The sequence below is a fragment of the Cucumis melo genome, chromosome 4 (genome assembly GCF_025177605.1).
Source record: "Cucumis melo cultivar AY chromosome 4, USDA_Cmelo_AY_1.0, whole genome shotgun sequence".
NCBI lineage: Eukaryota > Viridiplantae > Streptophyta > Magnoliopsida > Cucurbitales > Cucurbitaceae > Cucumis > Cucumis melo.
Window position 1 is genome coordinate 31,147,978 of NC_066860.1, and position 54,304 is coordinate 31,202,281.

Consider the following 54,304-nt stretch of genomic DNA (forward strand, 5'->3'; position numbering starts at 1 on the left):
TGAAGGAACCCATTTATTCCTTTGGCCAAATGAAAAAAAGAATCCCATGGCCATGTATGGTAGAGCTGCTAAAATTAGGGTTAATATGTTATGGGTTCATATATGTCTTATATGTAATATGCATTCCTTAGAAGAGAAGTTACCCTTTTGAGATTTCAATATATTTTACACTTTAATTTGGAAAGAAATTAAATTATGCTTTTATGGTTTTTAGGTTAAATAATAATAGTGATTAATGTTAGCAATATAAATTGAAAATCAATCTTAGATTGCAACCCTAAAAAAAAAATCCCAAACTTACAACATTATACAATTTTATATTGCCCTTATCAATGTTGTAGCCCTTTTTATTATAAAAATAATTTGAAATAACAAAGCCTTTTTTCTCTCTATCACTTGATCATCCAAGATAGCACTTTTATCTATCTAATGTGTATATATATATATATATATATATATTTTTTAATACATCACCTTTTAAGGTACTTATTATTTAAGTTGTAATTGAGTTTGTCCTTTAAGAAAGTTACCCACTAAGAATAAATTAGGATTATTGATATTATTATTCAATATTCACTAATTAATTAAATATCCTTAAATTGGCATTTTAATATAACCATTGGATGGTTGTGTAAGCTTATAAGGTTTATGTCTCCAAATCAACAACATAATAATCATATTTCGTTTTACTTTTACTTGTTGGTTTTCGAAAATAGGCCCCATTGAGCCAAATTCCAAACAAGGAAACATGTATCTACAAACTTTTTTTTTTTTCGATTTTCAAAAACTTTGATTGATTTTTAAAAATGTCATGCATTTAGAGATGAAACGGGTGGTTTTAAAAATTAAAAATAAAATATTTTAATGGTTACCAAATAGGGTTAAGCTAGTTTTTACAATAAATTAATTATTTTAATTGATACTAACATTTTCTTCTCTTTTCTTTCTTTTTTTTTCCAAAAAAATGAGGATGCAGAGATTTGAACGCGTACATTGATATTAGTTAACTTAAGCTTTTTTTTTTTTCCTCTCTCCTAGACCTCTCTATTGGTCTTAGAAATTCGTAAAAAATGCGACAAGTAAATATTACAATATTAATTTAGAAGAAACTGACATTATGATTAGACTTCGAAATAGAGACCTGTTACTCTACCCTAGCTAGTACTATGTTTAATTACAACTCAACTCAAAAGTGCAATTTGAGGAGAATTTACTCTTTTTGAAGTACATATTGATTAAAGTGAGAGATGTGTGGGTTTTTTGAGGAAAACATGAGTGATACATTTCATGTAATTCCTTCTTTTTACAAGTTCTCTATGAAAGTTTTATAGGATTTGGGGTTCTAATTTGTTTTTTTTAGGGATATATGGACCACAAGTTCATTATATATTCTCCCTCTTTTTGTGTTTTATCTTTAGAGAGATGCTGGCCAAAGAAAACCATTTCCATCTTTCATTCTCTTTTTACTTTTTTTCCTCCTTCCATTACATAATCACTAAGTAACTAGATTACAAACTTTTAATCCATAGTTAATCTAGGCAGGAATTCGATATTGGAGCCATAGTTTGCAACTCCAAAGACAAAAAAACTATGATAGTAATGCAGAAAAACCTTTGAAGTTCACTGATTTTGTAGAACTTATTGAAGTTGCTTCTCTGTTGGAACAATATCGTTATAACTGTAGAAGATTCTCCGGAATTTACTAAGTCTAAGCCTTAGTTGATGATATGCAGCTTTCTATCATCAAGGACTCATTCTGAAATTCTCTTTTGTTCCTCGAGGAAATATAATTCTACAACTCGCAAATTAGCTTATAATCTTGAAGGATTAACCTCTCAATTGTGTGTATTGGAAAGCAAAATGCATAGTCTTTGAGTATTGTTTGTTGAAGAAACAATATTACTCAAAACAAATAATAATTTAAGAAAAGAAATAGGCAGGACTATACTGACACAAAGCCAACGAAAAGTTGTTTGGTTGCAGCCTTCTTCAATTGTTTCTTTACCTAAAGTTTTTGACTACTCCCTTGACTCATCAGAAATAGCTTCTTTTTTAGTAAAAAAATATTAAATAACCTAAGATATTTCAGCCACCGTAATTGGTTTTCTCTTACACTTCACATACCTAGAAGAAGTTGATTGTACAAGTTCATGTCGGTTAAAAACAATAATCTACTTGAATTTAAGTTGAGATATTAAATTACCCTGAATAAAGAGGAAAAAAAGAGTGCGATTAACAATTTCTCACAACCACCTTGATATTCATATTCCCAAATTGCTAATAAAAAGGCTTCCAACTTGTATCAATGGTGGTAAGTCCAAAACTAACCAAAAACAAGATAAACAAATTGACAGTACCTTTTATTCATACAACCATCTCCCTGTTAAGCTCACTCAAAGAGAAACTGAGAGTATAATTACACATCTCTTGAAAACCAAAAGAGAAAGCCAACCAACTTCTTCTCTTCCAATTGCTGCAAAGTTCCCTAATGCTACTCAATGTGGGATCTTTTCTTGGTGGTGTAAGGATAATACTCCTTGCCAGTATCAATTCTTGTGGTTTGACCACCAATATCAATTACTGCAGAAGTAAATGCCAAAGCAGCTCCAGCGGATAGAGCTGTTGAAATGCTTTTTCCTGAAAGAAAAAAATAACAACAATTAACCCAACAACTTTGCAAAGTTAACTTATTAGAGATTAAATGAAAACAGAGTATAGCCACATCCTAGAGCAATGGACCAGACAGATGAGAATGTCATTTCACTTTATAATCATGTGTTGGTAGGGATTTTTGTGGTAAATATAAGTATATAACAAACAAACTATATCCATAACATTTAATTATTTGTGCCCAACTCATGGCTCTGCCCTGCCAAAGGGGTTGTTGCTAATGTGCAGAATAATTATTTGTGTCTTTAAGGCTCAGTTGGTAGAAGCTTTGATGAACATATGAGAGGGGATCCTCTAGGAAGGTGCACACTAGGATGGAGGTTGTCTATTAATGAAGTACAGTGTTGTGTCTCGCTCTTGGAACACAGAGGTCTTGACTTCATGAAACAGCACATTTTAAACCAAATGCATGTTGTAGTTCCTTCTAGAAAGCAATGGACTATGGCAAGAAATGCTGCTGGCAAGTATGGGAAGGATAAGTCAGGTGTATCACTACGTGTAAAGATGTCCTGCAGTACTTGCTTGCTCATTTCTAAGCTTAGAAATATTGTGGATCCTAACACAGCCTTTGGTTCCATGTGTAGGTGGGAGAAGTTGAATGACATCTGGAAACAACTATTTTCCCCTTTTTCCAAAACTCTGTTTGCTGGCAAATACAGAATGCTTCTAATAGTCTTACGTTTTTACTGTAATCTAATCAAAATGATGATTCTGAATTGAACTACCGGCAAGAGGCATCCAGATTGAATAGTTTTTTCCGATAAAATATAGTGGACAATGAAATCTCAAAAAGTAAACACTCGTCTTCCTTCTCAAAATGCTAGAGAACACCTGTGCCAAAGCTGATTTGATTCATTGAAAGAGTGCCATACCCAGTTGCAAAGACACCACATTACAGTTTACAAGTGGCTAAGCTTCCTAACCGAATTACCATCCCTACAAAAATCTTGAACTTTTTTTCCAAAACTTACCACCGCTTCCCCAAGCATAGGAAAACTTGACAAGAAATACAGGCAGGTAAGTGTTTGACAAAGAGAAAATCTCCCAAATTAGAAAGGTAAAGCTTCCATTTTTCAAACTTATACAGGACTCATTTTCCTTCCAGAGCTTTTAAAACTCTAGTGTTGTGGATTTATTGTCCAAGTGAATGCCCAAGTAAGAAAAAGATAGAATCAATTAGTTGCGGTCCTTCCGTACAAGCATTTTGACTTGTTGACAATTTGTCAAGCAACTGACGGTTTAATCTCTTAGCCAAGACCTTACAGCAACGACTTGGTAGACAGCTTGGTTAGTCCTTCACTCTTTCAGCACTTTGCTTCTAATAAGACAAAAAAAATTGAGATGATTTTCCCAATAAGTCTTGGAGTATCTTCAACATATACTATGTAATCTTCTACGTGAGGTCTCTCAAGCCATCAAGGATAACAATGGAGGAATAGGTGAGCTAGAGTTTCCACTTCCCATGATCCTTTGCGATTAAAAAATCTCGAGAATGAATAACACCTCTGTATTCTTATCATACTACTTGCTGAAAATATTCAAAATCTCTTCTTGAATAATATCTACAAAATTTAGACACCCGACGTTATTTCCCATCTTACAACACTATTTTCACAGAAATAGAAAGAAGATGTCCTGCCATCTTTTACCTTCACCTTATCTTCATTTCAAAAGACTGAGAGCACAATCTGATCTTCCTAAAAATTTCACTTCATCCCAACCTCTATTAATAGAGCTCCAAAACATGTCTATAATTTTCTTGACTACTCATGCTTACTTTGTTATCTAAAATTTTTAATTTAGTCCCTGATGTTTCAACAATTTTCAATTTAGTTCCACACCGTTAGTGCTAATGAGAGCTAGCAGATGATAAAACCTAGCATAATACTTAGTAAATTAACAAAAATTAAGAGGACGTCATCATCTTAGAAAAGAAAGTTTCTATTTCCTCCAATTTTCTAATGGACTAGTAGAAACATTCAGTTTTTCTTTCTTCTTTTCCATTTTGAGGACTAAAAATGGAGCAATTGGACGAAGAGAAATAAGACGCCCCTACAATTTCTCTCTCTTCTACTTCACAAAAGGAAGAGATTCTCCAATAAGATAACCGTCTTCTTCAGTCCTTGACCCAAGAACTGCATTTTGGATCACCCCATGAAAGGTCTCAAGACTCTCAAAAAAGGAGAATTTTTCGACTGTATTAAATGTACTAAAACTGTTAGTACTTAAAAGAAACTTGGAGAACCACACCCCAAAAGCCAACTATTGGGGTACAAGAGCCAAGCCACTTAAGTACCACAGTGGTCATCCTATTCTAACCAATATGGGACAAACGCATCCCATACTACCTTGGTTCCTAACAAAACCCTCCTTAGTTCAAAATTATTTGCACTAATTTCTTATAAAAAAAATTATTTGCACTAATAGTGACTACAAGAGGCTAGAATTAGCGAGGATATCTTCACCTACAGATCGGGAAACACTAAGTTGCCCGTCAACACTAACAAAAGGAGAGGGGGTGGGGTAGTGACTGTTGCATACAGTGTACAACCACGACACAGAAAAACTCATTAACATCTGTCTGTCAAACGAATACAGAAAAAAGAAACAAAAGAGCAAGAAAAAAGGGGTGGGAAACCAGAGGCCAAACAGAAAGGAGGAAAGGAAAACAGACGTCTACAGATTTCTGAGAACAAAAAATAACCAGGTAAAAACAAAGAAAAATGAGAAAATGGTTGAAGGAAGCAAACACAATAGCTCTGCCTCCCTCTCCTCTCCACTGGTCTTTTTTTTTTCTTTTTTTTTTTTTTTTTGGATTTTCCTCCTTTCTCATCGTGTTTTCACCTCACACACCCATCACTCAACATCAGGAGGAAGAAAATATAAAAGAAAGGAGAGAAACAGGGCAGGAAAGAAATTTCATTTTGACAATGTAAACATCATTGGAGCAAGGAACTTTTTGTCTTTCAATGTTTTTGTGGCATCAAGTGCTTTCTAGTTAGATGTCAATATAGATGTAAAGGGGGTGTGGTAAGTAGATATTGTCTTTGCATTGGAATGAAATGCTAGTTGGGAGCGTTCAAAACCTTCTAGAGTTTCAAGAGTAACTGTATCAGTTTCACACGGTTATGCCATAGTGCTACTTCCACTTGCTTAGTCTGTAACCATGTCAGTATTGAACATCAAAATAGCAGTGATCTTTCATAATTTGTCTATTTTGTCCTAGAACAAGGAGAACGTTGATAGCAAGAAAGTCATACAAAAAGGTGAGATGAGATATCCCCGCTAGGCCAAAGGGTTTGCAGAAAAGACTTCTAATTAGCTAAAATATGCACAAGATCATAATCACAGAAAGACTTAGAAAGAGAACACCAAAAGGATGCAAAAAAACACAGTAGAAAAGTCTCCTAATTACCCGAGCTTAAGAAACATATTTTCAAGGTTAGATGGAACACAACAATAAGTGAACTAAATGATAAATAGGTTAACTTTTTTGGAATTAGCATTTATATACTGAAACATGCATCAATTTGAGGTTGCACATATCACCCATCCACAGGTGCAAATATGCCAGATAAACTGCAGTTAGACAAAAAATCTCTCCACGTTCATAAAATATAACTTCATCCCATCCTCCAGTAGAGGATAGCAGAGAAAAAGAAGGAACAACCTTACAAAATAACTTCACATTTGGTAATGAAAATCAAACTGCAACTACATCCAGATCTAGAAAGAGTAGAAAGTTTCACCTTTATATCCAAGAACAGATGCTCCAGCTGCAAAACCACCTACAGCTCCATTAACGAAGTCTCTCTTCATTCTATAATTTTGCACAAGCTGCTCAACGCCAATGTACACCCCTCCAATAGCAGCAAATGTCATCCCATAGTTTCCCATAAGTTTCAAGGTTCTCACAAGCCCAGGCAGAGCAACATTCCTCTCAACACGGGGCACATCATACCAAGTGGCAACAATTGTCCCAAAAATGGTCCCAGAAACAAATCCCATAGTTGCCCCTTTAATCGTTTTCATTAACGACGTATCATCATCCTCCAAATACCTACGCTCTGAAGCATCCATGAATTTCCCTTTCTTTTTTCAAGTCACTAACGATGACCAAAGCTGCGGAAAGAAAAGAAACAAAGACCCAGGCTTATATTCTTCTGTCCACCTCATAATGAAATCATGTACATTAACAAAAAATTAATTAGTCGAAATAATAACGAAACATGTATATGTCCTAATCCCATTCCTTTACGTTATCGAATTTCTAATATCCTGTGAAATAAAAGCAGCTATTAGCAAACATGCCAATGTACATCGCCAATTCGAATCAAATAACATGCTAGATAACGAACTATTGGAAAATCAAACCAGACTAATATGAAATTTCTCAAATCGATCGAAAAGAGAATCATGGAAATGATCTTCAGAGATAAAATGGGGGGCAGATCAAAGCAAGCGGAAAGGGATAAAACCTAAACGAATTGCGTGAACAATTACATGGAATACGATCACGATAGGCCGTAAAGTATTGTAAATTAGGGGAGGGGGGAATCAATGAACATAAAGGATTTGATTGAAGGTAAGAAATAAGTACCTTTTTTTGATGAAGCTCTGTGAAAAGAGGAGACTGAAGTCCTTCTTAAACGCATATGAAGATGAAGGACTTCTCTTCAACTCGATTCCCAGATGGATTCTTAAATTACTATACTACCCTCGTTCATGTTTTTATCACAAAGTCAAATTACAAGGTTAGTTTTGGAAAGTTGGACCAAAGATCGAACCTTGTTAAAACTTAAAGCTTAGGTCAATTAAGTTGAGCTAAGTTCGTTTTTGTCCGAATTTTTAAATTTTAGTAGGATAGCTATATCATTTATATGTGATAATTTTAAGATCAGAGGTGGGTTATTATAACCTTGTTTTGTATTTTTGAGTATTTGTAAGCTTAATTTTTAAAAATCGAAGATCATATAGTTATTTAATAAGATTTTTATTTTTCAACTTTTGGTTTTATATCATAGAAGTTTTCTAATTAACTTTTCTAAACTTACCCTTTTAGTCCATAGATTTTTAAGAATGTATGCATTTGGTCTCTAACGTTTCAAATAAATTATTTTAGTATTTAAGTTCTCAAGAATTAATTTAAAAGATTCTTCTGCTAAAACTTCATTTAATTTAAACAAAAAAGTTGAACTAGATAGGTGATATAGCAATATGAATCAAAATCTAGTTTTATCTTCGTTAGATTTGTTGTTTTTTTTTTTAAAAAATGTTTTGATATGCTATAAAAAAAAATTTAATCGCAAATATCTCACTTATTTTAAAAGAAAAATTGAAAAGTACTAATTTCTTATCCCATGTGTTTATCGGTGATAAAAGTATATCACTAATAAATTAGAAACAATTTGCTCCTATTGATATTTCACAATGGCAATTGTGTACTCTTAATATCGCGTCTAATATGTCTACCATCTCCAATTTCGTGATTATTAGGTTTTTCATTGTCTAACAGGATTTTCAAATATATTATTAAACTCAAAAGATAGTGAACAAAGTATAAATGGCTATAAAGTAAAATGTTTGTTTCCAAGCCATTGTTTATGATTTCAAATTTTTCAATGGTAATTGTAACACTAAGTGTACGGAGATCGATAGCAAGTGTTGGTTTGATTGAGCTTGTTGGGGTAATAATAACCATTCGTTTAGGAATTACAATGCTCTTGAAGTTATAATTCCTCTTATTTTGATCGAACCAAAATCTCTTAATCATTTGAAATCTCTTAATAAGAAAAGTTAGATATATAATGATGAGGTTCAAGCTTTACTTTGCTAGCACTGTGGTTCACGTTCAATACAATCACAAGTTTTACCATAACAAAAAAAAAAAAAAAAAAACCTCATATTTAATTAAATAGGTTTTGAAATTACTTTTTGTTTTCGAAATCATATAAAATTGAATTTGAAAAAAAAATTAAGAAATTTGAAATTCGAGTATTTAGTGGTATATTTCTCCTTCATTGTTATGAGAACTTCGACCCTCACCACCAATCAACTGTTATCGATCCTCGACCACCACTTTACATAGTCAAATCATGTAGTTTTTTATTTCAAAAATGTTATTTTACCAATGATAATGTTTAAATAAAACCTATTTATGACAATCTAAACCGACATGTTTGAACTGAGTTCTTTGATTTACACATATGTTCTCTTCATTTTAAACAAATTGTTTCCATGTGGATGAATTTAAAGTAGGCACAAATAAAACAATAATTATAATAATTATTTGTTGACGATGGTATATAAGTACGAACAACTATCCCCGTAAAACCCTTCAAATAATATCAAAACCAAAATAAAGGAAGTGTAGAGTTATTTGACACTAAAAAAATGCCCTAAATTCATGGTTGGATCGGCCAAAAAAACACACCGACTTGAATGGACCCTAAACTAAAGTCGATTGTGTGAAGATTTGGCACCTACACAATATCTCAAATGAATAAACAAATACACCAACATGCAAGACTAAAACTATTTCCCAATCTCCTCTTCTTCGTCTCTTTGAGGATGATAATCCAAATTCCCCTCCGTCCAGCACAATTCAAAAGTAGCATCAAGAAAATACAGCATAAACACAAGCAAAAACGATGAAGAAAACATCGGAATCGGTCCAAAGATCCATAAAAACAGAGGGAACGAGAAGTAAAACGCTCGCAAACCCAACGACCAGAAATAACTCCCTCTGTTTACCGTCGCCGCCACGTATTCCGTCGTGAGCCGTTGGTGATGACCGTCGATTGCGATTTTCTTGAAAGGCGTATTGATCAGAATGCTGGCATGACTATAATACCTTATGGATTGAACATTGAACAAAAACGCCACGAGAAAGCAAAGTAAAATCGCGAAGAATTTGATGGAGAAACTGAACTGGCTTCTTTCGTTGAGTACAACTAATGGAGATTCGCTACGGCCGCCGCTTGTCATTAAGACGGCAATGAGAGAACAGAGCATTATCGCCGTCGATGCGAGAAGAGTGGACGCCATTATGTTGTTTCTAAGGGTTTGGACGGCGAGAACACCGTTCTTTGATACGTCCTGAAATCACAGCACGAATGAATTTTGAAAAAGCGAGGAAGAAAGAAAACGAAGAAAAGGTAAATCATATGTGTATATATATATATAGACGCCAATACCTCCATCATAGCACGAACCCAGTAACGACGATTGATAGCATTGATGCCAATAACAGTTTTCTTAGGATATTTTAGAATCCTAATGAAAAGCCAAATATGATATCCCACCATGACACTAACTCCCAATGCTATCAATGTGTAATCAACTATCTCTTTTTCCATTCTATAACATCCCCCGCCTTCTTTTTTCTGGGAAATTAAACCATATATATGTATGAATCTGATCACTGCCTTTTGTTTGTTCAATGACTTGAGGGGGATTAATGTTGTTATGGATGTGGTGGCAATGATAGTCACAAAATTTGAAAGAATACACAACACTTGGCCAACCAACCCACCCACTTACTCACTCACTCTTTTATTATTAGTATTTTGTATTTAAGTTGTAAATTTTAAAGAGTTTGGTGTTTTATGGCTTAGTCAAAGAGCCTTGATTCTAGATTTTCTGTTTTGAACTATTTTTGGCTTTTACCTTTTAGTTTCCTCCTACTTTTCTGTCTTCTATACCGCTTTTTAGGGTAAGACAAAGACAATGGTTAGATACCGTTTCTATCACCTCTTAATTCCAATGTCTTTTAAAGAGTAAAAGTAAGTTTAAAAAAAAAAAACTTTCTTTTAAATATACACATAACATTCTTCATTTGGGTGGGCTAACCCAGCCCACTAACCCAACCCAACTCCTAACACCTTTTAAAACATCTTTAAAATATCTTTTTCATTGGTAGGACACAGAACTTTTTGGAAAATTCTATGAATCAATCTTTATCTTTTGTTAGCCATTTATAAGCTACATTCATTCTAATGAAATCCACTAAAAATTACCTAGAAAACAAGAGAAAAAATGAAAAACCGCTTATATTAATCATAATATGAAAAATGCTACTATTGATCATTTGATTTCAACATTAACATTTTTGTTCTCTTTTAAATCAGTAAATCTCTTGATCAAGTGAGTTTCATATAAAAGCAGCAATTGGCCAAAGCCTGTATTGTTACAATTTTCAACCAAAAGGAAGAGCAACAATACTGTTAATCTCAAACTGCTATACATGAGAATGAAAATGTAGCCAACAAAAACTTATGGCTGATCTTGGAACTTTTTCTTTGTCATCTAAGAAACAAAATGGAAATGACTAACTAAGCTGCCAAGATTGTTGTCCAAAATCATATGGATGAGCAACTATATGCTGGCGAGCTTATGAACCCTGTGTTAGTTGTACGGAATGATTTTTCGAAAATGTCAACTACTTTACTTTCCACTGCTGCACATTTTTCCATCTCGACCTTCCTCTGAATACTTGCCAGGTATCCAACAATGGCAAACATAGGCGGTCGACGTTCCATTACGGGCTGATCAAGTTTTCAATCACATACACAAATGTGAAGATTAGTATTTGGTTGCAAAAAGAAATCAACTAGTGACATACTTCAAAGGGAGTTTCTATATCAGACAAGAGTGTCCTTCCTGCTATTTACCTGTATGCAAAGGGTGATAATATCAGCACAGCGAGAGAGAACCTTGGAAGATAATGTTTCTTTAATGTCAGGATCAATAATCTCATCTAGATTCCCACAGTCGTGAAGCTGAAATGACGCCCATCTCGATAGAGATTGCTCCATCCCTGGTCTCAAACTGTGTGACAAGAAGCAAAGTATTCATAATTTGGAAATAGATAAAGGATGAGAAAAGGTATAAGAGACAACTAAGAGGTAGGCTATGGCATACTCATTCGGTTTCTTTCCGGTTATAAGCTCCAAAAACAAAACTCCAAATGCATACACATCACTTTTGGTATAATCAATCCCATATTGGCCATATTCAGGTGCAAAGTAGGCAGTGTCAGCAATAGTAATTTGAGCAGCCTGTTTTCATCAGTATTTAATTAAACCAAGTAGTTCCCAAGCACTTGCAGGGAATAAAGAAGTTGGATGAAGACAATAACAAGAAAGACAGACAGCGTTTCTAGATGTCAATGAGTAACTCAGCAGTTAAAAGATTATGGCAAAATTGAACACCCCTTCCATTATTTTTTGTTCATGAAAAGGTTGTACTGTTCCGATTACCGTCTCAAGAATTTTCGTGATTTATCATATTTGTCAAATGCTAAGCATATTACTCCTCAAAAAAATATGTTCCAAGTATATTCAGGCTGTAGCTTGCCTTGATTTTAACTCTATTGCTTACAAGAGGCTTCAAAACAGACAAACCACAGTCACAAATCTTTGGCATCAATTCTTCATCAAGCAAGATGTTGGCGGCCTTCAAATTGCAGTGAGCAAATGGTGGGAAAAAGGCATTATGCAAGTAACTGAAAATGAAGAAAAACAACGATGATAACCCCGGAAAATAAAAGCTGTTTTGGAGCGTTAGACAAAGAAATACATAAAAGTTAGTGGTATAAATATGCACTTGAGAAAATTTGAAATTGCTCAACAACAGAGGTTAGAAAGCCACATTCTCCAAGCAAGTTGTTAGATCTGAAGACTCATTCCTGATTATAGATGTACTTACTCCAAAGCCTTGGCAACTCCATGAGCAATTTGGACTCGGACACTCCAGGATAGAGGGTTGTGTGCTACACTGTGTAGAGCATCGTCAAGGGACAGATTCCTGACATAATCATAGGCTAGTAAATGCGCCCCATTCTCTACACTGTATCCCAAAAGACTAACAATGTTGGGGTGCCTCAAACGGGAAACAGTGCAGACCACATCCAAAAAATATTGTTCTTCTGTGAAAGAGAGTGCCACCATATCAACCCTTTTCACAGCCAAAATCTGGTCCAAAAGATAAATGTATTTAGATTTCTACTTCGTGTACACCTGCAATCGAATATGGGTATCATTTTGAAAAGTAAATTAGTAATACTGATTCGAGTGTGCTCATTATACTTGGCCATCAGGAAATTCAGCTTTATAGACAGAACCAAGAGATCCCTCTCCAAGAAGGTTTTCTTCGCTGTACATGTTAGTGGCGGATTCAAGCTCTGCCACAGTGTAAGCTTTTGTTTTTCCTGGGAAACTGGTTCTCTCAGAGAAACTTCTGCTATATCCCCTCTCAGTTCTAGCACAACAAGTAGGACAGGCACGATTCGGACCGCCAACTACGACTGGAGAACTGAGAGACAAGATATGGGGGCTCCCATCCGGTGCAGTGGAATAACCGTCTATCACAACACAAATAGAGAAAAACATCAAACATGCAAAGAAGACAGTAATTGGAAAAGCCAAAACCAACAGTTCAAAGCCAGAATTGGTTTAATTTCTTAGTAAAAAATTGATACCAAAATGAATGATGTCTGTAAAGATAAAGGCATTCATACATAACCAAATGACTGGAAACAAGTAGATAAATATATTCAATGATAGTATTTTCCCCTACTCCTTAAATGGTGAGAGGGAAACATTCATTTAATACTAAATTTCGTTGAAACGTAATTTTTTGTTCTCAAAATTTTAAAAACTCAAGAAATAAGAAAGTGGAAAAAACTCAATCATTAGGTTCATTATCTTCACGTCTTTTGAAATCTTGTTGGTAAAACCATAAATTTCAATATATTGAACCTTCCAGAACATAAAGAAAATGTTAGAATACATACAGCCAAAAAGGCAGTACGAATATAGGAAAAAATGTAGCGATCAAATGGCACTGAAGTCAGTCAAAACTTGTCATGAATGATCCGTGGATTCATTGATTAATCTTTCGTTTTAAGATATCTATGTAATTTATTTATGTGTAATTATGCTTCACCATATACATTCCAAAATTAAATTCGAGAATGTAGCAGTAGTCTCTATTTATTCACCCTAAGAATGCAACCGCAAATACCATATGAGAAGATCATTCACCTTCAGCTTTGCTGACTGGAAGACACATGGCGATGTGCTTCATGCTCCTTTGCTTTGCACATATTTGTGTCTTGCAGATTGCAACGAAGAGAGCTGCAAAGATTATTGCAAAACCACCTCCACCAGCCATCATAGCTATTCCACCGGGACCCAATCTTTCCCTCCCTTTCCCAACCTTTTTCTTGTAGGGACATTTCTCAATGATGATTGGTTCTGTTAATTGAGGGTTACTATTGTTTTGTGTCAAAGGTGTTGTTTCCACAGACAAATCCCAGGGTGGAGAGTTACTTAAATCGAACCTATTTCCCGCAATCCTAATGAGATTGTGGTTTAGGCAAAAGAAATAAACAAATCCATTAAAAATAAAATAAACAAAAAGAAACTTAGAGCTAACTAATAACTAGTTTAGGCAAAAGAAAGTCCCCAACTGGTAAGAGATTAAAAACCTCACCATAAATTTGGGATTGTCTTAAAATGCTCTGGAATAATGCCACTAAAGTAATTGTCTTGGATGTTCCTAGAAAGTTTAATGAGAGTTAAAAGGTTGCATAGTGACACAAGTTGAAATTCAGTAGAAAGGTAACGGAAAAACATACAAATCAGTTAATGGAAGGTCAGATAAGTAGGAAACTGGTCCTGTGAATTTGTTTTTTTGCAAGAACCTAATATGCTAGATATTAATGAAATCAATAATTTGTTTTAAGTGATGTATAAAGAAGAAGAAATAATTCGCCAGAAAAAACCCACAGCCTATTGAGATTAGTCAGAGAAGCAAATGAACTTGATAAATCTCCGGTGAGCTCGTTGTATGACAGATCCCTGTACAATAAGAACAATAAATGGTTAAAACAGCCTGACCAAAAGGTATCTGTTGGTTATAGCTCAACAGATAACTTATACTTGATTAACTTCAATCTCATTAAATTAAAAAAAATGGATTAAGGTCTGACAAAAAAAAATAAGAAAATATGTTATATTCACCACCATCAACATATTAGTTCAAGATGCCAATAATGGAGGTCATTCCATTAATTACCTACACTCACTATGAGCGAGAAAATATTTAGTCCGTATCCTGTTTCTTGGTCATGGAAAATCTTATTGGCTTATACTAGGAAAATTAACCAAATCCTTTTACTTCCATTTAAGAAGAAATAAGACATATAGTGGAAAAAAAAACATACATCTCCACAAGATTTTGTAAGCCAGAAAAAACATTCCCAATGGGGCCAGATAGGGCATTATGGCTTAGATTCCTGCACATATAAGATTAAAGAAACATTAAGATACGCACTTACAAGACTAGAGGTAAAGTATGAAGGAATCTGCCTCAAATAGTAATATGCCATGTTACTACATATAATTAAAGAAACAAACATAAACACTAAGAAAACAGGCATGTGACTAAAGCAAAACTTGTAACTTACATATTAATGATATTCGGGGGTAAGCCACAAGGAATTTCACCCAGAATTGTATTGGAACTGACATCCCTGATGAAAAAAAGTCAAAGAAATGATTTTTCGATTGAGCTGTAATCAAAGAAAGTGGTTACATGCTTACAGTTGCTTCAAATTATGAAGAAGATAAAGCTGATCTCCAAGATTTCCAGAAAGGTTTAGTCTATTAAGTGTACTGCATAAAAGGAAAACCTCTAAGTTGCCAATACGAAGACAAAGTCAAAGTAACAATGGTGAGTGAGTTAAGTAGATTACAGGTTTATGACAGATGAACCAACACAAAACACCCCAGTCCACGTTCCATCGCAAGGATCCCCACCATCTTTTCTCCATCCTTTAAGCACAGGTGGGTAGTTTAGGGTACTATACAGATCGAGAAGAGCTATAACTGTACAGCGTAAAGTTAAGTCAAGTACAGGGCATTGGAAGGCTAAATATAATTCAGAATTCACAAATTAAAATCACTTTTGTTACGTTTAAAGTCACCCTAGAACAAACCTTCCATCCCTCAAAAGCAATGCAATGTATAATTTTAGACGATTAAATGCACTTTTCAAGTGATTTTGATCATTTTGATCAACACACACATAGTCAGATCATTTCTTTATTTCAATCCCTTTTTCCCTCCTTCGTATTTCCTAATTTAATTCTCCAAGAAACTAACAGAGAAAAGTTCAATCAAGAATACAAAAAACGAGAAGATTATTAGGTTTACCATCTAGGGGGTCTGTAAAGCACTGAACGGCTGAAGTCAGGATTGTCAAGAAGACAAAGACATTGAAATACTGTAAGGGACGGAGGAGCTGGGCCATTTCTTGAGAGATCGTTGATCACTAATACAAAACTAAAGGGACAGAATTCAGAAAACAAAGAGACATTTTATAGCAAACCCTAATGGAAATGCTTTTCTTAAATTTTCCCAAACTGTAAAGAACGCCCAAAGGATCGAGAGAAATTGATTGAGTGAAGATAAACTGAAACAATGGCAATGGAGAAGACGAAGTTCTTGAGTACGGATCACAACTGATGAGCTGGCGTCCACGTAAGCTAAATCCGTTAAAGTCGTTGAGACCACGTGTATTTCACACTCGACCATTTTTATACGTATATTCAATTCTTCCCTCTGCTTAACAAAAATTGTCGAATGTATGAGTTCAAAATAATACAGTAAATTTTTTATTTTTAATTTTAATGATAGGTGCGAAATTTATCTGTGTCTATTATTATTCATCATTCAACAATTTATTATGCAGTTACGTTATTTACGATTACTTCTTTTCATATATATATATATATACTTTGGGGGACTCAAAAGATAAAAGAATATATATCTTAAGAAAATTTGTGTGTTTTTTAATTCAATTTAGAATGGATTTTTCCCTTCATTTTATGATTAAAAGAATTAAGTATATATATATATATAGTTGAATTACACTAGAGACGTTTATAGGAATTTAATTGGTACATGTAAAAATTTCGTTAGTTTTATTTTTGTAACATAAAAATATCACCATCAAATTTGTTTATAACAATCTCACCATTCAAACAATTTTTCATGTTTTGCTTAACCACACGTACCTTTAGGATATACTAATTTAGGCACTTGAGAGTTGTTTACAAATTTAAAATTTGTTTAAAAATAAATCAAATTATAGGAAAATTCAGATATTATTTGACAATGTATCAATCTATCGTGTCTATTATCGATGGAATCTGAAACTTTGTTGTATTTTATAAATATTTTCAATAGTTTTATCATTTACGATAATTTTCCTAAAATGAATCTATTTCCAAATAGATAAATTTACCATTCACATTAGTGTATCAAAAGAAATATAGAAGTTGGAATCTTTATCGAAAGAAATATATTCTAGGACACCAAAATAAAGCGACACAAAAACTTTGCTCAAAAGTATATTACTCAATTTGATTTACATGATACGAAACTAAAACTATCTATACATGAGACAAAGAAGGTTCTTACTAAAGACACTAATACACATGAAGGATATTAGTCAATGAAAAATCAACTAGCCTTCTGAGTAGAAGAATAACTACATGCTGGAGAACTTACAAAGCCAGTGTTGGTAGAACGAAAAGATTTCTCAAAAGGGTTGACTTCAGTTTCATCTGATGCAACACGTTTCATCATTTCCATCTTTCTTTCGAGATTTGTTAGATGTTCCACTATTTCAGACATTGGTGGTCGAAATTCCTTGACGGGCTGATCATCCATAGTTGAAACGCATAAGAGACTTAGGAAAAGATTGTGTATAATATAAGACTAGCGTGTTTAAGTTTTTGAATTTAGTATTAAGATTGTGTTTACTAAATGTTTATGCAAAAAGATATCAATAGGTCTTTAAACTTTTAAGTTATATACCTTATTCAACTTTCAATTCTTCTAGAGGCTATCAATCCTTAATTACTATATTAATCCAACATGCTATACCATCAAATGCTTGATGCTACTTGAAATCAGTCTACCAAAATATTTAAAATGTTTAACAATGGTAGAATTGCATTATTAGACATGAACAAATTACCTGTATACAAAGGGAGACAATATCGACAAAACTTGAGAGAGCCTGGCAGGAAAATGTTCCTTTGATGCTTGGATCAACCATTTGTTCTAAACTCGTTTTGACATGAAGCTGAGATGAAGCCCATTTCACCAACAATTGCTCTTTCCTCGGTTTCAAACTGAGTAAGAATAAAATTATTTACTGAGACAGCAACAAGAGTTTGAATAGAAAGAGAAAACGAAGAGTAGTTTGGATGAATTTTACTTGTCATATGGTTTTCTCCCTGTGACAAGCTCCAAAAGCAACACTCCAAAAGAATACACATCACTTCTCGTATTATCAAATACTGGCTGGCCATGTTCAGGTGCAAGGTAGCCTCTATCGCCACTGACAATCTCAGAAGCCTGTTTTCATCAGTATTTTCATATGAAAAAATACCATAAGTTAACAATGAGAAGCTTAAAATTGTAGAAGTGGATATTCACAGCACCCCTGTCTAGTTTATAAACAAGGTTTCTCTTTCAAAAAGCATATTGTCAATAATATTTTACCTTCGTTTTAATTCTATTGCTCACGAGTGGCCTGAAAACAGACAGCCCACAATCACAAATACGAGGCATCAGTTCTTCATCCAGTAAGATATTGGCAGCCTTTAGATTGCAGTGAGCAAATGGAGGGAAAAAACTTGTATGCAGATAACTGAAAACCCGAAAGGAAAACAGTTTTAAACCCTCAAGTATACAACTATCAATGAAAATCTTGTCTCAAGGTAAGAGAGTGGTTTTTGAAGGATTGAACCAGATATTTTACACATCACAAAGAATAAGGGTAAGTTTAGCATTTAGAGTAACTTGTAGTTTTTTCAAAATATTTATAGAAAAGAAAAGGTATAAAAATATCAACGGTATAAACCGTGGAATTCCTATTAAGTCAGCCAAACTAAGTTTTAAAAGAATATTTTGCATATAGAATGCAGAATCACAGATGAACTAAAGGTCTTTGGCTTTCTTAAGTTTGGAGGACTCCTAGTCAGTCCAAGTTCAGACAATATGAACTTGATGATCAAATAATTTACTTACTCTAAAGCCCTAGCAACTCCAAGAGCAATTTGGAGGCGGACAGTCCATGACAGAGGCATGTATGCTTCACAGTGTAAAGCTTCGTCAAGAGAAAGATTTCGAACGTATTCATATCCGAGTATATGTTGTCCATGCTCTACACAATATCCAATCAGCGAAATGATGTTTGGGTGCCTCAAACGGGAAGCAGTCCATACCACATCCAGAAATTGCTCTTCTTCTGTAAACGAGAGCATTCCCATGTCGATATTTTTCACAGCCAAAACCTGGTTAGGAATTAGAAGTCAGAAAAAAGTTCATAGAAATTCAGGAAATTCAGGTCAAACTTTGCTTGTATTGGGATCATATTTACTTGACCATCGGGAAATTCAGCCCTATAAACAGCACCAAGAGATCCCTCTCCTAGAAGATTCTCTTGACTAAAGTTGTTAGTAGCGGATTGAAGCTCTGCCAGAGCGTAAACTTTTGTTCTCACTAGGAGCCTGCATCTCTTTGAGAAACCTTTTCTTCCAGATACTTTCTCGGTTCTCGTGTGATTTAATAAAGGTATAGGCCTTGGAACACCCCTCAGTTGAGAACCCAAGGGAAAGTTTTGGGAGTCTTCTGGTGCAGCAGACGAATCATCTATGACATAAAAGAACTGCTTAATATCTGTACAAGAAATTCTAGTCTAGAGCCAGAGGCATGCTTGTCATTGATAGAACAAAGACCTATGGGTTTTCTTTTTTGAAAAAAATATTCAATTAGTTGTAAGAATTAGCTAATAAGCTTCGATCTAGTTATAGTTAAAGAGCACCAAGATCCCAAATGAAGACATCTGGCAATGGAAGAGCAAAAATCTGCAAGAACCTTATAAGGAAAAGGATTCACCTTCAGCTTTGTCCAGAGGAAGAGAACAGGGTAATATATTCCCAATCTTCAAATTTATGTTATTTTCATGCACTTTCTTCATGGCAAATACGATAAAGAGAGCTGCAAAGGTTACAACTAGTGTTAACCCACCAACCAGGAGAACAATTCCACCAGGACCAAGCCTTTTCTTCTCATGCCCGACTACACTCCGAGAGGGATAATTCTGGATGGCGTTTGACTTGGTTGTTGGAGGACCACTGATGTTCTGCACCATAGGTGTTTTTTCTAGGGGAAAGTCCCAGGGCGGAGAATTGACTTGTGGACGAAACCTATTGCCCCCAATCCTAAACAGAGGCCAAGTGGAATTTTCTTGAGTAAACTTCATGGTCAGTTTAGGCAAAAGAAATTGACCACCAACAGTTGAAATTTTAAAAGATTACCACAAATTTGGAATATTTCTAAAATTTTCTGGAATAATGCCACTAAAATAATTGTCTTGGATGTTCCTGAAAGAAAAAGAGATACGTGAGTGAATACAAAAATAGCTAGATGAACTAAGTCAGATTCTACACACGACGGAGAAAATGAAACCGTGGAAAACATACAAGTCAATTAATGGAAGGTGAGACAAGTAGGCAACTGATCCAGTGAATTTGTTCTTCTGCAAGAACCTAAACTAGATAGCATTAATGTGATAAGTAGTTGTTCAAATTCTTGAACTAAGAAAGAAGAAGAAATAATCAAATGGAAGAAACTCACAGTCTAGTGATGTTTGTCAGGGAACCAAATGAACTTGGCAAATCTCCAGTAAAGTCATTATATGATAAATCCCTGTGAATGAGGAATATACAATCGTTGAATCTCTTGATCAAAAAGGATTGTATGTAAAAATTTAAATACCCCAAAGTATTATGAGTTAATCTGAATACAAGACTCGAATTGTAGAAAAGATCAATGGAGTTTTGTTGAGGTAAATAAGAATGACATGCAGTGAGAAGCAAATGAGCCGTTAACTTGATAGAATAGTCGGTTCATATCAGTTCAATTTAAAGGCAGAAATAGCATTAATAGAGAAGAAAGAAGCGTACATCTCTCTCAAATTCTGTAAACCAGTGAATACATTCCCAATCACACCAGATAGAGTATTATGGCTAAGATTTCTGCATGCAGAAGAATATGAATAAAGAACCAAGGGCCATTAAACATTAACCCTACGATAGTCAAATATCAACTTACAGATGTCGGAGATTTCCCATGTAAGATAAAGTATGTGGAATATTTTGGCTTAAATGGTTGAATGCCATATTTCTGCAACATATAAGAATTTTACTAGATCTATTAATTGGAGAAACTGGGTACATGCCCTTTTCAAATAGAAAATCAACCCTCTAAGTAAAAAACAGACTATGAATGAAAGAAACAGCACATGCAACTTACATATGAGTCACATTAGGAGGCAAGTTGTGAGGAATTTCACCCGTAAGTCTATTAGAGCTAACATCCCTAGAGAGAAGATTAAACAGACGTAATCATACCGTAATTAGCAGCATTGGAAATTGCTCGATTAGCCGAAAAAATTAACTTACAATTGCTTCAAATCAATCAGGTTGCTGAGCTGCCCTCCAAGAGTCCCAGTGAGATTTAGTCCATGGAGTTTACTGCAGATTTAGTCCATGCTTCGATCAAAGAAGGAACCATAATATCAAGAATAAGCATATGATGCATAGTTCAAGGCAAAATTAAGTCATTACAGGTATATTACGGAAGAACCGGAGCAAGACACTCCAGTCCATGATTCCTCACAAGGATCTCCACCTTCTTTTCTCCATCCTTTAAGCTCTAGTGGATAGTTCATAGCACTATACAAATCCTGAAGAGCTCTAACTGTACATACACATTATCGATTCATCAAGAACAAAATAACTAGAAAGCTTTGAAATACAACAATTTTCATATAACCTCCTCAAGATAGATTATAATCAGGAAGCTATCAGAAATGTCAAGAAACTATAACCAGAAAAGCCGGTGTTCTTTTTCCGATATTCTTGTTCCTAAAACAAAGCCAAAAAACTAAAATTAACAGCCTACATTCAAACAATAAAGATGTATTAGGAACAGTTACCATCCGGCGGATTAGTGAACGCCCGAGCAAGTGAAGTCAGAATCGTGAAATAGACAAAGACAGTAAAATACGTAAACAGACGCTGTTGGAGCATTTCTCCAAAAAACGACAGAGTCGAGTTTGATGTTCTCTGTTTTCATGGAACAAAGAATCAAGAAGATTAAACCAAAGAAGAAGTCAGCAGAACGAAATTCCAAGTTAGAATAGAAACCTACAAGAAGATTCAGAGTAAGAAATTAAAGCGTTTCTTGTTACTCTTTCTTTCTCGGTAGCCAAACGTGCTTCCAACAGGAAAAATAGCGGCATGAAAAGTCCTTCAGAGGAAGGAAGTTAGGGTTTGGAAATTGTACCTGAGAGTGAGAAAGAGGGAGAGCAAAAGGAAGAGATCTGTAACGGACGCGAGTGAAGTGTGAAAAAACTTGCCTGCAGAAAATCGTTCACTGTTGAGGCGATGAAGACGACGAAGTTTTTGTAATTGTGGCAATTTGATGAGCTGGCGTCCACGTCGGCTAAAACGGTTAGACCGTTGGAAAATGTTGAAAACTATTAAACTTTTCAACCTACCTTTTTTTTATTATTATTTTCATAATCGCTAAGCTTGAGTGTCTAATTTCGTGAAAGTTCAATTTTATAATTAAAAGTTCGAGAGTAATGTTTTTTTATGGTGTGATTTTGATATAAAGTAATTGATTTTATTAAATTTTGAAGTAATTTTATGAATTTTATGTTTAGAAAAAGTAATGTTTGAAAAGTAATATTGTAATTAATTTTTATTTACTATCTATAATTATTATATTCGATTTAGGAATTATAATGTATAATTTAAAAAAATACATTTTCAAATATATAATAATCAACTGAAATGATTTTACAAATAAAATTATGTATAATTATAAATACTATTAAAACGGATGTTTGATATCCGCATTCCGGCTGTCTCAACACCTAGCGTGTATTGGCCTGAACTCAATAGTGTAGTTCTGTCCCAAGCTATGGCGGAATCGGCTTTCAGGCAAACCAATGAACCGGACGATGAAGAAGAAGACTACATGGGCGACCTCTCTAAGTTGCTTCCTCCAGAAGATACTACCTCTTCCAAATCCATATTCAGAAAGGTAACAACTACTGTCTTTGCTTTAACTCTTCGACACGGATTTGCTGTTTCATTTCATCTAAATTCTAGGGTTAGATACTTTATTGATTTTTTTTATTATTTTTTTTCTAGGGCTCTAATTTAAATTTGATTACAGGTTGCTGCTAATAAAACCCCTGTTGTTCAATCATCGAATAAGAAACCGAAAACCTTCAATTGGCAAGAACAGCGCAGACGGGATAGAGAACGGAAACAACACGAAGAGGATGAACAGACATTGGCTAGAATAGAGGCTCCGATTCCACAATCCAACATTGGGTTTAAATTGTTGAAGCAGATGGGGTACACTCCTGGGGCAGCTTTAGGCAAGGAGGGTTCCGGACTTGCAGAGCCTGTGGGACTTGAGATTCGACGGTCGCGAGCTGGAATTGGCAGGCTAGATCCGATTAAAGAGAAGGTGAAGCAAGAAGAGATTAGAGCTGAGAAAAAGAGGAGCCATCAGGAGGCCTTGATGGAGGAATTTGGGTCTCGACAGAAGTTGCAATGGAGAAGTCGAAGAATTGTGGTCAATTACAACAAGGCCAAAGCAGCACTTGATCAATTGGAGAATAAGGAAGTTGTGGAGCCAGAGAAGGACAATGAGGAGGAAGGAGAACAAGAAGAAGAGGAGGAAGAGATTATAACCGAAGAGGTACAGTTCTTTTCTGCAAACTTCACCATCCTCCTCCCCCATTTAGTTTCAAATAAAGCTTCTCTGTTTTCTATGATATTGGTTGGTCTAAAAGGGAGAATTGTTGATCATTTACTTGCATAGTATGAAATTGATTCGAATTCTGATATTGGAGTTGGTTAACATCGTATTACCCTATAATTGACCATTGACTATCATAGTTTGAAATTGATTTGAGTTATAGACAGGCATCCTTGTGATATTGGCCTCTCGTCAAGCTCTATGTTTTTCTTTAGGGTGACAATTTTTTTTTTTTTTTTTTTTTTTGTAATTAACGTCAGGTCTTATTGTTATTGCCTTGAGTCCCTTCCTAGTGGGCTTCCTTTTTGTGGGCTTGTTTTTAGATGTCACTGTAATTTTCCATTCTTTCTTAATGAAAGTTCGATTACAATAGGAAAAAGGTAAACTTAGGAGCGTCTAGAGAGTTGCAGTTTTAGCATGAACTAAGTTGCAATGCTTTGGTGAAGGGAATCCCATAAATGCCTATCAAACTGTGGTGTAGTTTTTTCCCCCTTTTTAATGGTGTTTACAGGGTACTTGATTGTCAATGCTCTGATCAATTGAACGCCTTTCGTGATTTTTATTTCTTGGATCTTTTTTCTTGACTGTTTATTGGAAGCGTGTGGTGGATGCTAACAAAAAAAAAAAGTCATCTGTAGGATGAAAATCTTGGTTGATCGAACCAGTTTTATTTAAGCCCCTTTAATAACTATTTGGTTTTTTGAGTTTTGAAAATTAAGCTTATAAGTTATAAACAACACTACATCTACCAATTGATTTCTCCATTTTGTTATCTACTTTTTAGGAATGTTTTAAAAAACCAAGTCAAGTGTTGAAAACTAAAAAAACTAGTTGTTAAATCCTTGTTTCTATTTTTGGAATTTAGCTAAGAATACAAATAGTTGTGTTTTTAGAATTAGGCTAAGAATACAAATCTATAGTTAGGAAGGATGATTACCATGGTAAATAAGTCTGTAAGAAAACAAGCATAATCTTTACTAGCCGAAGGGAGATTGGAGAGCCTCCCGCTACTCTCATCTCCTCATAAAATGATTAATTAATTGTTCAAAAGATACCCTCCTCTCACAGTTAACTTGCTAAACAACCCTCCACAAACTTGGCCATCTAAATAACCCAATACCAAAGAGGCCCACACACATTGCGTAGAGAGGAAACTTGTAGACTTCAATAACTTTAGAACTCAAAAACATATTTGTACAACCTATATAACAAATGAAATGATGTTTAAGTAAATCTGTTATCACAAAATTAAGTTTTATCATTTATGTGCGTTCAATATCTTTTATGACAAAACTCCTTTTCTAGACCTAATGACCTGCCTTACACAATAATCTCACTCTTTTTAAATCAAATGAGCTTTTGCTTGGGAATTGGAATAAAATAGTTCTGTGATGGATCCAGGATTTGGAGGAAATTTTGATGAAACTGAGAGATGAACATCGATATTGCCTTTTCTGTGGATACCAGGTGAGTGTATTACACAAATCTTTAAAGAGAATTGTTGAAGCTTGTGGCATTTTACTTACCCTAACATCATTCTGCTGTTGATGCCAGTATGACTCAATGGATTCCCTCCTATCTAACTGCCCTGGAATTAGTGAAGATGATCACTGAACTAACTTCCTTTCCCTCCAAACGGTTTGCTGGAGATGGGATTTTTGGAAGTCGGCCGAATGGAAGAACCACCGTAAAATAAACAAGGACATAATGCAACCATGAAGTGCTTAAAACGGTGTTTTTAGGTACTTTTTTAGGTCATCCCTGCCACGTCCTTTGTTGTTAACGAGTTCCCCCTTCCTGTCGAGGGTTGCATCATGTGCTTTAGTATGCCTTTTTTGTCAATGTTCTCAACACAAACGGCATAATCTCTCAGAAAGCAATCCGACCTGAAGTTGCTGTTTGGAAGTCGGAATAGCAATGCTCCACTTCTAGAATTACCTGTCCTAGTCAATGGATAGCTGGACATTGAGAAAGTTTGTTCAGATTGAGGCATAGAAGTAGGAGTTCAGGACACCAATTCTGCTTTATACAATCAATACTTGGGCCAAGCTCCTTCCTGTTTGTGTCCTTTTTAGTGCAAAATATGACAGAATTTGAACTGTAACGTTGAATTTGAGTTTCCTGACAGCTTCTCGCACAAATTTGGCGGGTAAGTTTTCTGTGAAGTGACTTCTGAATATTCTTTAAAAGGGTATCTTAATTTATTCAAACTTAGTGAATTAATCTTTTTGTGGTATTCTGAATTGAACGAGCTTCTCCGCTTTTTATTGCATAAATAATGGTTAGTTGCTTGGTGAATCCGGTGGCTGCTTGATTTTTTCTTTTAAGAACAATGATATGAAAATTTGTCACAAATTTACCCGTCTTTAAGTTTGTTTTTTTTTTCACATGGGTTGTGATTATCACCGAGTTAGGTTTCACTTCAATAAAAGAATACAGGATTTTTCTCATTTTTTTATGTTTAGTTATGAGGGTGGAAATTTTAACAAACTTGAACAAATGACTTTTAAGAACCTATTCTTTAATTAATCTTTAAAAAGTAGAATTTTTAATAGGGAATAAATGTTTTGACGGGGTTTTTTTAATGGTGGGTAAGGAAAGAGAAAATAGCGAATGATCTTCAAAGTGTACTTGATTATTATATTTGAAAGCTACTAAAACATCACTTTTCCAAAATATAAGGACCAAATTAAACTATGAATCCCAAATAGTTATTGATATCAAAGTACTTTTCCAAATAGAATAACAAAAAAACGTCTGAATCAAAACGTTCCTTTTGTTGCTAGCATATAGCAGTTCACAAAACACAGAGCAAACACAAAAGCACCTGGTAGTTCCATAATAAAAATTCAAGGGGAAAAACGATAACTTCAACATCTATGTGCCAAGCCAATTATTCAAAGCATAAAAGAGAGTGAGTTCACTTGAACTAGAAGACTTGGAAGTGTCAGCATCACTTCAAAGTGACCAGTGCAGATGTTGAGTCGAGTCGAAGGCACCCGAATGCCCAAGTTCCATATATGGCCTCCTAGCTAGATGAGGAAACTGGACATCACCAGAGAAAGAACTGGTAAGAGCATGTGAAACTTGGTGATTGAGACCCAGATCAGATGTCAGGTCCAGAAAGCTGCTAGGGGGAGCTTCATTCCCCTTGAAACCCCACGACATGGTCGGAAAATGATTGGTAGCGGCATGAGTTGTTGTTTGAGCCACAAGTGTACCTTCAGCATTCAACAAGGCATTTACCTCGACAGTCGTCGTTCGGTTTCTGGAGCCCCATGATTCGTTTGACAGAAGAGAGAGAGCACAAGATGAGTCGGTAACTGAATTAATGCATTCTCCACCCGAAGGATTACCAGGACCAGAAAAACTGGTTCCACCTGCGGAAACTGGCAAGAGAAGTTCAGGTTGATTGTTCTCAGAGTTGCTCTGCCAGGGATGTGGGACATATTTCCCGATGGAACCGATGCTTCGGTTTCCCAGTACTCGTTCAGATGCTTTCGTACCTGACAACCAGACATCTTTTCCTGCTAGCTTTGGATATGCACTAAAATCCATTAGAAAGCTTCCAACTCTGTTGCTGTTTTCTATCATTACAAGCAGCAGACATATTAGTTAGTCTTGCACAAAGCTTGAAGTAAACAAAAAAAATTTGGTAGGTGATAGCGATGTCTAACCAAAAATAGACGAAGAGAAGCGGCCATAACGAGGGGATAATAGTGACCCAGGTGGAGGCTTCCTACGACGCTCGTTATGACCAGCCAAACGCCTGCGACAACTACGTTTTCCTTGATCAAATTCAGGAAGTTGGTGGAATCTGGCAAAAACCAAACCAGCAATCAGTTTTAGTAAATTACTAGAGAAGGAAAACACAACACATCAGCAAATACTAGAAGTTCAAATTCCAAGTAATATCAGAAATGAGGAGAAATTTTGATAAAGGAAACTGATAAGGATCAAATGGAAAAATTATCCATATCATTAGGTGATTAGCCTCCAAAAAGCTGTTCTCGTTACCTATTTCAAAATTATGGAATCAAAATATCACAAAATAAATAAATAAATAAATGAAAAATAACTACCAAAAACTGCCCTTTCGAGGTTCATCAGTTCAGAAGATCGCCCTTTCACACAAGAAAGAGAAACCACACATACTGTAGTCAAGTTGAAGTCACGCAAGTTTTAAGAAGTTGCATCTTAGTTGAGTTCGTAAGCTTCATCTATAAATAGGAACTCTTTAGCCATAATTTTGGCATTGCTAATCAATTTGATTCAATATTGAGATTAAAATGACTAGGTAATTTGGTATTACTTGCGAGTTAAATTGCTTTCTTTCTTCCATCTACCATTACTTGTCTACTTCACTTCCTTATTTGAACAGGGTCTGTTCTATAGCTTATACAACCGTGTCCTACATTTCTAATGAGTCGAGAACCAAAATCTGGTGGATGAACCACTACTCATCCTACATCACTTCTTTTGGTAAGAAACTATTTTCACTGAACAAATGAATTTAAACCCCAGAAGATTCCAAAAAGCTCCACCAAGGGACGTAAAAATTCAAGATCTCATTGTACCATCGTCACTTGTCCACTTCTAAAGATAGATCCTATACACTCCACTTAGTTCTCATTATTAAAGAAGAATGCTCCAACTAATTCTGTTATAGTACTGAATATTCCGTGTAATCTAGCATCATTTGTACATTATTAGCATTTGAAAACAAAAACAGAGGGCATCAATCTTGTGATACTGATAGTCCATTTAAAGACAAGGTTGGTCTTGTGTTCTTGATTTCAATGTAGCTGACAACTTCTCTCTCCTCTATTATTTGTCCAAATACATACTCAATCATAAGGCTGGACATAGAACTAAAATTACTAAAAGTTAAGACAGGGAACAGGAACTTACCAGTAGACCTCTAGCCTCTAGTTTCCAGTTTCCGCTAAATAATCAATGCCCACAGCACAATATCTAAACAAGTTATTATGAAGCCCTAAACTACTTCAAAGAAATTTAAGTATTGCACAAGGTTCCTTCATATCTAGAAAAATTTCGACATAAACCAGAATCCAAAAGGTTAGCCTACTGAGGGAATCAGCTACTTGAACAAAAAGGGGAGAGGGTTTGCTGCAGTAAAGCGGGCCTCTCAAAGTTTTGATTTTGCCCCCAAGTCTTTTGTTACAAATGGTAGAGAAGTTGTCACCTTGAATGCATTTCGTCCAAATTGAACCAAAATATAGCTAAGAGAAGTTACAGGTGCATTATGGACATTTAGCCTTACTATGGAAACATTGACAAGTTGATAAGAGAATTGTTAAGATTGAGATGGGTTCCAATGGAGGATCTCACCTAGTTACCGTAACTGGAAGGTCGTCGCTAAACTAACTGTGTGTGGTCTGAGTTTGGGCAAAATAGCTAACAGAAAGACAGGCATATTGCTCAAATGAGCCGGGAAGAAATTTTTTTGAAGCATCAAGTTCAAGTATACGTCAATAAACATGATGAGGAGCACAAAGGTTAAGCTTCAAGAACTACGACTTCAAACGCTTAAAGAAAAGCACTGATGAGTTCACAAGTGTTAAATTATGTTATCATCCTAAGACTATTCTTCATTTGATAACACATCAGTATTCTTCTCTAAGCATTTGTCTCTCCTGTTCCTTTTTATCATTCGTTTCTTAGAAACCTAATATATTCAGATCTATACAAATTGAAACAACCATAAACACAAAAGAGTTTTACGAAGCAATACTATTCAATCCTATACACTATATATGTACATAAGTCCCTAAGTTTATCCGGCTCAGTGCTCTGTGCCAAAGCACCATATAACTTTTTTCAGTTTTTACTTCGACCATTGGTACCACATAAAAACATCAAACAAATTATTACACCTGAATAACTAACACAGCACCAGAGATAATTTTTTCCTTCGACAACTGGTTTTAAGACAATAATTTCAATATATCCATGTTTATCGATGGAATTTCAGAATAAAAATCCCACGTCTACTACGTTTTTCCTCATGAAATAGACCCCTTGTCTCTATCAGAAATGAAGTTTAAAAGAGACAGACTAGAGGTCCAGAGGGACAGCACTCCCATCAGCAGAAGAATCAAACTCCTTTTTTTGACTTTTGTGTATCTAGCTGGCGTCGAACTCCAAAGGGTTTTTGTTACTTTCCTCTGTTTTTATATTGACCAGAATAGGAAGGACTTTAGGGGATGAGTGAATATCAAGTTCATTTGCTTCCATTGTATTAATATGCCTAGCTGCAGCTGTTTGTAAAATAACAAGAATAACCTAAAAATATTCGTTTTTGACGCCTTAAAGGAGGCTGCAACAAAAACATGTATGGAATTCTGGGTTATGAGAATTTCAAAAAGTTAAAAGGAGAAAGCAAAACAAGCACTTGCTCCAAAAAGAATAAACAGAATGATGATGTTGTAGGCCATTGTACTGAATCTACTGACTGGCATCCCCGCTCAAGACTTGATATCAAGCTAAAGGTGGAAATTTGACAATATCCCATTAGAACAGAGCTAACAGAACGGCATCAAAAACAAATATATTAGTCTTAGGATGCTATTTGGTTCTGTAACCTTTTTAGTAGGGTCTGGTCTGCTTGGTTCAAAAACAAGAAGTTGGATGTTGTAAGAAAAAAAAATCTCCAACTTCATTTTTTAAAAAAAAATCAATGTGATTGGCCTCACCCAAACCCCTAAAATCTAATTACATGAGGATAAAACCTTGACAGTGTAGAAGAGACGAACCCAACTATAAACACGTAAAGCACTCTGCATTCAACCTACAGCTCCATATTAATGTGCATCTACAGATTCAACCAAACCGGTACAAGGAAAAAGATGAATCTAAGCTTAAAACAAATATGAAACTCAAAACATGACAGAAACAAAGTGAATTGGAAAAAAAAACAGTAAAAAGAATCTTTCAGTCATATTAGGTAGAAAGAAATTTAATCACTACTCATAAGACCCAAAAGGAAGTACGAATTATTTTATAAATTAAACCCACCATCAACTAACAGATCACAGAGAAACCTAAGGGATAGCTCCAGCATATACTAAAAGGACACCCAACAACCGTAAGAAAAAAAAATCAGGGACCAACAATAAGAACTGATGAAGAGAATGATTTTGAAAAGCCAACTGACCTGCTACACTGTTGGCAAAACCTTTGCTCAAGGCCAGCAACAATGACTTTAGGGGATTTGGAGTGCATAGTACAAACTTTGTGTCTGGAGTAGTAAGCTTTAGCATCAGTGAGATCTACCCTACAGCCTTCAACCTGGCACCTAGGAGGCTGAGCCGGGTGAACAACTCCTCCCCTAGGTTTCTTGGTGGGTGTTGATGCAATTACAGCTGAAGATGAGAAAGATCCCCCACCTGATTTGGGAAGCTCTGCAATACCCACATCTTCAAAATAAATTTTCTGCCCAAATTTGAGGCCATTGAGTGATTCAGCTGATGAATTAGGTGGTGAGGAATTAGATGACCCACCTGACTCAGTCAAAGAGCTGCAATCCATTTCCATCAGAAAGAAGAAAAGAAAAGAAAAGAAAAGAAAAGAAAATACCCCCTCCTAAATCTCTTCCATTAAGAAAGAGGGGTCGTCATTACGAGTCCCTCTTTTGAGAACAAAGAAAGGGAAAGAGAGGTAGAGATAAGAAAAGGGAAGAGAGTGAAATGGGTTTAAAAGGTTGAATGGGAAAGAAGGGTGAGGGAAGAAAAAAACGATAGAAATGGCAGTGATGTAAGGACACCAAAAAGTAGAAAGACCTGACATTGGGCCTTTGCCAGCCAAAGGGGTTTCTTTTATTTATTTATTCTTTTTTTTTTTTTTTTCCCTTCCTTCTTGGGTATTGTTAGCTATTGTCACGCTTACTTTTCCTCAACCTCTGTCAAAAACAATGGAAGAAGAAAAAAGGAAAGGCTAAAAAATGAGAAAGGAATTTTAAACCATGATGGGTTTCTGCGGCTCTGTATCCTATCTGATGGCCTGAATTTCTTTGTCAAAGCCAAAATCTTTCTTTTCTCTTTTCCTCTTGTGTTGTATTTTGTCACCAAACATGATGGAAAAAGCCCGGATGCATCCACTATGCGCCCATTTATGTCTCTTTCTCCCTACCACATCACACAATTTTAAGTAATTTCTCTTTTCAAAATTTGTGTGGTAGAAAAATAGAAAGTATACAGATGCACTTTATCATTATCATTGTGAAAATAACTTCTCTTTCAACCTCTCTTTCATCTCTCTTGATTTCTTTTCTACTTTCTAATTACAACTTGCCTTTTCTTTAAATATTCTGAGTTTGTTGGGATGTCTCTCACCCAATTTAATTGCTTTTAAATAGTTGGGAAGTTCAAGCTTCCTTACCTCGTTTTAGTATGAAACTTTTATTTCTTGCATAAACTTTTGTTTAGCTTTCAAATTTTTCGTGTTTTTTTATCATATTGAGTGCTCGATGTAAAAACAAAAGTTCAAGGAATTGAAATTTTTGAAAGCTGCTATGAATAAAAATTTCATACTAAAGACTTATAAATTTGTACAAAGTCATTCTTAAAAAATAAATATATATTTAAACCAATTTAAAAGTATAATATAAGATGTTTGAATGATATTTGAGAATAAATAATTGTTTGTTACTAATAATAGAAAAAAAAATTATGGGGGAGAATAGTGGAAATATATTCCAATGTGATATATGAATATGTGGAGACCAATGACAACTCTACACTCCACCTTTTCAATTCAATAATAATATTAATCACTTTTAATTTCATTTTGTTACTATCACTTTCATGTTCTTTTTTCTTTTCCTTTGTCTTTTTCTTTTTCAAATATATTTTATTTTAGTTTCTAGATTTTGAATTTACTATTTAAGTTTTTTAACCTATATAAAATGGTTGGTTTCTAAATTTTTAGAGTATTTTATTTTACTTAATAAACTTTCAAATTCTTAAACTTAATTGGTTATAAAAAAAATGTTATAGAATTAAAAATAATTAAGGATATTTTTTCGACAATAATAAAAAATTATAACCCATTTACTCTCTATGAAAAAAAAAATAGACAAAAACTCATTACACTTGATTTTGTTACAATATGTAAGCAGCTTGTCCATTTTGTCATTTTTTATGATTCTTCTTTTTTATTACAATGGCTCGCATTTTTCATTTTTCTCAAGTTCGATGATTGAACCTTTACCAAATTTTAAAATACAAAAATTGGATTTTTTAAATTTAATTTTTTTTAGCTTTTTTGAACTAAGCACGGGTTTTCAAAAGTGTTGCTAAAATAGTAGATATAAAATCAATAAATTTAGAGATGATAGTAATAAGTAGTATTTATATGCTTAATTTTGTAAGTTCGAATTAAATGTAGATTCTATTTTTTAAAAAAATATGAGAATAACTTAACTTAATGTATTTAAAAATCCAATTAAAAATGTTGTTATATACGTAATTATTTTTTTTCTAAATTGCTATCCGTTATAATTATCTTTCAAAATTCTTAAAATAATCAATAAACGTCGTCTCTAAAAATTGAGTGAATACTTAGTTAAAACAAAAAAAAAACACTTTTAAAAATATAAATCATGAAACTCAAAAACAAAATTGAAACTTAACCTCAAAATAAAATTGACCACATTTTTTTACAAGATATTCTATAAATTTTCTTGAACTGGATGCCTTTTTTAATATAATTTTTGTTGCTTTTTATTTTCACTACATTATTGAGAAGTAATCATGTAAGAAAACTTGTCAATTATTTCCCCATTTTTCTATATACAAAACAATAATATATCAAATATGTGGTCACAGAAAAAAAAAATTTGATTCCACAATTTATTAACTTTTATTTTAAAAAATAATTTATCTACATATACAAAGTTTTTTAGGGTTCAATTTAAGAACAACAAAATTTTCAAAATAGATTTTCTTACTACACCCTTGAGTTTAGCCAAAATTTTGATGAGGTTTTGTTAATTATGATGTTAGAAAACAATTTCAATATAGATTTAATCCTAGATTTATGATATAATTAAAATTTATTAACTTTTAAGGTCATGATAATTTAAGATTATGGACCATAATTATAATTTAACCTAAATATATATAGTTTAGGATATTTGTCATGAAAACAAATTTAGTACTTCCAAGAAGTCTAAATATGATGTTTTTGTCACACATGGTTGACTTTTGACTATTCATTTTATTTTAATTATAATGTCTAATTCTTAACACCAACAAAGCATATATGTTGTTATGTGGTGAAGGTACTAATTAATCCTTTTTATATTCAACACCTTTTTCTTTCTTTATTTTTATTACCTTCTTTCATAACATTATTGGAAGAGAATAAACAATGTGGAGGGAAAGAAATAATATATATATATATATATATATATCTTTGTAAATTATTTTTCCACTTTTTCTTTTTAATTTTAAAAAGTTGAAGCAATATTGGCCAATAATAGATGAAATATAATGCAACATTTAAAGCCCATGCAGTACTTCTTATTTGCCTATCCATTTTTAAAGCTATGATTCCTATCTTATTTCAAACTCACCCTCTTACAAATAGTTTATAGTATTATTGATCGAGGTCTTGATTTCATGAAAAATGAAAAATCGATTCGATAGATACTTATGAAAAAAAATTATCAAAACAAAAGGTTGGAAAAATAAGTTTAAAGGAACAAAATAAACGTTTTATTATTTTTAAATAAGTAAATATGGTTCATTATTTGTATTTTGTGAATTTTTTTTTACAATATAATAAAAATATTGATTCATCTCTCGTTTCGATATTAAACCTATGAAAACAGTAAAATATTTATGGAAATATTGATATGTCGATACAAAATTCAAATATCCACAGTTAAAATTACATTAAAAGAAAAAGAAGGACAATCACTTAAAGGGTTGGAATATAATTAAACTATTTGCCAATGACTTGTTTAATAGGAAATCTGAAAACAAATAATTCACTCCATAATTTTTCTTTATGTTTTGATTCATACGATGGATTCTAATTTAAATCATTATTTAAAATGTGTTTAATAATATATTTTCTGTTTGAATTTCAAACGATATATACTATAGTACTTAATAATTATTAAAATAAAAAAGAATAACAACACAAAGTCGTTAAGAATCTATGATTCCCTATCAAAGATCTTCCCTTCTTATCAATTTGTTAAATTTTTTGAACAGAACAAAATTGTTTATAATAATAATATTGTATCTACGAACGATCCATTTGACGAATTAAACATCCATTTAGATCGGTACTTTATAATTTAAAAAAAGCGTTTTTAAAGATTAAAAAACATATGTTTTGATGCACTTAATCCTTTCTATATCAGTCAAAATATAATAAAGTTGAGAAAGGTTTATTAGAAAAATGGAGAAAGAAGAGATGAGTTATTTTGGGTGAAGCAATAATTGGAGGCAAGAGGAAAGAAAATGGGGCCTCTGATAAGCAATTCCACATGCCCATCACAGAAACAGAAGACCTTAACTTAGGATTGGATATCTTCTGCCACTGCCAAAATAAAAAGCAATAGTCTTGTCTTACAAAGATTTCAGAATCTTCAATAGTATATCTCATATATTTCACTTTTTCCTCCTTTTCCTTTTCAAAAAATAAAAAGTGCAAAATACTCTTTTTGCAAACATCGAGTTTGTTAATTACAGTAAGTGATTATAATAGTTTTAGAATATAGGGTAGAGACTATTTTAGTCTAAGTATAAAATAGTAAACACGAAGCATTTTGTTTATGAAAATCTAACCATTTATATTTATATTTAAGGTTGAAAGAGGTGTCCCCTACCAACGTATACCATTTAAAGCTTTTGAAAAACTAATGAATCTTAAAAGTTAGTCAAATGTTAGCAAAGCGAGGACATCAAAGTATAGAAAATTTCCATGGAGTCCAACAATATGTATGAAATTTAAGGATGATTTAGATTATAGTGGTAGTCTAAAAAGTAAATACAACTAATTATATTTGTTATTATTTATATGTATTATGTAATCGTAATGAACTATGGAACCCACTTTCAAATTTGTCATCGAAAAACTTACTCTAATCAAGAAACAAAGTGTCTTCAATATAAACGGAGCGTGTTCAATATAAATATAATTGTAACAGTATGAGTATTACGAATCTTATATTTATTCTCACCTTTAGTGTAAAATAACAATAAAAGTGTGACAAATTTCTAACTCTATATAAATGCAATAAAACACAATCTAATTATGTTTGTGTTTCGTACTTAGTGTTGTTAATCCATCAATAAAATTCTATTACAATCACATCAATTTTTGTTACATATAGCTAAATAGGACTAAATCTCATTTTTGGGCTCAATAACCACGAGTTGCTACAACAATTATATCTAACATGAAGTGCTTTATTTATGTTATATAAAATCCATTTCCACAAGTTTAATGATCATTAGTAGAATTTCTAACATGAATTTTGAGATCTCCATAAAAATATTTTAGGTCATCGTGTAGGAGAATGATTTAAATATTTATTAAACCTTCTCTAGTATATATAAAAGTATGGTTGAGAAAAAAATATTTTGTTTTCAATTTTATCCTCTCTTTTAGTTCACTAGCTTGTTGCCTTACCTTGGTTTTATTGTAATTTCTTTTTTAACTTTATTTGCTTGATTTAATTGTCAAAATTATTGCCTCATCATTTTATATTTGTAATCATCTACAAACTTTAATAAATATTTGGGTATTAAACATTTGTGGATGTTGCTATTAGAATTTTATTAAACATTTTCTTCCTCCAAAAGCCATTCACTAACAATTAATCTTCCTTTCATTTTTCCGTTTTTAGTATCACCTCTTAATCATATTTCAATTCCACCACTAATTATAAAGTTAAACTTATTATTTATCTCTCAATTTTGTCCCTTTCATTTAAATGATTCACATCATTTAATTAGTAGTAATTTAAAGTTTACCTACAATTTATCATCACTAATATTGATATTGATTAAAACAGTAAATGCAATGAGAAAAGAATATCACAAACACATTGTTAGACGTTTCAGGATGATATTAAAGGTCTCAAAACCAATATTTCAATTTCAAATTTATTGATTACTGTTTGTTTGTCTTCACCAACGCCATTGATTATTTATGTATATATGTTCAATTTTTCTTTGTGGTAGAGACCAAAGATGAAGGCGTGGAGAGAGAAATGGGATCAAGAGTAAAAATTTAGAGGAAAATGTAATTTCAAGAGTACTTTTATATTTAAAGAGACCTTACATGCAACGTCTCACCATCCAATGTGGCTTGAAGAAGAAACACTCAATTTTAGCATTAATCTTTTTTTTTTTTTTTTTGGCTCATTCTTATTCAATTTATATAAATCTCACTCTTCTTATATAATAAAATAAAATAACAAATATGATGTGCAAAAGTATGTGTTATTGACTAGTCTATAAAAATTGATCTATTCCTATACTAGCCCCACTTGAAATTAATATTAACTAAAAATCAACCTCGATAAACTAGTTTACATCTCTAGCTTGGGAGGTGGAGAAATAAATCTTTCTTGAGTAACAAAATTAATAAAAGCTAAGCTTAAAATAATGCCTTGGTCCTTGAACTTTGAAACTTGTACTCTAATGTCAAAATTTAATCCAAATACTTTTAATAAACCTCCAGATTAGTCCACTAAACTAACAATAAACAGTAAAGTAAAGATTTAAATTAACATGACTAAATGCAATTCAGAGATTATGATCGACAGAAGAGAAATATCAAGAATATTGTCAATATTTTCTACGTACTTCATTAGACTGTTAACGGTACCTATGAGACTCATTTTCTAAATTCCAACTTCATTAGACAGAAATAGTAAAATGCAATTGAGAGATTATGATCGACAGAATAGAAATATCAAGAATACTGTCAATATTTTCCATGCTCAAGATCAACTACCTCTAATCCTAAGAATGACTAAGTATGCATAATTTCTAGGTGGTAATAAATATTACACAGACAAGGAACAAAAAGATGAAGAGTTTACTTGGAAAATTTTCGCTAGGCTGCCTTTAATGTTCACACTTCAATCAAATCCGAGCGACCAATTTCTAGAGGAGCATTACTAATGACGAGGTTCCTGCAAAAAACCAGCAACCCATGAACAATGGAATGATGAAAACCAATAATAAGCAGCAGCATCCTTGCACAAAGGCAATGGAATAAATGGAATTTTTCCCATTGTAATGATTTTATTAAAATAGCAAATTCCCCTTTTCATTACATCACATTCTCCCCTAAACTAAACTTGTCGTGACACTTTAAAACAAGTAACGAAATTTACCCCTACATTTTAACCCAGTGCAAATATTTCTTCAATTAGATCATCAGATTTTCCATTGACATTAATGTAAAAGTTGAGTCCAAACTAAAACATACAAATTTATAGTGCGTATATGCATAATTCCAATAAGAAAAATGGCATAAACATATTATTTGCATGTAGGCTGGATCTGCATGGTAAAGGAAGTCAATTTCACGTTTTGAAATTCACCTCCCATAGATCATATCCATGGCTATTGTTTCGCTATATAATATGGATAGCCTCCCATTACAGCAGGTGTGACGGGATGAAGTCCAGTAGCATCTTTCTTTCCAATCACTTGATGGGGATATGGCATTTGGGGCTGGCTTGCATATGAAGCATGCGCTGTCGTAGGACTGGGATATGAAGCAGGATATGATCCAAGAGCTTGAGGATAAGCATAGCCAACAGGGGCAACACCGCCATGAGGTTTCCCAGGTTGAGGATATCCTGCGGCTACTGGGTATGGCATAGAAGGAATAGCTGGGGATACTTGTGCCTGCATCATCTTGTTCCTGTGTGAATCTGCAAGCTTCACAATGATGTTCCTTCCCTGCAACCACTCACCACATTAATATATTATCATATTCATCAAAGGTTAAAAATCGTTCAAAATAATTTGACAAATTGTACTAAACCGCTGAAGTATGGCTCTTGCTTGTGAGAACATTCTTCATTTTTACAAATTGACAAAAAGCCTCCGCTTATACCTATATAATATTGTTTTTGGTTTCTTGCCCCTTTTCCACTTCCAAAGTTAAGATAAAAATGCTTCCATAATCATACACTTAATCTAAATGATCGCTAGTGCTTGATGAGAGAAGTCATGTAAGACCAGATATTTTTATAACCGTCCAAAATCAAATAATTCTAACTTTCAATTCTGGACTTCTTCATTTTTTTGCTCGAAAAATAAATTACCACATATCTAAGCATTAAAATATTGGAATCTTCGGTAATAAAATTAAGCCATCTGTTTCAAAAAGCTATTAGCAAGTCTCATTACTCACTCACCCCAAAGGTCTTGTCTGGATCATCTATTGCCTTCTTTGCAGCCTCTACGGTGGTATAGGTAACAAATCCAAACCCTCTACACACAAAGAAATAGAAATGTATAGGTGCAGCATATGTAGGTCCAATAAGATAAAAGAAAATTAAGACATCAATGGAGAAAGTAAAGTAACAATAAATTTAAAAAAATGTTACTAACCGTGATTCATTTGTATCCTTATCATAGGCAACCGAACCTTCTTCTATATCACCATACCTTCCAAAGAAATTCAGCAATACTTCACTTGTAATATCTGGTGATAAACCACCAATGTATAGCTTTCTCTGTGCTAAATCTGGAGTTGTACTTGATCCACTTAGACCCTCACACGCCAAATTGCAGACAGCCATGCGACCCTAGAATCATGAAGCATTGATCAAATACAAATATCTGAATTCTCTTAGAAACATCTTAGAAAAAGCCAGCATCTATTATATGGCGGAACAAAAAGATGCTTGCGTTCCACTAAAAGTTCATCTCATCTATCCTTAGCTTGCAGATGGGTAGCCTATCAATCAACTGCCCTTAATATCTTTTTTCAAAGGCATAATTTGTGTTCAAGTTATGAATTATTAGTCAAAAACAGGTTATACAACTTGCATATAGGAGTCTTATAAAGTTTCAATCTTTATAAAATTAGATTCAGTACAAATTATGATCATAAACCAAAAAAATACCCCTCCATAAGCCAACAGCTATCGTCCTATGAACAAAGAAATGATGATACCAGATACTATTTTTGCTAAAGCCTAGAAGTCTCCGTCTGCCCCAAGGCCTAGACTTTGCAGACATCAAGGCTTATACCAACCCGTTGATTCACATACTCAACCTCCATGTTAGGTTTATTGAGAGAATGCAAGTCTTTCCAATCCAAACATAGTAGAGTGGATAGAACACCAATTACCATACATTCTAAAGGTCCATGGTTCGATTACCGACCAGTATTTGCCAAACTCAGAGAAGAGAGAGACCATGGGCCCCAACCAAAGGGACTGCCCATGGTGGCTACGAGACCAACTATTTTTTAAAATTGATGGATAAACAAAACTTTCATCAACAATAACCAAGGATTAATAAAATGACTGAAGATGATGAACCTACTCAAAAGTGAAAAGGGAAGAACTGCAACGAATCAAAATAAATCTCGCTCAAAAGGATACAGGATGATTCTTTATTTTTTTAGGATATGCTAACTGCTTCACTCCATGATCCATCCCAACTATTCTCACACATTTAACTCCAAAAAATTATCTTATCAAATGGAAAATATTTCAAAATCATTTGGAAGGGATTTAGTGCTTACCTCAATTATTTTGCTAGGCGCTTTTAAAGCAGCTTTAGTTGACTCCATGTGCTTGTAAGTAATGAAACCATATCCACGGGACTTTCCTGTTGCTTTGTCATAGATAACAGCTCCTTCTTCAATTTCCCCATGCACGCTAAATGCCTGGACATGATATAATTATAACAACTTCATTAGGAAAAAAGCAACTGAACACTGTTCTTTGTAGGAGACAGAAGCCCGGGAGAAAAAATGTTACTAAAAAGAAAAAGAAAAGGATTCCAAGATTTAATGTTTCGGGACTAGAAACATAAGAGCCTAAAGAACAATCACAAACATGACAGGCAAACACAAGCAACAACCAACTGCACTCACAGCACACAATGTTTCTGAAGTGGTATTCCAAGCCAAGCCACGAACAAAAAGCTTTCGATTGACAGGATCTGCACTGGCAACACTTTTTATTTCTTCTGCAATGGAAGGATACTGGGACCCTCTTTATGCCTCAACATGCAACGCAAATAAACACACATTCACCATGTCAATCACACAGCAAACAATTGAAGCAACACCCTCGTGATTTCCACTGTGTACCCACAAAAAATCATTCTTACCATAGTTTTAGAAATGGAAGTAACTTTCAAAGGATTCTTTTTTCAAGAACTATAAAAGACAAGATTTTTTTTCAAATAAAATTGTTTTGAGTTAAAATTCATTTGAGATAATTATTGAACTTATAAGTTAATATCTAATTCGATTTGAAACATTAACAAATTGATATTCTTTTGTCGGAAGCAATTTATTAAAGATAAGTTTTCATATAAAAATATATATTGTTTGGTGTTAGACTTGAAGATAAGTTCTGATGAAATATTTATGTGTTGAGTTCGCAGGTATTGATGAAATAAGACCATTGAGAAATTAGACTTGTGAGGGATGATCTTCACTGGAGGAGATTTTTTTTTTGGGTGGTGGGGTGGCAATTTGAGAAGGGGATTTTCTTTTTCCAATTTGAGAAGTGGGGTTTTCTTTCGCTGTTTGGGGATCTTTTGTCCTTATGGAAGGATTTGAAGTTCGGTAATAAATATTTACACTGCAAGAAAGACAATCCGATCCGTAAATAATCTAGAGGCATGTGTACGGTAGAAACATAGAGGACGTTCATTCGGTGTAAGTGATAGTCTCTTGCCCTTCATTCTTGGCCGAGAGAATTCCATGCATCCATGGAAGTTTACTTTTTCTTGTTAAAAAAAATTAACATGTTTCCACCGTGTTTTGTCATACTTTTTCGAAAACTGACATGTTCGTGACGTGTTGGCATGCCGCATCTGTGTCAAATGTTAGGGTCACTCTTTAATAAATTATTTGAGAGTTCTTTGATAAATTGCTTCTGCTGAATTAAATTTAATTCGAATAGAATTCACATGAACAAAATCTCAACAGGGCACATTTTGATAAAACGAAGCACATCATCTTCATGTACAAGATGGCTTTGTAGTATATAAAAAACGTGCTTGCTCATAACTCATAAGGAATAAAGATACTATTTCTTTAAGGCTACGAAATGAGGCTTCCAAATTAAGGCTTCACTGATGATATTGTTAGAGGGCCAAATTCCGTGCTAATTCTGAGAAAAAACAACCATTTGGGGTCTAATAGTAAAGACTTCAAATGCTTGGAGATACCTTCCAAGGTCATGGGTTGAAGCTCCAAGTCGAAAACTTAATACCTTAAAATCCCTGTAGACAAAACGCTAAGAACAAGGCTATTTGGTGACTTCGAAGTAATGAGATCGAAACTAAACTGTCAATCACATCTCTATCAGTTAGAACCGCAGTCCTATTATATCTGAAATATAGCAAACCTCAAACAGTAACATTGAATTCCTTGTCAGCACAAGGACGTCTTCGGAAAAGATTTAACTCCACCATTAGAACCAAGACCGTCTTAAAACTTGGGAAGATGTTTACTGGTGGTTTTACATTGGGGAATGCCTCATCCACCAAAGCACCAAAAAATTCCAAAAGTCAGTTACAACGGGAACTAAGAACCCAAAACCCTAGAAAAGGTCATCCGCAACAGTGACATAAATGAGTTAACGCTAGGCTTACCGAATTTTCTTAAACCCCATATCTCATACAATAACATTTTCCCTAGTAAACAGAAGACAAGATCAGTAGCGAAAAAGAAGTAGAACTAAGAAACTAAAACGCAACGAGTATTCAATTCACGGAAACAAATAAGAAGAAGAAAGTGGAAATGAAAGTGTAGTTTAATATAATAGAGTGAGAAAGGAGAAAAGACGCACAGTCGGGCAAGGAGATCGACGAGTTGAGGCTTGGGAAGTGGCTCGAGGAGAGATCGCAAATGTTCAACAGAAGAAAATTCGCCATTGCCGACGGTCTCCTCCAGCTTCCTCTTCTTCAAATCCTCCATATTTGTGAAGGTTTATGGAACGTTGTTGGCGCTGAAGAGAGAGCAAAGCCGTGAGCTCTTCGGAGAAAAGCTTGAAAAATGGAGCGAAGACAGTCCTTAGGGCTTTTTCGGCTTATGAGCATTTCACTTTTTAGTTTGGGCTCTTTTGAAAACGATAACAAAGTTTCAAACTGTATACAACAATTGAAAAACGAGAGGTTCGTGTTAAATACAAAAAATGTTCCTAAAAAAATTTGTCAACAACGAGAACATCATAGAAAAAAAGAAACAATATAAAGAAATCGCACCCATCAAAAGAGGAGAAAAAGAAGAAAGACAAACACGAGTAAAACATGAAAGAAATAGCGAGTAAGAGAAAATATGAAAGGACAAACTTGTGATATTTAAAAAATTGTCGATTTTATTGGCTTTGTTACAGGTAAATAGTTTTATGTATTTGTTGTATTTATGAAAATTTCCCTTTTACTTTTTACGTTTTCATAAAATATCTTTTGTATAAAAATATATTGCAAAATATTGACTAACCTTAAATTGTTCCTTAGCGATTTTAGATTCTCACACTAATGATAAATTGATGAGACTTCAAATGTGAATTAAAAAGAAAAAAAAATAGGTCATAAGATTGCGAAATTTTGACAATGGGTGAGAATTTGTATAATTAAAAATAGTGTGGCACTTTGGTATCGTGTTTGAGGTCTCGTTAATTTTCGGTGGGTACAAACCCGAAACCACAAATGAACTCTAATGAGAATTTTAATGTTGAATGGAGTTATTTATCTATATACAAACGATTGTTTAATCTAAGCCATTTGACATTAACTTTAAAAAAAATTGCTCATTTTTATTAAAAAAAAATTCCTAGCTTTTTTAGTGAGGATTGATTTTTCTAAATAGGAAAATTGTCAAAAATGACAAGATGGACAAACTATTTACAAGATGGGGTGTAATAAAATTTTGTCATTTAGTATTTTCTTTTCTCTCTCTTTTTTTTTTTTTTTTTTTTTTTTGCCATAAAGAGTAAATAATTTGACTTTTTTATTATCGTTCTTGAAAAAACCTCTTTTAAATATTTAAAAAATATTTCTTTGAAGGAAATGTATTGAAAACCAACCAACGTACGAGAAACTCCATCCTCGTGAAATAATTGAGGAGAACCAAGTAACTAAACCAAAAGAATCCCTACCAACACCTTAAAAACAGAGAGATTTGCAAAACTAACCTCGAAATTCATGTTAGACATCACAACATAACTGAGATGGTGCATCGACTCTTTCATGAACCTTGGACACCATACAAAAGATACAACTCATGTACCCTCGATCAAGGAGACAATTTCCTCCATCAAACATCTCACTTCAAACAAATCACACAACCCTTACGATTAAAAGAAAATAAGACAACATTAGCATAATATGATTCTTTAGTAAGAGATAAAATAGGCCACCAAACACCTAAAAAAGTGTTTTTAAGCACTTACAAGTTGAATCTAAGTATGTTCCAAGTCTAAAAACTTAAAATATTCAATCGTAAATTCTTATGATATTTAGGTCATTATGTGTTTAGAGTGGATGATTAAATTTTATACAAAACTCATTTTTCCAAGTGCTTAAAGGTAAAGTTAACGGCTCCCAACACAATTTTTGAGGACATAAATGAGGTCTTAGTTGTAACTCCTAGAAGTCTTCTTAGCAACAAAAGAAGAAAAAGTGATGACTTTGGCTTTACTTTATTTTCTTTTCAAAACTTCTTTTAAGGTTATTATTTAGTTAGAACTATTTGCTTTATGAGATGCGACAATGATCTCTTCTACCCCACCATTATGATTCATCTTTTATGTTTATCCTTCTAAAAAAAACCATACCATGAATTTCGAATACAAAAACAATATCGAAAAATATCATAATCTATCGTGATTCATAGTAAATAGATGTTAATATTTTGTAAATATTTTAGTTCATTTTGCTATATTTATAAACAACCATATTTTCTTTTTTTTTTTTTAAATTAATTTCAATGATACATTTAAAAACTTTTAAAATGCGATAGGAGGTAAAAGGGCATTTAAAAGTATAATTTATCGTTCCTCTATTCTCTTATCGTTTGAGTTAGATTGCACATACAACTTCAACTATCTCACTTGACAACTATCTAATACTAAAACATTTGGTTGCTAAATGAACTCGTCAAATTTTTTTAACAATGATCGCTCGTAGGAATTTTTAATTTTAAGTAAACAATTGCTTCAAATGCTAAACATATTTAATTAGGAACTTACAATAATTAATGGATCGTAAAAAGAAGAAGAAGAAGAACATGCACTTTATCGATATAGGTATAGTCTTTAACGATTTCTTTTTATAATATGTGGTATTTGGAATCACTCTTACTTCGATTTATATAAGGTCGGTTCATTCATATGTCATTTTTTACTTGTTTCTATTTTTTTTTTTTTTTTCCTTTTCAATATCAACAGTGACAACATTTGTCGTTCTCATCAACCCTAATTATAAAATCGGGAAAAAGAAAAAGAAAATCTTAATTTGATCCTTTGTCCAAACATAAGACAAATACATCTCCAATCTTGTCCTTTAACAAAAGGTCAAAAAACACATAAATCCCCACCCTAAAAAAGGAAGAAAATCCTCAAATCTTAGAACAAACAAACAAAAAGAAACAAAAACAATATTATGAAGATCATAAAAAGCCATTAAGTGATCCTAAAATTGAGGTCCTAATTAATCACTGGCGGTGGAGTTATGTATAAAAAAAACAGTCTTTCATTCAGAACTTTCTTCAAACACCTTCGGAGCATTCTCTTTTTTTTTTTTCCTCATGTAATGAACAACCGAAAGAAAAGCTTTAAGCCTTTAGTTAATTATCTTTCAATGATATGGGCTTTCGTTTGGATCAACACAAGCTGGAAAGTGACATAAGAAATTTGAGAGTGGCTATGGTTTTTTTTTATAGGATCGGAAGAAAAAAAGGAAGAAGAGAGAAGAAGAAAGCGTGAGCTTTTGATTAGGTAAGGGAAAATGAAACCATGTGCTTCTTCATCAATTTATTGTGTATGATTCATCAACATTTCATATGTTTTTTTCTTCAAAAGGTAATGATATTGATCTTCACACAAAAAAGGAAATGTGATTTGAATTATGATTCTACGTTGCGTTTATCATAAACGGAATCATGATATTAATGTATTGAAAGATATCTTCGCCACTTCGATACGATATCGTGGACAAATGATCAAACACGATGAAAAGTTAAACAATTATAAATTTTTATGTCATTCTTTAAATTAATTATGTAAAATTTTAAAATAAAAAACATATATTGAGAATTTTTGTCGTGGTCGTTTGATCGAATTAAATAATTTGTTCAACTTCATGTTAATATATGAGCTAACGTTCTATTAAGCAGAAAAAAAAAAGGAGCTTAATTTTGGTCAAAAGGTCAACGAGACTCAAAGTTCAATTAATTAAGCCCAAGAATTGGGTCAAAGGACTAACCAAGTCGAAGCTTTCGAAATCCACATCACAACTCCTACGAATAGAGGATCTTCTCCATTTAAAGAGTTTAAAAATATTTTACAGTTTAGAGAACCTAAAAAAAAATTCTCCCACCAATTCAGAAGATTTCCTAATTAAACTCCTGAAAATTGAATCATACATTTAACATTAATCACTTTCTTAAACCAAGCCTACACATTTAACGTAGATAATTAATCGAGTATCAAACATCAAACAACATTAAAAAAAAAAAAAACCTAAATCCAAGTTCAACATACAATGAATAACAAATTACAATCAATTAATATAATTTATTATTCAACTTTTTGTTTAAAATTGCATTCTAGAACATGGTTGTAGTGTTGACACATATGGAAAATTTTCAAAAAAAAAAAAAATCTGAATATTTTAATTTATTCTAATGGAAAAAGTAAAAAACTAATCTTTGGAACCCAACATTTAATTTTTCTCTCCTTTTTAATAGAATAAAAAGTGGAATTTGTAGAAGAAAAAAACAAAATAATTGGCAATTTGAGAGAAGCCAAATTGGGTTTAGTTTTGCTTCTTGAACGTGAGTCCTCTTTTCCTTTTATTTTATTACAAAATAAATATACTAATATATATATATATATATATATATATATCCATTGTTTTGTCTATACCATGTTAGGCTTCATAGAAAAGAACAAATTAAGATCATATGAATTGGCCATGTGGCCAAGTCAAATTGGCTAATATTTTAAACCATAAGTTTTTGGAAGCAAGAAATCTACCTATTCCAAAGGATTATTATATAATTCAATTATGATTAACCAACTTGCACTCTTTTGGATCAATTTAATAACAAAATCATCAACAGATGGACTTCCTTCTTTTTTCTTAACCTCTTATTAATTTTTCCTTTTCTGGTTGGCAATCTGCGAGGTAAGTAGGCCATTCTCTTTTTCTCTTTTTGACGTTTGTTGTTGACTTATCGTCTTACTCTACATTATCTATTTCTTATTCATTTTGTGAAAATTATTCGAGTAGATATCCATAACATGTTTGATAATTTTTTCATGGTCGGATCTATAAGAGAGATACTATAAAATCAATTTTGTATCTCATGTATAAAATTCATATCCGTTTCTAATGGTTGTCGAGTTTGTTTTTTGAGGTTTAAAATATTTTTGTATTGAGAGTTTTGGGTTTGATCTGTAATCTTCTTTAATATTGATTTTTAACCCTTTCATCAGTCACTCTGATTATACTTTAGTCTCGTAAACATACCCAAAGTATAACAGAGATTTTAATGACATATTTTTTCTTATTTGGCAATATATGTGAAAATGATACTTGTTGAGACAAAAAATATAAGGGAGTTAAATTATTATTTTTGTTGTTGCTATTATTATTATTATCTTTTCATTTATATTTTTATATTAGGAAAAATATTTTTTAATTAATATATTACCAAACCCTTTACTTTTTGAAATATTAACCCAATCTAAAACACACACAAAATTGTTAACCACTTTATACCATTATCAAAGATCATAACAAATGAGATGATGATGTGTGGTCTAAAATATTCATAGTTTTTAAAGCATATTAACATATCTCAAAATTAATTATACGTTCCTAACGAAATTGTATTATGGGTGAAACCAAAGTTTCAATCACAAGTTTTACTTTAGAAACGTCTTGTTTTCTCTACTAGTTATTTGCTCTTTTGACTAACAAGATTAAACACTTGTTTTTTGCTTTTTTTCGTTTGCCTCAGGAGAGAAAAACAAATTTTTTAAAAGTTTAGGTTTGCTTGGTTAGCGATTTGAATTAATTGATTTGTTTAATATTTTTATTTAAGTTTAACAATTATATGTTTAAAAATATTTTTAAATGTAAAATTATATTAAACAAATGTTAGAAACATACAATATGTTAAGTTATAAACTCAATTCGTTTTTCAAAAATCAAAATATATATTATGTAATATGCATTATAAATTATATACTATTACAAAATAATACTTATAAAAAAGAAAAAGAAGTTAACATAAACGATGTTTATGTATAAACTAATAATTAATAATTGTTTAAATTTGAATTTAACTTTTAGATACATTACAAACACACATATCTAAAAGTTTGAATTGCATGCTTTTTAATTTTTTTATCTTCGTTCATTCAAATGTACGAGCTTTTAACTTTTTGTTAATGTGATTATTATATTTTATAGATAAATTTTAAAATTATTATTTTCCTTGTGGGTAAAAAGCAAAAGAGGTAGAAATTAGAAAATATTACAAAAATCATGATACGGCTGGGTGTCAAATAGATGTTCATTCTCAATATCTATTGTCAAGTATCATATTTGTTGTTCATGTGTCTTAATATAACACACCATTAATGTTCATCATTTGTCACCACCTACTTTCCATTTTGCCTAAAAATAGAGGTATTTAGTGGGTTTGCAAGTGACACTTATTACTAAAATTCCAAATAAATTGAAGCTAGCGGAGAGAATTTCATTTATTTAATTTTCTTAATTTATTTATATATTTTATTTATTATAATTTTATATTTTTCTTGATATCTATGTTCTCGTTTTGCCTCGTTTTTACGGTGGAATGTATTTATTTGAAACAAATAAACAATAGGGGCAAAGGCTAGCACTCATTTATAACTAAGTCTTATAATTGAATGTTAAAGAACAATGGGAGAGTGAGTTGACCAACCATATCTTGATACCAAGGAATCAAAAACAGATAGACATTTCATCTATAATGGTTCATTAATTTTCTTAAACATGCAAAGTCATTATTAATTTTACAAAATTATTAAAAACAAAATGGGTTTCTTAATTGATTTATGAAAACAGACAATTATAGTTAAATTATTTCAAATTTTGTCTATTAGAAGAAAAAAAAAGTCTCCCCTAGAAATGTATAATTAAACAAGAAGGGTATCTTAACGATTCTAATTAGTAGATTCAGTCAACTATCTTAAATGTTTATATTGATCAACTAAGAAAATAATATATATATATCATTAAACAATTCATCAAAAGATAATATATATATACACATACACATACTCAATTTGTAGCATTCATGTTTGGTAATTTAGATATCATTTTTGTTTTATGTTTTAATATAGAGGATGTATTTAAGTATAGTTTCTTTTTCATTTTTTTATGTAAAGAAATGTAACGACCCGACTCTTTATGCTGAATCGAAGTGGTTACTAAATCTAGGATCAGTGTTTAAGTCATAAAATCTGGTGTAAATAAATGCAAAGAAATCTAGCAAATTTATTTATGAAAGATAGTTAAAGTAACATGTAGAAATACGAGTTAAGTTTAAAATCCCTAAGCGGGCCCTATCTACATAAAGATGGTAAATAATGAAAGTACTCGAACTCAAGTGCGAAAATCTGAAATAAAGGTAAGCGGAAGCGGTAGCCCCTATGGCCCTTCACGGTCTCACTTCGAATCGCTCGCCGGTTTGCCCTTGCCCTTACCTCGTCCTCTACCTGAAAACATGAAATGAAGAGAATGAGTATAAAAATACTCAGTAAGGGACCCACTACTAGTCCCACTAGGTGCCTGTTAACATTCCTATCGAGTCCTGAAACTAGTACCCAAACTCTGGCACGCTCCCGAACACGTGCAACATGCGCCCCGTAGGGACATAACTCTGGTCTTCGGTGTCCAGGGGACACTTAGGACCGTCGGGATGCGAGGACCCCGTCGAGTCGCTCGAGTCATATCTATAGTCATGCTGGACTGGCGCCCCGTCGAGCCTAACAGTCCTAAATAGGTGGTGATCCCGAAGGACACCCATGCAGGTACGACTCAGATAGGAGAAGTTAACAGATACCCCAATCCCAACATACATATGCATACGTCATCAAATTATCATCAGAAAATAACCACCATCTCATCCCCCACTACAGCTATCATCAAACAGTCACTAATAGTCCTCATTATACAGTCACCTACGTCATAAGTCCATCAGTCTTATCATACAGTCACATACATCATAAGCCCATCAGTCTTATCATACAGTCACATACATCATAAGTCCATCAGTCCTATCATACAGTCACATACATCATAAGTCCATCAATCTTACCATACAGTCACATACATCATAAGTCCATCAGTCTTATCATACAGTCACATATGGTTCGAGGGTTCTCATTACTATAATATTATGCCGAAGTATGGCCATATCATTCGTCAGATCATGATAAAATATTATCATACATCGTAAGCCCAACCATCATCGTATGTCACTGAAGGAACATGCAACATCAAATTCTCACATGGGGCTAGTAGTAGAAATCTCTTACCTCGAGATGTTGCTAGATGGGTTCCTACTGAGGAAGTCCTAAGCTGCAGCAGCTATTTGGTCCAATTTGCTTCTTGAGGAAAGTAATTAAATTAATTAAATTTCCAAATTAACTCATTTAATTACTGGGCAGGCTAGGGAATTTGGAAATTACCAAAAATTTAGGTGGAAGGAGCCAAAACAGGCTTGGCGGCTCGACTGGAAGAAGACAGGACCGGCTCGGCTTGGCGTAGGCGCGGCTCGGCTCGGTACAGGGACTTCGCGTGCGGCTCGGCTTGCTACAGGGAGGGGGCGCGGCTCGGCTACGCGGAACGCACGGCGCGGCGCGGCTGCACGCGGGGAGAGCTGGGCACGTGTGGCGCGGACGCGGGTTTCGGTTTCGGGCGCGCGGGCGGTTCCGGGTTCGGACGCGCGGGTGGTGGTTCCGGGTTCGGTTTCGTCCGTCGGCTGGAGGCAGGCGCGTTCGCGGCTTCGGTGCGGCTCGGGTGTAGGCGCGTTCGCGGCTCCGATTTGCAGACGCGTTCGGCTGGCGACGCGGCTTCGACGTGGAGATGGATCTCGGCTTCGGGACGCGACGAGTTTCGGCTGATCTGCCTCGGATCGAAGCGGCGCGAGGGGTGGCTTCGGCTTCCAGTCGTCTTGCAGACGCGTGAATGGACGGCTTCGACTCGGCTTCGGCGTGCGAGGAAGCTTGGACGAATTCTGGCGCGGCTGTGCGTGTGGCGTGGGTAGGCGGCTAGGGTTTCGCGACGGCGGCGGCGGCGGTGGCTCGCGGCGGCGGCGGCGGCGGCTAGGGTTTTCTTCTCTCCCTCTTCTCTTTTCTTTTCCTTTTCTTTTCCTTTTCTTTTCCTTTTCTTTTCCTATTTATAAAATAATTTCCCTCTTTTCTCTTCTTTGATTAATTCCAAGTTTCACCCTTCTCTCTCTAAAATTTCACCCAATTTCTCAACAAATCCCTCCTTTCCCTCAACTTTTAAATACGTATAAAAATCTTAAATACCAAGATAATTTCATTTGGAGTTTACTTAATACTTTAAAAAAGAAAAATCCAAATCTTAATGATATAAGTTCCATTATTTAATTATAAATAAATAAATAAAATAAAATAAAAAAAAAATACTAAGAAAAATGGATACAAGATCATTGGGGCGTTACATACTTCCCCCCTTAGAAAGCTTTCGTCCTCGAAAGCTCTAATCCTCGAACATTTCTGGGTACTGGGCCTTTATGTCCTCTTCTCTCTCCCACGTGGCCTCTTCAACTCCATGGTTCTGCCAGAGGACTTTGACTAGTGGAATATCTCGACTACGAAGCTTCTTGACCTCTCTTGCCAAGATCTCGACAGGCTGCTCCTCGTAGCTCAAGTTCTCACTGACCTGTAGGGGCTCGAAGTCCACGATGTGCGTCGGGTCTGCGACATACCTCCTCAACATGGAGACATGGAATACGTCATGCACTGCTGAGAGGGATGGGTGCAAGGCCAAACGATAAGCCACAGGGCCAATCCGTTCCAGTATCTCAAATGGCCCCACGAAACGTGGACTCAACTTCCCCTTCTTCTCGAACCTCAGAACGCCCTTCATCGGTGCTACCTTCAAAAAGACCATATCTCCCACTTCAAACTCGAGGTCCTTACGTCGTACATCAGCGTAACTCTTCTGTCTGCTTTGTGCGGTCAGCATACGAGCTCGGATCTTCTGTATGGCTGCATTGGTAGTCTGCACTAACTCGGGGCCTAGCATCCTCTGCTCTCCAACCTCGCCCCAGCAGACAGGGGATCTACAGCACTTGCCATACAGAGCCTCAAACGGAGCCATACCAATGGTAGCCTGGTAACTGTTATTATAGGCGAACTCCATTAGATGCAGGTGGGAGTCCCAACTTCCTGAAAACTCTAGCACACAGGCCCGCAGCATATCCTCCAAAATCTGGTTCAGTCTCTCTGTCTGACCATCAGTCTGAGGGTGGAATGCCGTGCTGAAGTCCAGCCTCGTACCTAATGCAAGTTGGAGCCCTTGCCAAAATTTCGAAGTGAAACGGGCATCCCTGTCTGAAACGATGGATACTGGTACTCCGTGCAGTCTTACTATTTCCGTCATGTATAACTGCCCCCACTTGCTGGCAGTGTACGTGGATTTCCCTGGCACGAAGTGGGCTGTCTTCGTGAGTCTGTCGACCACAACCCAGATCACCGTGTAGCCCTTCATGGTCTTGGGCAGTCCCGTGATAAAGTCCATCGACACACTCTCCCACTTCCACCCTGGCACACTCAAGGGTTGCAACAACCCTGCTGGATGCTGCCTAGGTGCCTTCACCTGCTGGCACACCAAGCACCTACTGACGAACTCTGCTACATCCCTCTTCATGCCCCTCCACCAATAGACACTCCTTAAGTCCTGGTACATCTTCGTACTCCCAGGGTGCATGGTAAACGGGGAACTGTGAGCCTCAGTCAAAAGCTCTGTCTTAACTGCGCTGTCTTCCGGCACACACAGGCGTCCCTCAAACATAAGGCCATCATCAGAGGATATAGAGAACTCTTCACCTTGCTCCGTCTCTACCATACGACGTTTCTCTGCCAAGTAAGGATCACTCAGCTGAGCAGCAATGATCTTTTGCCTCAAGGTTGGCTGAACTGTCAACTGAGCCAACTGTGCGGCAACCTCACCTACTGAGACTGCAATCTCGGCTCTCTCCAAATCCCTGAGTAAGGGGGTCTGCTTCGTGATTAGCGCTGCTGAATGTGCAACCTTCCTACTCAGCGCGTCAGCCACTACATTTGCTTTACCTGGATGGTACAGGATCTCGCAGTCGTAGTCCTTCACCAACTCGAGCCACCTCCTCTGCCTCATGTTCAACTCCTTCTGAGTGAAGAAATACTTCAGGCTCTTGTGGTCGGTGTAAATCTGAATCTTCTCACCGTACAGATAGTGCCTCCATATCTTCAGTGCAAAGACTACAGCTGCCAACTCCAAGTCGTGGGTAGGGTAGTTCCGCTCATGATTCTTCAACTGGCGTGAGGCATACGCAACTACCTTACCTTGCTGCATCAGGACACCTCCCAGTCCTTTCTTAGAGGCATCACTATAGATCACAAAACTTCCCGACCCATCAGGCACTGTCAGGACTGGTGCCGTCACTAGCTTCTGCTTAAGCTCTTGGAAACTACTCTCACATGCTGGGCTCCAGACAAAAGGGGTTCCCTTCCTGGTCAACTGGGTCAATGGGCTGGCTATGCGTGAGAAGTCTTCTACAAACCTCCTGTAGTATCCTGCCAGACCCAGAAAACTGCGAATCTCACTGACTGTAGACGGTCGAGGCCAGTTGGTCACCGCTTCGACCTTAGCTGGGTCCACCGAGACTCCCTCACTGGAAACCACGTGCCCTAAAAATGTCACCTTCTTTAACCAGAACTCACACTTGGAGAACTTGGCGTATAGCTTATGAGCTCGAAGGGTCTCCAAGACTTGGTGCAAGTGCTCTTCGTGTTCGGCCTCAGTCTTGGAATAGATCAAGATATCGTCGATGAAGACTATGACGAATTGGTCTAGAAAGTCCTTAAACACCCTGTTCATCAAATCCATGAACACTGCAGGGGCATTAGTTAAACCAAAGGACATCACTATGAATTCGTAGTGTCCGTACCTCGAACGAAAGGCCGTCTTGGGAATATCACCGTCCCTAATCCT

The 54,304-nt window shown here is 34.4% G+C and overlaps 7 protein-coding genes across 14 annotated transcripts; 1 reads left to right on the top strand and 6 right to left on the bottom strand.

Moving 5' to 3' along the window:
• Positions 1-2,239: 2,239 nt before the first annotated feature.
• On the bottom strand, positions 2,240-7,552 carry LOC103486783 (outer envelope pore protein 16-3, chloroplastic/mitochondrial). 2 transcript variants are annotated; one of them, XM_008444856.3, is made up of 3 exons: positions 7,271-7,552; positions 6,420-6,792; positions 2,240-2,637 (listed from the first exon to the last, which is right to left on the bottom strand). In XM_008444856.3, exons 2-3 carry the CDS (start codon positions 6,748-6,750, stop codon positions 2,492-2,494), a joined length of 477 nt encoding a protein of 158 aa, XP_008443078.1. In that variant the 5' UTR covers positions 6,751-6,792; positions 7,271-7,552; the 3' UTR covers positions 2,240-2,491. The 2 variants fall into 2 exon arrangements, with proteins under 2 accessions (XP_008443078.1, XP_050939993.1); XM_051084036.1 differs by lacking the exon at positions 7,271-7,552 and adding an exon at positions 7,149-7,227.
• A 1,383-nt stretch (positions 7,553-8,935) lies between these two features.
• LOC103486782 (uncharacterized) lies at positions 8,936-10,028 on the bottom strand. Its single transcript, XM_008444855.3, has 2 exons — positions 9,867-10,028; positions 8,936-9,768 (listed from the first exon to the last, which is right to left on the bottom strand). The coding sequence occupies exons 1-2, from the start codon at positions 10,026-10,028 to the stop codon at positions 9,205-9,207; spliced, it is 726 nt and encodes a 241-aa protein (XP_008443077.1). The 3' UTR covers positions 8,936-9,204.
• Positions 10,029-10,758: 730 nt separating this feature from the next.
• Positions 10,759-16,038, bottom strand: LOC103486781 (protein STRUBBELIG-RECEPTOR FAMILY 2-like). Of its 3 annotated transcripts, none has more exons than XM_051084039.1 (15): positions 15,891-16,038; positions 15,431-15,509; positions 15,279-15,350; positions 15,143-15,208; positions 14,900-14,971; positions 14,463-14,534; positions 14,312-14,377; positions 14,167-14,232; positions 13,716-14,029; positions 12,759-13,033; positions 12,379-12,644; positions 12,028-12,175; positions 11,593-11,729; positions 11,343-11,499; positions 10,759-11,216 (listed from the first exon to the last, which is right to left on the bottom strand). In XM_051084039.1, exons 1-15 carry the CDS (start codon positions 15,985-15,987, stop codon positions 11,031-11,033), a joined length of 2,073 nt encoding a protein of 690 aa, XP_050939996.1. In that variant the 5' UTR covers positions 15,988-16,038; the 3' UTR covers positions 10,759-11,030. The 3 variants fall into 3 exon arrangements, with proteins under 3 accessions (XP_050939996.1, XP_050939994.1, XP_016899637.2); XM_051084037.1 differs by having other exon boundaries at positions 15,431-15,563; positions 15,891-16,037; XM_017044148.2 differs by lacking the exon at positions 14,312-14,377 and having other exon boundaries at positions 15,431-15,563; positions 15,891-16,037.
• LOC103486780 (protein STRUBBELIG-RECEPTOR FAMILY 2) lies at positions 15,959-22,194 on the bottom strand. Of its 2 annotated transcripts, XM_017044147.2 has the most exons (18): positions 22,104-22,194; positions 21,754-21,883; positions 21,383-21,515; positions 21,218-21,289; positions 21,069-21,134; positions 20,868-20,939; positions 20,720-20,791; positions 20,391-20,462; positions 20,237-20,302; positions 20,072-20,137; positions 19,650-19,975; positions 19,132-19,403; positions 18,780-19,045; positions 18,252-18,399; positions 17,965-18,104; positions 17,722-17,878; positions 17,250-17,399; positions 15,959-16,298 (listed from the first exon to the last, which is right to left on the bottom strand). In XM_017044147.2, exons 2-18 carry the CDS (start codon positions 21,845-21,847, stop codon positions 16,035-16,037), a joined length of 2,436 nt encoding a protein of 811 aa, XP_016899636.2. In that variant the 5' UTR covers positions 21,848-21,883; positions 22,104-22,194; the 3' UTR covers positions 15,959-16,034. The 2 variants fall into 2 exon arrangements, with proteins under 2 accessions (XP_016899636.2, XP_008443075.2); XM_008444853.3 differs by lacking the exon at positions 15,959-16,298 and having other exon boundaries at positions 17,060-17,399; positions 22,104-22,192.
• A 468-nt stretch (positions 22,195-22,662) lies between these two features.
• On the top strand, positions 22,663-25,833 carry LOC103486779 (uncharacterized). Its single transcript, XM_008444851.3, has 4 exons — positions 22,663-22,868; positions 23,004-23,537; positions 24,999-25,064; positions 25,152-25,833. The coding sequence occupies exons 1-4, from the start codon at positions 22,665-22,667 to the stop codon at positions 25,209-25,211; spliced, it is 864 nt and encodes a 287-aa protein (XP_008443073.2). The 5' UTR covers positions 22,663-22,664; the 3' UTR covers positions 25,212-25,833.
• Positions 25,834-26,286: 453 nt separating this feature from the next.
• On the bottom strand, positions 26,287-31,412 carry LOC103486778 (squamosa promoter-binding-like protein 9). Of its 2 annotated transcripts, XM_017044280.2 has the most exons (4): positions 31,121-31,410; positions 30,775-31,021; positions 27,275-27,414; positions 26,287-27,184 (listed from the first exon to the last, which is right to left on the bottom strand). In XM_017044280.2, exons 1-4 carry the CDS (start codon positions 31,152-31,154, stop codon positions 26,556-26,558), a joined length of 1,050 nt encoding a protein of 349 aa, XP_016899769.1. In that variant the 5' UTR covers positions 31,155-31,410; the 3' UTR covers positions 26,287-26,555. The 2 variants fall into 2 exon arrangements, with proteins under 2 accessions (XP_016899769.1, XP_008443072.1); XM_008444850.3 differs by having other exon boundaries at positions 30,775-31,412.
• A 6,069-nt stretch (positions 31,413-37,481) lies between these two features.
• Positions 37,482-42,939, bottom strand: LOC103486777 (UBP1-associated protein 2C-like). 3 transcript variants are annotated; one of them, XM_051084041.1, is made up of 10 exons: positions 42,646-42,919; positions 42,449-42,490; positions 42,202-42,331; positions 42,023-42,090; positions 40,713-40,833; positions 40,359-40,502; positions 39,215-39,411; positions 39,019-39,094; positions 38,194-38,557; positions 37,482-37,779 (listed from the first exon to the last, which is right to left on the bottom strand). In XM_051084041.1, the coding sequence occupies exons 3-9, from the start codon at positions 42,214-42,216 to the stop codon at positions 38,216-38,218; spliced, it is 963 nt and encodes a 320-aa protein (XP_050939998.1). In that variant the 5' UTR covers positions 42,217-42,331; positions 42,449-42,490; positions 42,646-42,919; the 3' UTR covers positions 37,482-37,779; positions 38,194-38,215. The 3 variants fall into 3 exon arrangements, with proteins under 3 accessions (XP_050939998.1, XP_050939997.1, XP_008443071.2); XM_051084040.1 differs by having other exon boundaries at positions 42,202-42,490; XM_008444849.3 differs by lacking the exons at positions 42,023-42,090; positions 42,202-42,331; positions 42,449-42,490 and having other exon boundaries at positions 42,646-42,939.
• Between the last annotated feature and the right edge of the window lie 11,365 nt (positions 42,940-54,304).

Excerpts from the sequence above, each read along its gene's own strand:
- LOC103486777 (XM_008444849.3), bottom strand. The coding sequence starts at position 42,773 with ATGGAGGATTTGAAGAAGAGGAAGCTGGAGGAGACCGTCGGCAATGGC. Across the intron at positions 39,095-39,214 it reads AAGGATACAAATGAATCACG|AGGGTTTGGATTTGTTACCT; the intron begins GTTAGTAACATT and ends CTTTGTGTGTAG. Across the intron at positions 38,558-39,018 it reads ATCCAGACAAGACCTTTGGG|GGAAGGAACATCATTGTGAA; the intron begins GTGAGTGAGTAA and ends GAGTGGTTGCAG.
- LOC103486783 (XM_008444856.3), bottom strand. The coding sequence starts at position 6,750 with ATGGATGCTTCAGAGCGTAGGTATTTGGAGGATGATGATACGTCGTTA. Across the intron at positions 2,638-6,419 it reads ATCTGTTCTTGGATATAAAG|GAAAAAGCATTTCAACAGCT; the intron begins GTGAAACTTTCT and ends TTTTTCTTTCAG.
- LOC103486778 (XM_008444850.3), bottom strand. The coding sequence starts at position 31,154 with ATGGAAATGGATTGCAGCTCTTTGACTGAGTCAGGTGGGTCATCTAAT. Across the intron at positions 27,415-30,774 it reads TTTTGCCAACAGTGTAGCAG|ATTCCACCAACTTCCTGAAT; the intron begins GTCAGTTGGCTT and ends GGTTTTTGCCAG. Across the intron at positions 27,185-27,274 it reads CTTCTCTTCGTCTATTTTTG|AAAACAGCAACAGAGTTGGA; the intron begins GTTAGACATCGC and ends TTGTAATGATAG.
- LOC103486779 (XM_008444851.3), top strand. The coding sequence starts at position 22,665 with ATGTTTGATATCCGCATTCCGGCTGTCTCAACACCTAGCGTGTATTGG. Across the intron at positions 22,869-23,003 it reads CCAAATCCATATTCAGAAAG|GTTGCTGCTAATAAAACCCC; the intron begins GTAACAACTACT and ends ATTTGATTACAG. Across the intron at positions 23,538-24,998 it reads AAGAGATTATAACCGAAGAG|GATTTGGAGGAAATTTTGAT; the intron begins GTACAGTTCTTT and ends TGATGGATCCAG.
- LOC103486782 (XM_008444855.3), bottom strand. The coding sequence starts at position 10,028 with ATGGAAAAAGAGATAGTTGATTACACATTGATAGCATTGGGAGTTAGT. Across the intron at positions 9,769-9,866 it reads GGGTTCGTGCTATGATGGAG|GACGTATCAAAGAACGGTGT; the intron begins GTATTGGCGTCT and ends CTGTGATTTCAG.
- LOC103486781 (XM_051084037.1), bottom strand. The coding sequence starts at position 15,987 with ATGGCCCAGCTCCTCCGTCCCTTACAGTATTTCAATGTCTTTGTCTTC. Across the intron at positions 15,351-15,430 it reads GGTTCATCTGTCATAAACCT|TACACTTAATAGACTAAACC; the intron begins GTAATCTACTTA and ends CCTTTTATGCAG. Across the intron at positions 13,034-13,715 it reads TCCAGTCAGCAAAGCTGAAG|ACGGTTATTCCACTGCACCG; the intron begins GTGAATGATCTT and ends GTGTTGTGATAG.
- LOC103486780 (XM_017044147.2), bottom strand. The coding sequence starts at position 21,847 with ATGCTCCAACAGCGTCTGTTTACGTATTTTACTGTCTTTGTCTATTTC. Across the intron at positions 20,303-20,390 it reads CTGACAAACATCACTAGACT|GTTCTTGCAGAAGAACAAAT; the intron begins GTGAGTTTCTTC and ends TATCTAGTTTAG. Across the intron at positions 20,138-20,236 it reads CACCTTCCATTAATTGACTT|GAACATCCAAGACAATTATT; the intron begins GTATGTTTTCCA and ends TTTTTCTTTCAG.